This window comes from Periplaneta americana, chromosome 13 (genome assembly GCF_040183065.1).
Source record: "Periplaneta americana isolate PAMFEO1 chromosome 13, P.americana_PAMFEO1_priV1, whole genome shotgun sequence".
NCBI lineage: Eukaryota > Metazoa > Arthropoda > Insecta > Blattodea > Blattidae > Periplaneta > Periplaneta americana.
The window spans coordinates 4,759,764-4,831,852 of NC_091129.1; the positions used below are offsets into that span (position 1 = coordinate 4,759,764).

At 34.3% G+C, this 72,089-nt stretch overlaps 1 protein-coding gene across 1 annotated transcript; it reads left to right on the forward strand.

Annotated features, from left to right (window-relative positions):
- Window positions 1-589: 589 nt before the first annotated feature.
- LOC138711690 (clavesin-2-like) lies at window positions 590-54,765 on the forward strand. Its single transcript, XM_069842820.1, has 7 exons — window positions 590-812; window positions 13,219-13,366; window positions 24,912-25,071; window positions 32,151-32,400; window positions 36,552-36,662; window positions 43,467-43,572; window positions 54,096-54,765. Exons 2-7 carry the CDS (start codon window positions 13,219-13,221, stop codon window positions 54,245-54,247), a joined length of 927 nt encoding a protein of 308 aa, XP_069698921.1. The 5' UTR covers window positions 590-812; the 3' UTR covers window positions 54,248-54,765.
- The last annotated feature ends 17,324 nt before the right edge of the window (window positions 54,766-72,089 follow it).

Sequence of the window (72,089 nt, forward strand, 5' to 3'; positions counted from 1 at the left end):
AACAAGGATCAATTTAACCTCTGATCTAAGATTAAATGGTGTATACAATCGGGCCTAAGACATTCGACTTTGAAATATCTGAAGAAAATTCCAATACAAATTCTTTTAAATATTCATTTGCCCACTTTTCGGCTGAAAATATCAAAATGAACCTAATTGAAACCGTCAATTGGACAAATTCATCGATCTGCTAATAATACACTCGCGATACAAATACTTTGCTGATGGTCTGATCAAATCCCAGATCTCTATCAAACAATACACGGACTGTCTAAGGAAAATATCGATGTGCTAGGCGGAATTCGGACGACCGACAATGGCCTTGTGAGTGGAATTCACCACATTCAGAGCCAAGAAACAGCATTTCTTCCGAGAGAAAGTTTACGCGGTTCACATATCGTTCTTTGTTTCATCACAACCTTAAAGCGCAACACCCTGGAGCATGGAGAAGAAGCACGGAGCTTTCCCAGAATGCTGGAGTTGGAAAGGAGCACAGAAGGTCATTTCGTCACTCACCTTGTACAAAGCAAATATTTCACCACCAACTCCAATTATGTACACAATAGAGGCGGTAATTTCCAAAGTGAGTTATATCCAGTATTTTAAGACTGTATTTCACTTCGTGTGTGACTACATAATGAAATATACGGAATTGGATTTAAGTCGCTTTCACTGTTCTAACCACTGTCTGTATTTACAAGACATACCTGCCAAAGAAATGCTTTGTGAAGCATGCGGTGTTAGTGTCAGTCGTGTTGTGAGTGGAATACAACGTCTTCACTTAGTGCTCGCGCCAGAATAGAAACTGCATCGTAAGTTAATAGCATTCTTGTACCATGAACATAATCATTATAACTTAAATATAGATACAGAAAACACATGTTATTTTTAGTTACAAAGTATTTTCTTCGTATCATAAGTTTGGTAGACTTCAAAGAAATTAAAATTTCAAAGCCTATCATGTTCAATTTCCGACGAGTTCAATTACGAACGAAAATGTTAGTTGAGCTTTCCTTCGATCAATTGTCTTTATTTTCATGAATGTATGCATTCTGAGTAGCAGTGGTCGTAGTAGTAGTAGTAGTAGTAGTAGTAGTAGTAGTAGTGGTACTAGTAATAGTAGCGGTAATAGTAGTAGTGGTAGTAATAGTAGTGGTAGTAGTAGTAGCAGCAGCAGCAGTAGTAGTAGTTGTAGTAGTAGTGGTAGTAATAGTAGTGGTAGTAGTAGTAGTGGTAGTAATAGTAGTGGCAGTAGTAGTAGCAGCAGCAGCAGTAGTAGTAGTAGTAGTGGTAGTAGTAGCAGTAGTAGTGGTACTAGTAGTAGTAGCGGTAGTAGTAGTAGTGGTAGTAATAGCAGTGGCAGTAGTAGTAGCAGCAGCAGCAGTAGTAGTAGTGGTAGTAGTAGTGGTAGTAATAGTAGTGGTAGTAATAGAAGTGGTAGTAGTAGCAGCAGTTGTAGTAGTAGTTGTAGCAGTAGTAGTAGAAGTAGTGGTAGTAGTAGTGGTAGAAATAGTAGTGGTAGTAGTAGCAGCAGTAGTAGTAGTAGTGATATTAGTAATAGTAGTGGCAGTAGTAGTGGTAGTAATAGTAGTGGTAGTAGTGGCAGTAGTAGTAGTAGTAGTAGTGATACTAGTAACAGTAGCGGTAGTAGTAGTGGTAGTAATAGTAGTGGTAGTAGCAGTAGTAGTAGTAATAGAAGTAGTAGTGATACTAGTAATAGTAGCGGTGGTAGTAGTGGTAGTAATAGTAGTGCTAGTAGTAGTGGTAGTAATAGTAGTGGTAGTAGTAGCAGCAGTTGTAGTAGCGGTAGTTTTATTGGTAGTAATAGTAGTGGTAGTAGTAGTGGTAGTAATAGAAGTGGTAGTAGTAGCAGCAGTTGTAGTAGTGGTAGTAGTAGCAGCAGTAGTAGTAGTAGTGGTAGTAGTAGTGGTAGTAATAGTAGTGGTAGTAGTAGTAGCAGCAGCAGTAGTAGTAGTAGTAGTAGTAGTGATACCAGTAATAGTAGCGGTAGTAGTAGTGGTAGTAGTAGCAGTAGTAGTAGTAGTAGTAGTAGTAGTGATACTAGTAGTAGTAGTAGTGATACTAGTAATAGTAGCGGTAGTAGTGGTAGTAATAGTAGTGGTAGTAGTAGCAGCAGCAGTAGTAGTAGTAGTAGTGATAATAGTAATAGTAGCGGTAGTAGTAGTGGTAGTAATAGTAGCGGTAGAAGTAGTGGTAGTAATGGTAGTGGTAGTAATAGTAGTAGTAGTAATAGTAGTGGTAGTAGTAGCAGCAGCAGCAGTAGTAGTAGTAGTAGTAGTAGTAGTAGTAGTAGTGATACTAGTAACAGTAGCGGTAAGTAGTGGCAGTAATAGTAGTGGTAGTAGTAGTAGTAATAGTAGTAGTAGTGATACTAGTAATAGTACCGGTGGTAGTAGTGGTAGTAATAGTAGTGGTAGTAGTAGTAGCAGTAGTAGTAGTAGTAGTAGTAGTAGTGTTAATAGTAATAGTAGCGGTAGTAGTAGTGGTAGTAATAGTAGTGCTAGTAGTAGTGGTAGTAGTAGCAGCAGTTGTAGTAGCGGTAGTTGTAGTGGTAGTAATAGTAGTGGTAGTAGTAGTGGTAGTAATAGAAGTGGTAGTAGTAGCAGCAGTTGTAGTAGTGGTAGTAGTAGTAGCAGCAGTAGTAGTAGTAGTGGTAGTAATAGTAGTGGTAGTAGTATTAGCACTAATAGTAGTAGTAGTAGTAGTGATACTTGTAATAGTAGCGGTAGTAGTAGTGGTAGTAGTAGCAGCAGTAGTAGTAGTAGTAGTGATACTAGTAATCGTAGCGGTAGTAGTAGTGGTAGTAATAGTAGTGGTAGTAGTAGTGGTAGTAATAGTAGTGGTAGTAATAGTAGTTGTAGTAGTAGTAGCAGTAGTAGTAGTAGTAGTAGTGATACTAGTAACAGTAGCGGAAGTAGTAGTGGTAGTAATAGTAGTGGTAGTAGTAGTAGTGATACTAGTAATAGTAGCGGTAGTAGTAGTGGTAGTAATAGTAGTGGTAGTAGCAGTAGTAGTAGTAATAGTAGTAGTAGTGATACTAGTAATAGTAGCGGTAGTAGTAGTAGTAGTCATAGTAGTGGTAGTAGTAGCAGTAGTAGTAGTAGTAGTGATACTAGTAATAGCGGTAGTAGTAGTGATACTAGTAATAGTAGTGGTAGTAGTAGTAGCAGTAGTAGTAGTAGTACTAGTAGTAGTAGTGGTACTAGTAATAGTAGCGGTAGTAGTAGTGGGCAAAACCAACTGTGGTAACTTTCGAGGAATATCACTTTTGTTGACGTCGTACAAAATTTTGTCCAATATTATTTTGAGAAGATTAACTCCGTTCGTAGATGAAATTATTGGGGATCATCAGTGCGGTTTTAGGAGTAATAGATCGACTATTGATCAGATTTTTTTGTATTCGACAGATAATGGAAAAAAAATGGGAGTATAAGGGTACACTACATCAGTTATTCATAGATTTCAAAAAGGCATATGACTCCGTTAAGAGGGAAGTATTATATGATATTCTTATTGAATTTGGTATTCCCAAGAAACTAGTTCGATTAATTAAAATGTGTCTCAGCGAAACACACAGCAGAGTCCGTATAGGTCAATTTCTATCTGATGCTTTTCCAATTCACTGCGGGCTAAAGCAGGGAGATGCACTATCACCTTTACTTTTTAACTTCACTCTACAATGTGCCATTAGGAAAGTTCAGGATAACAGGCAGGGTTTGGAATTGAACTGGTTACATCAGCTTCTTGTCTATGCAGATGACGTGAATATGTTAGAGAAAATACACAAACGATTAGGGAAAACACGGAAATTTTACTTGTAGCAAGTAAAGCGATCGGTTTGGAAGTAAATCCGGAAAAGACGAAGTATATGATTATGTCTCGTGACCAGAATATTGTACGAAATGGAAATATAAAAATTGGAGATTTATCCTTCGAAGAGGTGGAAAAATTCCAATACCTTGGAGCAACAGTAACATATATAAATGACACTCGGGAGGAAATTAAACGCAGAATAAATATGGGAAATGCGTGTTATTATTCGGTTGAGAAGCTCTTATCATTAAGTCTGCTGTCCAAAAATCTGAAAGTTAGAATTTATAAAACAGTTATATTACCGGTTCTTCTGTATGGTTGTGAAACTTGGACTCTCACTCTGAGAGAGGAACATAGGTTAAGGGTGTTTGAGAATAAGGTGCTTAGGAAATTTTTGGGGCTAAGCGGGATGAAGCTACAGGAGAATGGAGAAAGTTACACAACACAGAACTTCACGCATTGTATTCTTCACCTAACATAATTAGGGACTTAAAATCCAGACGTTTGAGATGGGCAGGGTATGTAGCACGTATGGGCGAATCCAGAAATGCATATAGAGTGTGAGTTGGGAGACCAGAGGGAAAAAAACCTTTAGGGAGGCCGAGACGTAGTTGGGAGGATAATATTAAAATGGATTTGAGGGAGGTGGGGTGTGATGGCGGGCTTATGTGTGGGCGGCAATGAACCTTCTGGTTCTTTAAAAGCCATTTGTAAGTAAGTAGTAGTAGTAGTAATAGTAGTGGTAGTAGTAGCAGCAGTAGTAGTAGTAGTAGTAATAGTAGTGGTACTAGTAATAGTAGCGGTAGTAGTAGTGGTAGTAATAGTAGTGGTAGTAGTAGCAGTAGTAGTAGTAGTAGTAGCAGCAACAGTAGTAGTAGCAGCAGCAGCAGTTGTAGTAGTGGCAGTGGTAGTAGAGGTGGTAGTAGCAGCAGCAGTAGTAGTAGCAGTGGTAGTAGTGGTAGTAGTAGTGGCAGTGGTAGTAGAGGTGGTAGTAGCAGCAGCAGTAGTAGTAGAGGTGGTAGTAGCAGCAGCAGTAGTAGTAGTAGTAATAGTAGTAGCAGTATTAGCGGTGGTAGTAGCAGCAGCAGTAGTAGTAGCAGTAGTAGCAGCAGCAGTAGTAGTAGTAGTAGCAGTATTAGCGGTGGTAGTAGCAGCAGTATTAGTAGTAGTAGTAGTAGTAGTAGTAGTAGCAGTATTAGAGGTGGTAGTAGCAGCAGCAGTAGTAGTAGTAGTAGTAGAAGTAGCAGTATTAACGGTTGTAATAGTAGCAGCGGTAGTAGTAGTAGTAGTAGTAGTAGTAGTATTAGTAGTAGCAGCAGCAGCAGTAGCAGCAGCAGCAGTAGTAGTAGTAGTAGTAGTAGTAGTAGTATTAGCGGTGGTGGTAGTAGTAGCAGCGGTAGTAGTAGTAGTAGTAGTAGTAGTAGTAGTGGCAGTCGTAGTAGTATTAGTAGTAGTAATAGTAGTAGCAGTATTAGCGGTGATAGTAGCAGCAGTAATAGTAGTAGTGGCAGTCGTAGTAGTAGTAGTAGTAGTAGAAGTAGCAGTATTAGGGGTGGTAGTAGCAGCAGCAGCAGTAGTAGTAGCAGCAGCAGCAGTAGTAGTAGTAGTGGCAGTCGTAGTTGTAGTAGTAGCAGTATTAGCGGTGGTAGTAGTAGCAGCGGTAGTAGCAGTAGTATTAGTAGTAGTGGCAGTCGTAGTAGTATTAGTAGTAGTAGTAGTAGTAGCAGTATTAGCGGTGGTAGTAGCAGCAGTAATAGTAGTAGTGGCAGTCGTAGTAGTAGTAGTAGCAGTATTAGCGGTGGTAGTAGCAGCAGTATTAGTAGTAGTAGTAGCAGCAGTATTAGCGGTGGTAGTAGCAGCAGCAGCAGTAGTAGCAGCAGCAGTAGTAGTAGTAGTGGCAGTAGTAGTAGTAGTAGTAGTAGCAGTATTAGCGGTGGTGGTAGTAGTAGCAGCGGTAGTAGTAGTAGTAGTAGTAGTAGTGGCAGTCGTAGTAGTATTAGTAGTAGTAATAGTAGTAGCAGTATTAGCGGTGGTAGTAGCAGCAGTAATAGTAGTAGTGGCAGTCGTAGTAGTAGTAGTAGTAGTAGTAGTAGAAGTAGCAGTATTAGCGGTGGTAGTAGCAGCAGCAGCAGTAGTAGTAGCAGCAGCAGCAGTAGTAGTAGTAGTGGCAGTCGTAGTTGTAGTAGTAGCAGTATTAGCGGTGGTAGTAGTAGCAGCGGTAGTAGTAGTATTAGTAGTAGTGGCAGTCGTAGTAGTATTAGTAGTAGTAGTAGTAGTAGCAGTATTAGCGGTGGTAGTAGCAGCAGTAATAGTAGTAGTGGCAGTCGTAGTAGTATTAGTAGTAGTAGTAGTAGCAGTATTAGCGGTGGTAGTAGGAGCAGTAATAGTAGTAGTGGCAGTCGTAGTAGTAGTAGTAGTAGTCGTAGTAGTAGTAGCAGTATTAGCGGTGGTAGTAGCAGCAGTATTAGTAGTAGTAGTAGTAGTAGTAGTAGTAGTAGCAGCAGTATTAGCGGTGGTAGCAGCAGCAGCAGTAGTAGCAGCAGCAGTAGTAGTAGTAGTGGCAGTAGTAGTAGTAGTAGCAGTATTAGCGGTGGTGGTAGTAGTAGCAGCGGTAGTAGTAGTAGTAGTAGTAATAGTAGTAGTGGCAGTCGTAGTAGTATTAGTAGTAGTAATAGTAGTAGCAGTATTAGCGGTGGTAGTAGCAGCAGTAATAGTAGTAGTGGCAGTCGTAGTAGTAGTAGTAGTAGTAGTAGTAGCAGTAATAGCGGTGGTAGTAGCAGCAGCAGTAGTATTAGCAGTAGTAGCAGCAGCAGTAGTAGCAGGAGCAGCAGTAGTAGTAGTAGTGGCAGTAGTAGTAGTAGTAGTAGCAGCAGTATTAGCGGTGGTGGTAGTAGTAGCAGCGGTAGTAGTAGTAGTAGTAATAGTAGTAGTGGCAGTCGTAGTAGTATTAGTAGTAGTAATAGTAGTAGCAGTATTAGCGGTGGTAGTAGCAGCAGTAATAGTAGTAGTGGTAGTCGTAGTAGTAGTAGTAGCAGTAATAGCGGTGGTAGTAGCAGCAGCAGCAGTAGTGGTAGTAGTAGCAGCAGCAGCAGCAGTAGTAGTAAAGGCAGTCGTAGTAGTAGTAGTAGCAGTATTAGCGGTGGTAGTAGCAGCAGTATTAGTAGTAGTAGTAGTAGTAGTAGTAGCAGCAGTATTAGCGGTGGTAGTAGCAGCAGCAGCAGTAGTAGCAGCAGCAGTAGTAGTAGTAGTGGCAGTAGTAGTAGTAGTAGTAGCAGTATTAGCGGTGGTGGAGTAGTAGCAGCGGTAGTAGTAGTAGTAGTAGTAATAGTAGTGGCAGTCGTAGTAGTATTAGTAGTAGTAATAGTAGTAGCAGTATTAGCGGTGGTAGTAGCAGCAGTAATAGTAGTAGTGGCAGTCGTAGTAGTAGTAGTAGTAGTAGTAGCAGTAATAGCGGTGGTAGTAGCAGCAGCAGCAGTAGTATTAGCAGTAGTAGCAGCAGCAGCAGTAGTAGCAGGAGCAGCAGTAGTAGCAGTAGTAGTAGTAGTAGTAGTAGTAGTAGCAGTATTAGCGGTGGTGGTAGTAGTAGCAGCGGTAGTAGTAGTAGTAGTAGTAATAGTAGTAGTGGCAGTCGTAGTAGTATTAGTAGTAGTAATAGTAGTAGCAGTAATAGTAGTAGTGGTAGTCGTAGTAGTAGTAGTAGCAGTAATAGCGGTGGTAGTAGTAGCAGCAGCAGCAGTAGTAGTAATGGCAGTCGTAGTAGTAGTAGCAGTATTAGCGGTGGTAGTAGTAGCAGCGGCAGTAGTAGTAGTAGTAGCAGCAGTAGTAGTATTATTAGTAATAGTAGCAACAGCAGTAGTAGTAGTAGTAGTTGCAGTAATATTAGTGGTAGTAGTAGTAGTCGTACTAGTAGCAGCAGCAGCAGCAGTAGTAGTAGTAGTAGTAGTAGTAGTAGTAATAATAGTAGTAGCAGTAGTAGTAGCGGTACTAGTAGTAGAGGTATCAGTAGTGGTTGTGGTAGTAGTAATGGTGATAGAAGTAGTAGTGCTAGCAGTAGTGGTGGTAGCAACTGTTGTGGTAGTAGTACAAATGGTGGTAGTAGTAGTGATAGTACAGTAGTGGTAGCAGCGGTAGTAGTAGTGGTATTAGTAGTGGTAGTAGTTATAGTGATAGAAGTAGTAGTGCTAGCAGTAGTAGTAGCAACAGTTGTGATAGCAATAGTGGTAGTAGTAGTACAATTGGGGTAGTGTTAGTGATAGTATAACACTGGTAGCAGTAATGCTGGTGGTACTAGTTTTAGTATTGATGGTAGTGGTATTAATAGTGGTACTAGTACAATGGTAGTGGTAATAATAATAATGGTCATAGTGGTAGTGGTAATTGTAGCGGTGGTAGGAGAAGTATTAGCGTGAAACGAGCGGGCTTGATTTGATATCCTGGTTGGTACTACTACTGTTTGAGGTAAGTAGGACCCCAGAGTTTTCCTTGCCTCCCACAGGAAGCCATGCCTATCATTAATACGGCGCTCTTTAACATTCTTCGCCATTCGGTAGGTTTCGAACATCATAACTAAGAAAACAGAATACGTATGGTAGTTATGATACATCTCTGCCCATCTATATGCATATCTCTAACCCGTTTCTTCCTTCGTAATAATGTTACCATTGAAACAGATTGTTCGAACATAATCGATTTTGTCTATTTTTAGTGCTGTTGTACGCAAGCACACAGAATTTATGAATGATTACTTCATCGTTCAGTTGTTTATTTAGCGAGCACAATGGACCCTGCGGAGTATTGAATTTGTAATTTCAAAACGACGACGAAATTAAATTCAATATACTGATGCAGAATCAATAGATTGATCACAGCCCAAGATTGAAATAGAATATAAAACAGATATATATGTTCGGAGGGTACTTAATATGCATGGAGGAGACTAGAGTTTATACTTACTTACTGGCTTTTAAGGAACCCGAAGGTTCATTGCCGCCCTCACATAAGCCCGCCATCGGTCCCTATCCTGAGCAAGATTAATCCATTCTCTATCATCATATCCCACCTCCCTCAAATCCACTTTAATATTATCTTCCCATCTACGTCTCGGCCTCTTTAAAGGTATTTTTCCCTCCGGCTCTCAACTAACACTCTATATGCATTTCTGGATTCGCCCATACGTGCTACATGCCCTGCCCATCTCAAACGTCTGGATTTAATGTTCCTAATTAGGTCAGGTGAAGAATACAATGCGTGCAGCTCTGCGTTGTGTAACTTTCTCCATTCTCCTGTAACTTCATCCCTCTTAGCCCCAAATATTTTCCTAAACACCTTATTCTCAAACACCCTTAATCTCTGTTCCTCTCTCAAAGTGAGAGTCCAAGTTTCACAACCATACACAACAACCGGTAATATAACTTATTTACAAATGGCTTTTAAGGAACCCGAAGGTTCATTGCCGCCCTCACATAAGCCCGCCATCGGTCCCTATCCTGTGCAAGATTAAGCCAGTCTCTATCATCATACCCCACCTCCCTCAAATCCATTTTTAATATTATCCTCCCATCTACGTCTCGGCCTCCCTAAAGGTCTTTTTCCCTCCGGTCTCCCAACTAACACTCTATATGCATTTCTGGATTCGCCCATACGTGCTACATGCCCTGCCCATCTCAAACGTCTGGATTTCAAGTTCCTAATTATGTCAGGTGAAGTATACAATGCGTGCAGTTCTGTGTAATATAACTGTTTTATAAATTCTAACTTTCAGATTTTTTGACAGCAGACTGGATGATAAAAGTTCTCAACCGAATAATAACAGACATTTCTCATATTTATTCTTCCCGAGTATCATTTATATTTGTTACTCTTACTCCCAGGTATTTGAACTTCTCCACCTCTTCAAAAGATAAATTTCCAATTTTTATATTTACATTTCGTACAATATTCTCGTCACGAGACATAATCATATACTTTGTCTTTTCAGGATTTACGTCCAAACCTATCTCTTTACTTGCTTCCAGTAAAATTTCCGTGTTTTCCTTAATCGTTTGTGGATTTTCTCCTAACATATTCACGTCATCCGCATAGACAAGCAGCTGATGTAACCCGTTCAATTCAAAACCCTCTCTGTTATCCTGGACTTTCCTAATGGCATACTCTAGAGCAAAGTTAAAAAGTAAAGGTGTACATAATTGTATATCTTCCGCTGTTATTTAAATTGAATACATGACTTCAGATGACAGGGCATAGATATTATGTGCAGAAATAAAACGTAACTGGAACTGGCTAGACTGGGTCTAAGCAGTTCAATGACATTAAAATCGATTTTATTAGCCTCGAACTAATGAAATGTAGGTATTTAGTGTTGCACCCTTAATACTATTTCTAAAAATTTCTTATAATCACTTTTGTGTTACTTGCTGTCTCGGACTGAAGATATAATTGCATTAATTGGTCAGAGGCATAACAATCAATTAAATTGTACATTATTTAAAGGGCATGTCAACAGAAACATATACACCGTTGTAGAGTAAGAGTTAACACGTCTGACCGTGAAACGAGCGGGCCTGGGTTCAAATCCTCGTTGGAACAAGTTACCTGGTTGAGGTTTTTCCTGGGGCTTTCCCTAAACCTATTAAGAACAAATGCTAGGTAACTTTCGGCGTAGGACTTTGGACCCATTTCGCTGACATTATCTTCTTCATGTTATTCAGACGCTAGATAACCATTGCAGTTTATAAATTGTCGTAAAATAACTGATTGAAAAACAAAAACCTGTCACGGGGAAATTGAGAAAAACTTTCTGAAGTGCAAAAATAATACATTGTGGTCAATTGTATTGAAGTTGCCGGGTTCTATGCTTCAAATTTGATTCTCAGACAAGAGACTGGAATGATTTTTTAATTTCTTATTATTCTAATTAGTTCTTGAATATTGTAGGATGATACTCATTTAAAAAATTGAAGAACAGGTACTAAAACCAGACATATTTGCTTATAATTTCCATTCCTTAGTGTTTGCAAACTAACATGGCACTAACTGCACACTATAAGTTACACAGTTCCTAATTTTGCAGCAGTGGTGCAGCAATCGACAAAAATAATCATTATTTAAACTCCGTTCGCAACTGTTCAGTCCGTTGATCGTTGTACATGCTTTAATTTGACCCTTTCTGGTATTATCAAAAACGAAGTAAAAAAAAAATTGCTGATAGAGGCACCTACTATTTAGTTTTACAAGGACACGAGTCATTGACCACTCAATAAAATGTATTTGTTGGATTCTTGACTTATTTATTTATTTACTTATTTAATGATCGAATTATTGATTGATTTATTTGTTTATTTATTTGTTTACTTATTTACTTATTTATTATTTACTAATTATTTATTTATTTACTAGTTTATTTATTTAGTTATTTATTTATTTAGTTATTTACTTATTTATATATTTAGTTATTTATTCATTCTTTCATTTATTTAGTTATTTATTTATTCATTTACTTATTCATTTTTTTATTCATAAATTAATTAATTTATTTATTTACTTATTCATTAATTTATTTAGTTACTTATTTATTCATTTATATATTTATTCATTCATTTATTTATTCATTTAGTTATTTATTTATTTATTCATTTATTTATTTGTTTACTTATTTGTTTATTTATTTATTTAGTTGTTTACTTAACTATTTATTCATTCACTTTTATTTATTTATTCATTCATTGATTTATTCAGTTATTTATTTATTTATTCATTTATTTAATCATTCATTTATTTATTCGTTTATTTATTTATTCAGATATTTAGTAATTTATTTAATTATTTACTTATTTATATATTAAGTTATTTATTCCTTTATTTATTTATTCATTTACTTATTCATTTCTTTATTCATTTATTTATTTATTTACTTATTCAATAATTTATTTAGTTACTTATTTATGCATTTATTTATTTATTCATTCATTTATTTGTTCATTTAGTTATTTATTTATTCTTTAACCATTTATTTATTCATTTATTTATTTGTTTGTTTATTTATTTGTTTACTTATTTGTTTATTTATTTATTTATTTAGTTGTTTACTTAACTATTTATTCATTAATTTTTATTTATTTATTCATTCATTGATTTATTCAGTTATTTATTTATTTATTCATTTATTTAATCATTCATTTATTTATTCGTTTATTTATTTATTTATTTATTCAGATATTTATTAATTTATTTAATTATTTACTTATTTATATATTTACTTATTTATATATTTAGTTATTTATTTATTTATTCATTTACTTATTCATTTCTTTATTCATTTATTTATTTATTCACTTATTCAATAATTTATTTAGTTATTTAATTATGCATTTATTTATTTATTCATTCATTTATTTGTTCATTTAGTTATTTATTTATTTCTTTAGCCATTTATTTATTCATTTATTTATTTGTTTGTTTGTTTCTTTATTTATTTGTTTTTTAATTACTTATTTATTTATTTACTTACTTATTTATTATTTTTAAAATTTAGTTATTTATTTATTTATTTATTTATTTAGTTATTTACTTATTTATTTATATATTTATTCATTTATTCAGTTATGTATTTACTTATTTATTCATTCATTTATTTATTCAGTTATTTATTCATTTATTTATTCATTTATTTATTCGTTTATTAATTCATTTATTTATTAGTTTATTTATTCATTTATTTTATCGTTTATTTATTCATTTATTTATTCGTTTATTTATTTATTTATTTATTTATTCACATATTTATTCGTTTATTTATTTATTTAGTTATTCAGTTATTTTTTTATTTATGTATTCATTTATTCATTTATTCAGTTATTTACTTATTTTGTTATTTATTTATTTATTTATTAATTCATTCGTTGCTGAACTCTTCTATATTCGGTGTGAACTTTCGATTTCTAAGCGACACAAGGTACAGTTCTCACGATAGCAAGATACTGAACACCCTGTTGCGAGAACACAGATTTCACACTGACAACAAAGGCTAATAATACGTATCATTTTTTCCGTCACATGGCGTAGATTACGTCATGAATGCATACCTTCCTTATTCACACACATCACACACACATACATAGATTACAAATGGCCGTTCTGAATTAAATAAATTCTTAACACTTTCTTAGTTGAAGTGTTATACTTTTAACCTTTCAACTAAGAAAGTTTTAAGTTTTAAACAAGTGTTAACGTGAACAAGAAACAATAAATAATTTCATTGTTATGTTCCTCGGGGGTCTAACGTTGTCTAAAAATTTTCAGAGAATGACCGAAGAGTCGAAGTCTGAATACAATTCTTGTGAAAAGTAAAATAAATTGTAAGTTAGTTAAAATAATTATATTTTTCAGATGTCGATAGAAGTTTTACCTCCGCCATCAAACGAGACGCTGAAACAAATCTGGAGCTACTTTAACCTGAATGAGCAGAGCGTGAAGGAGGCGGTGGACTCTCTGAAGAAGTGGCTGGAGATGCAGCCCCATCTGCCGAACACTTGCGGTGAGTAGCCACGTTCACGTCCGACTGTGTGCAATTTGATGTTACTCTTCTTCATCTTCGTAATGGAACTATGCCTTAGATCCGTTTCCAAATCAAGAGACAGAATCCTTCCGTCGTGTTAATCGACGATGAAAAATTGTGCTTACTTTTGGCTGATTCTTTCATATGATATTCTTTGTATAGGCTATGTCTTCACCAGTTCTCTCTTGAATTTTGAATATCTTATGTAAGATTAAATAAAGTATGTTCAATTTATTTCTTCTCCATTACACTTCCTCTCTAAAAAGGTATACCTAGCAGAGGTCTGCATCGGACGTTTTCGCTCGAGCGCCAAGTAGTTCATAGCATAATCCGATAGGTAGCGCACATGCATGATGGGTGAAATTTTCACGAGCGATAAATCCTCGAACGGTATAAGCCGAGCGTTAGACAATCGTTCTTGTTACAGTGATGAACTGTGTAGTAACATCATAGATGTTTATCATTTCAAATCTTTGCAGTGTTTAACTAACCTCTCCATAGTACAACTACAAAACTTGCTTTAAAATGTATTATAAATGTTGTAGGTAAATGTTTCCCCCCCCCCCCACACAGGAGTGATTTTGTTTTTGCCACATCTGATAAATGTTATTCGATGTAAATGTAATTATTATAAACGGAACACATATAATCACGATAATGCAAGAACTGTATCAAATAATAATAATAATAATAATAATAATAATAATAATAATAATAATAATAATCTCTAATTGGTGTATTAATCTTTGCGTCTGTAACAGTTGTGCAGCATGATTATTCGTTTTATTATATTTTCTGTGACGTTATCTCTGTACTAATATTGTTATTAATCTACTGCTATATCAATAATATTTTGTAAAACGTTTCTACATTGTCGCAGTATATAGGCGGAACACTATGTATGGACCTATCATATTATATATGTGGTAAATCAAATATTGAATAATTATTAATTAGCAATAATAACTGTATATCGAAGTTTTTCATACTATTTTATTTATAACTTCATGTTCCTGTTTTGGTACGACTGTTCCATTAAACGTTTGTCATAAACGCAGAAAATAAAGCCTTATTTTTACCGTGTGAGCAAAACATATGTGTATCTTATCTGTCGCCTTCCATACAAGATAAGACATGTCGGTGAGATGACCTTGTACTGTGCTTCTATTTATTACGAGCGTATCACGACCGATCGTATCTCACTCGAGGGTGCGACACTCGACCGAGTTCAAGCGAGCGATTTAACTTCAATGCAGCACTCTGGTACCTAGCTACTGAACGTAGAAATTTCATCTGAGGAGTTTCTAGGTGTCTTCTGTCTGATCTATTGACTGTCCAGTTTTCATTTCCATAGGTCAACATAGGTACTGCAAATGCTTTGTAAACTTTTGGCTTCGTGTTTCCTAAAATTGTATTTGTTAGCTTTCTCCTTATTGTTCCACAATTATATAAAATATATTAATTTCCGTATTTATATAATTCTTTTGGAAGCACGATACATTAAGTCCATTGAAATTTTACACCTGCTCTACCAATCTACATTGCCCAATATTTTACATTATCCTATAGTTTGTCTCCATTCCAATTATTCTACTGATTTATTCATATTATTTACTTTATTTTTAATTAATACCCTACATTTCTAACATTCTTCCTTCACACAAACTACTTCATTAAGTGGCGATGGAACATAACTCGACCCAGATATCATGTTGACTGTAACAATTTCGTAAATTATTTAGAGTAATATTTTTTAATACACTCTGACAGATAATACAGGATGCGTCAGATATAACGGATGGATTTCACATGGCAAGAAAATTGTAAAGATTCATCAAATCAAAAATTTATTGTTATCAACATATTCACCAATACATGGAAATCAACATTATCCATATGATGTCCTTGGCTTTCAATACAGGCATCGAGGAGTTTTCTGATGTTCGCCACCACTTTCACAGTCATAGCTGGTGCAATTGCCACGATTTCTTCACGAATCGCTGTCTTCAGTTCGTCCAGTGTATGTGATCGATGTTTACAAACTTACGCCTTCAAATGGTCCCAAAGAAAGAAGTCGCAGGGCGCGAGATCTTACCGTAGCCTCGGACAATCTCAGTGCAATAGAATTTCGTCCAGGTGATTTCTTCTTTAATGTTGAACCTGTGATACGAAATGAAGCCACCCACCGCAAAATTGTATTCCGAGTTGGAATCCTAGCGTGACATCCGATGTCGAAATGAGTCCTGATTGGCGATCACAGACTCTTCATTTTTCAAAAATGTCTCTACGATGAAAGCACGTTGTACACCAGACCAACACCATGTTCTCAACTGAAACTGCATCCTATGGCTGACCCAACAGTCGTGGTCCCCCTCACTATATATCTCTCCTCGTTGCGTATCGATAGTTTGAAATCCATCCGTTCTTTCTGACGCACCCTTTATATAGAAGAGGCTATCCTAATCATTTCATAAACGTATTGAAAAGTATCTACAGGAACACGACAATTAGCATTAATATTGGACACGGCAAATACAGCAAGGATATTCCAATTAATCAAGGTGTAAGACAAGGCTGTAGTATTTCACCAAGTTTATTTATAATCTATATTTATTTATTTATCTATTTAACTTGATTCTGAATTTAATTTATATGCAACCTTTTTAAGTTGATCTTCTGAATTGCTTAATATCACCTCATCATTTACGAAAAATGTGGTATTTAAGATCTTGTATTTATTACCCTCTCAATTCATGATATTCTACTGTCTAGTCCTCGATGTCCACACCTGTGGAGTAACGGTCAGCGCGTCTGGCCGCGAAACCAGGTGGCCCGGGTTCGAATCTCGGTCGGGGCAAGTTACCTGGTTGAGGTTTTTTCCGGGGGTTTCCCTCAACCCAATACGAACAAATGCTGGGTAACTTTCGGTGCTGGACCCCGGACTCATTTCATCGTCACTAACACCTTCATTTCATTCAGACGCTAAATAACCTTGATGTTGATACAGCGTCGTAAAATAACTCAATAAAATAAAATAAAAAAATAGTCCTCGATGCTCGAGTGCTGATTGCTTGGCATTAGACACGAAGTTCGGAGTTCAAACTTGGTTAAGGTTGACGGAGAATTTGATACGGTAAATGCCGTTAGCACTATTCCTTTCTAAATACCCTAATTAAATGAACCTGGAATTGCCAAGGAAACATAATTATCACAATTGCCTCGAAATGAACGCTCCATGAACAAAATTTGCGGGTTACTTACATCGTCATCGGTGTAAAGGTCGTGTCTACTTCCCTTTCCCTTCATCAACCTTACCAGACTCCTTGTGTTATGCGTGACGTATCAAAGATTGACTCGGGGCTCGTAAACCACTGTTATTAACACGCCCCGGATTCTTAGGTTCGAACCTATTCTATTGCTTACTCGTTACTCTTGAACTATCAGTTTTCTTTTATGTTTTATGTCCCAACGAATAACATGGGCTACTTGAATTTTATAGGACCTAGAATTACCTATTCTGCTCCTCAGAACCTAAAAAGACCTAATTCGTTGTCCATATATCTGCATCTTATTTATTTTACAGTAACTGTGGAACTCACGGAATTAGTATTTCCGTTCATTGCAGCGTAATCATTACTTACTTACTTACTTACAAATGGCTTTTAAGGAACCCGAAGGTTCATTGCCGCCCTCACATAAGCCCGCCATCGGTCCCTATCCTGTGCAAGATTAAGCCAGTCTCTATCATCATACCCCACCTCCCTCAAATCCATTTTAATATTATCCTCCCATCTACGTCTCGGCCTCCCTAAAGGTCTTTTTCCCTCCGGTCTCCCAACTAACACTCTATATGCATTTCTGGATTCGCCCATACGTGCTACATGCCCTGCCCATCTCAAACGTCTGGATTTCAAGTTCCTAATTATGTCAGGTGAAGAATACAATGCGTGCAGTTCTGTGTTGTGTAACTTTCTCCATTCTCCTGTAACTTCATCCCGCTTAGCCCCAAATATTTTCCTAAGCACCTTATTCTCAAACACCCTTAACCTATGTTCCTCTCTCAGAGTGAGAGTCCAAGTTTCACAGCCAAGCGTAATCATTTACTTACTTACTTACTTACAAATGGCTTTTAAGGAACCCGAAGGTTCATTGCCGCCCTCACATAAGCCCGCCATCGGTCCCTATCCTGAGCAAGATTAAGCCAGTCTCTATCATCATACCCCACCTCCCTCAAATCCATTTTAATATTATCCTCCCATCTACGTCTCGGCCTCCCTAAAGGTCTTTTTCCCTCCGGTCTCCCAACTAACACTCTATATGCATTTCTGGATTCGCCCATACGTGCTACATGCCCTGCCCATCTCAAACGTCTGGATTTCAAGTTCCTAATTATGTCAGGTGAAGAATACAATGCGTGCAGTTCTGTGTTGTGTAACTTTCTCCATTCTCCTGTAACTTCATCCCGCTTAGCCCCAAATATTTTCCTAAGCACCTTATTCTCAAACACCCTTAACCTATGTTCCTCTCTCAGAGTGAGAGTCCAAGTTTCACAGCCATATAGAAGAACCGGTAATATAACTGTTTTATAAATTCTAACTTTCAGATTTTTGGACAGCAGACTGGATGATAAGAGCTTCTCAACCGAATAATAACACGCATTTCCCATATTTATTCTGCGTTTAATTTCCTCCCGAGTGTCATTTATATTTGTTACTGTTGCTCCAAGATATTTGAATTTTTCCACCTCTTCGAAGGATAAATCTCCAATTTTTATATTTCCATTTCGTACAATATTCCCGTCACGAGACATAATCATATACTTTGTCTTTTCGGGATTTACTTCCAAACCGATCGCTTTACTTGCTTCAAGTAAAATTTCCGTGTTTTCCCTAACCGTTTGTGTATTTTCTCCTAACATATTCACGTCATCTGCATAGACAAGAAGCTGATGTAGCCCGTTCAATTCCAAACCCTGCCTGTTATCCTGAACTTTCCTAATGGCATATTCTAAAGCGAAGTTAAAAAGTAAAGGTGATAGTGCATCTCCCTGCTTTAGCCCGCAGTGAATTGGAAAAGCATCAGATAGAAACTGACCTATACGGACTCTGCTGTATGTTTCACTGAGACACATTTTAATTAATCGAACTAGTTTCTTGGGAATACCAAATTCAATAAGAATATCATATAATACTTCCCTCTTAACCGAGTCATATGCCTTTTTGAAATCTATGAATAACTGATGTACTGTACCCTTATACTCCCATTTTTTCTCCATTATCTGCCGAATACAAAAAATCTGATCAATAGTCGATCTATTACGCCGAAAACCGCACTGATGATCCCCAATAATTTCATCTACGTACGGAGTTAATCTCCTCAAAAGAATATTGGACAAAATTTTGTACGACGTCAACAAAAGTGATATTCCTCGAAAGTTACCACAGTTGGTTTTGTCCCCCTTTTTAAAAATAGGTACAATTATGGACTCCTTCCATTGTTCTGGTACAATTTCCTTTTCCCAAATAGCAAGTACAAGTTTATAAATTTCGCTATATAATGCACTTCCACCCTCTTGTATTAATTCTGCTGGAATTTGATCCATACCTGGAGACTTGTACTTTTTCAGATTTTCTATCGCAATTTCGACTTCTGAAAGCGTGGGTTCGGGTATAAATGGCTCAGCAGTTTGTATTTCAATATCGTCCCGATCATTTCTATTTGGCCTATGAACATTTAGTAGTTGCGCAAAATAGTTTTTCCATCTGTTTAGGATTGATGGAGAGTCTGCAAGCAAGTCACCATTCTCATCCTTGATCACGTTTACCCTTGACTGATATCCGTTCTTAAATTCCTTTATACCCTTATATAAATCTCGAATGTTTTTATTCTTACTATTTGTTTCTACCTCATTCAGTTTTTCCTTCAAGTAACCTCTCTTTTTATTCCTAAGTGTACGACTTGCTTCCCGTCTTTCATTGAAATAATTATCTCTCTTCTCCTCAACTGGATCCTGTAAGAATTTCAATTTTGCCTGTTTCCTTCTTTCTACTGCCATGCAATAATCTTCATCAAACCACGGTTTCTTTTTCTTAGTTTCATAATAACCTATGCTCTGCTCAGCTGCAATTTTGATACTATCTCTGATATTTTCCCACACGCTATTAACATCTAATTCTTTCTCAACTTCGTCGGAACTTTCTAAAGTGGCAAACCTATTCGAAATTTCGACCTGATAATTTTGCTTAGCTTCCTCGTACTTTAATTTCAAAATATTGAATTTAGTAATATTAACTTGTTGCTCTACTCGCTTGGCTACTGATAATCTTTCTCTTAATTCTCCAATCACCAAATAATGGTCAGAATTACAGTCTGCACCCCTGAAAGTTCGAATATCTACTATACTAGTATGTCTCCGTTTATCTATCAAGATGTGATCTATTTGGTTGTGTGTCAATCCATCTGGAGAAGTCCAAGTATATTTATGTATATCCTTATGGGGGAATGTTGTACTTTTGACAATTAAATTTTTCGATGTGGCAAAGTTGACTAATCTAACTCCATTGTCACTACTAATTGCGTGTAGGCTCTCTTTTCCAATAGTTGGTCTAAAAATATCCTCCCGTCCTACTTTAGCGTTGAAATCCCCCAATAAAATTTTCATGTGATACCTAGGGAACTGATCAAAAGTATGTTCCAATTCGTCATAGAAGCTATCCTTTATATAGTCGTCTTTCTCTTCTGTAGGGGCGTGAGCATTTATAACTATGATGTCGCACCATCTACCCTTAAGTACTAAATATGATAACCTGTCACTGATAAATTCGACCTTTTTTACTGCTGATTTTATTCTTTTATGTACAAAGAATCCTGTTCCTAATTGGTGATTATTGTTTCCTTCCCCATAATACAACAAGTAATCTCCTATTTGTGATATGCCATTCCCATCTAACCTAACCTCTTGTACTCCCACAAAGTCTATTCTATATCTAGCTAGTTCTTTTGCTACTAATGTTACCCCTCCTGTTCTATAAAGACTAGTTACGTTCCAAGTGCCAAATCTCAAAACCTTATTCCTTTGCTGTGGTCGTGCCAGAGAATCAGTCCTATTCCGAGGCTTACTGTAGGAATTCGTAACAAGCTGTTTTTTTACGGTGATGGGTTGTTAGCCCTTCGCCCAACCCCCAAGCTGGAGGACCACCCCTTATCGGCTGTCCACGACTGCTTATTCAATATATTCGCAGCTACCCTCCAGCGTAATCATTATTATTATTATTATTATTATTATTATTATTATTATTATTATTATTATTATTATCATTATTATTACATAATTATATCATTATTATTATTATGATTATTATTACATAATTATTTTATTGGTGTGAAGATGAAAAGAATTGTCATTGTATTATATTAATAATTTATCTAGCCTGACGAGTTTACTTCCTTGGTTTGAATTGTAAATTATTTAAAACTAGCGTGTAAGAGGGCCTTAGACTAGAAATGTTTAGTTTAAATGTAATTCTGTTTATAAGTATGCATAAGGATGTAATTATTTGACTTATTTGAACTGTTGTATCAGTGAAGCGAGGTGAGTCAGTGAAGTTATGGTTTTACAGTGCAGTGAATAGTTCCGATCAGTGATAATTTATAGCGTCAATGAAATGTGTTCTATAGTGTCAGTGAAATGTGTTACAGAGTGTCAGTGAAATGTGTGCTAAAGTGTCAGTGAAATGCGTCATAGTGCCACTACAGAGAATGAGATGAGAGTAAAGTGAAAGACTATTGAAACTTATGTAGGACCTATACATAATTATGTAGGTTGTATTGTAAAATTAGGTATTTCATATATGTTTTATTATAATTGTGTTAAATTGTATTGTATATTCTTATTGTATTGTGTATAAAATTGTATTGTGTATTGTAAATTTTATTGTGTATCATTTTATTGTGTATTGTTTGTATTGTATATACCACTGCCACCGGGTGCTTGCCCACTTGCAGTGTAAATAAATACATACATACATACATACATACATACATACATACATAACGTATTATATTGTCTTGAATTGTAGTATTGTATTGTTTTGAATTGTATTGTATTGTAGTAATTATGTTCTATTCATAGCATTGTAGTAATCATATTGGTTGAGTGGAAGAGAAGCCGAATGGCCTTAACCCTGCCAGTTAAAATAAACCATTATTATTATTATTATTATTATTATTATTATTATTATAAATACCTTATTCTAGGTGACTTTCTTAGACAGGAAAGCTTTACAATACGATGCAATGTCTACATAGGATGACTGTCTTTAGAAACATCGAACAAATTTTAAAATAAAATGATTATGTCATATGTGGTACATATATAGACATTTCGTGTGGAATAATCTTAAGCAGCGGTCCTCTGGGAGGGCCTTCAGTCAGTGGGTACCAATTCTGAAATTCCATGCTCGAACCTGAAACCTGCAAGATATCACCCCTGGCCAAATTTTAATGGACTTCACATCTAGTTCGTTACCAGATGATGCTTTGACCTCTGTCATATTGTCGCAGTACTAGTTTTCAAAAGCACAAAATGAACATGGTTGAAAGGGAAAATTAATACTTCGTGGTTTGCCGGTGTAATAACTGAATAAAAGTACAAAGCTGTAAACATAATAGACTATTAATATGTATTAATATTGGCAAATTCTTCCATAAGACACTTCAACATCACCATGTGAATCTTTAGGCGACGTTTTGGACTTACAGTGTTATAATAACAGATATTTTAATGTGAGTGTAATGTTTATTGCAATATATTAATAGTACGTTGCTTAGACTTAATTTTCCCTTAAAACGTATCCTAAAAAGACATGAAACATGGGTTGAAGGACCTTAATTTTAGTTTTTTTAAGAGGAGAGGATGGTATTTTTTACAACTTTTTTCCTATTTGGTATAAAATATTATTTTTTGTATATAGAGAGCTCGTAGCTGTGGAAACTCAACCAAATAAACATATTTTGAAAAAAAAAATATTTGGAGGCCCAAATTTGAAAAAAGTATACCCAATGCAGGACTGTACTAAAACCGATATATCTAAACCGTTTTTAAACATAGATTCAAAGAGGTTTTTGCAATGTATTTGCAAAAGCATGTTCTACAAACTGTCTGCAACAGAATTTTGATATTAGTCCCTACGTTTGTAAAATAAACAATTAAATTTAATAGCAATATTCTTATTTCTTCTCTTACAAACAAACGGACGTATTTTTAAAATGAAATCAATTAACAAAATTCTGTTACAAAGAAAAGTTTCCTAATACTCTAAAGAATGTGTGTTCTAAATTTCATGCATGTATCTTTAATAGTTCAGAAATTATATCAATTTTTGTCTGGCAATGTAGAAAAAATGAAGTTACTGGAAACCGATAAAAGTGGGCGAGTGATTTAAAAATCCATAGCGCAGGAAGTTTAAAAATGACGCCTCAACATCCGAAAAGCGGACAAATTCCCAGAAAATGTTATGCTATGCATTCCACACATACCAAAGGATATTTTAAAGAAAAAAAATGTTTTTGAAAATTTAATTTACCGGAAACAACAATAAAAGTGAGCGAGTGATTTAAAAATCCATAACGCAGGAAGTTTAAAAATGACGTCTCAACATCCGATAAGGGCACAAATACCCACAAAATGTTATGCAATGCATTCCACACATATCGAAGGATATTTTAAAGAAAAAAATTGTTTTTGAAAATTTAATTTACCGGAAACAACAATAAAAGTGGGCGAGTGATTTAAAAGTCCATAGCGCAGGAAGTTTAAAAATGACGTCTCAACATCCGATAAGGGGACAAATACCCACAAAATGTTATGGTAAGCATTCCACACATATCACAGAGTATTTTAAAGATTTTTTTTTTTTAATTTACTCACTTTTCCCCAACAAATAGCATCCTCTCCCCTTAAACGTAAAAATGCGGGGCTTTTAGTAATTGACCTCTCCCGGAGACGGTGCAGATTGCAGTGTTAAGTCGTGTACATAAATCTATGACATGGGACTCACAGCTTTGCTTCTCTTCGGGAGGATAACACACTAGGAATTTTTAACATCCTTAAATATTTCCAGCATTATATGAACCCATGAATCTGCTGCTAACCATGGTGTCCTGAGGATGGTTGACGATTGACAGTTTAACATTTCGCTGAAGTATTTGTACCTCGTTCTGACTGTATGGCACGGAATGCCATCAATTGCTTCTCTAAGGTGTAAGATTGAATTCCCTTAAGGTATAGGTACACTTTTACATACAAAAAATTTTGTTTTGCATAATTTTGCTCTGTAAAATTTTTATACAATTCAGAATGGTATCAGAAAGAGAATGAAGTGAACAGATCCCTTGAAATTATATCTAAATTGTTTATAAAAATTATTTTGTTTATAATTTTGACATGCAACTTGATACGTGATAGCTCATGCAGTTTTTAAGATAGAGCCACACTTTTTTTCACTTTTTATAGCTACAACTATTCTTTAGTCCCTGACATATAGGTATTTTTTATTTTTATTTACATTAATTAAACATTACCATATATGTAACTTACAATAATATTTTATGTTGCATAAATCATGTAAAAAATCCATAGATAATTATTAATTATATTAATATTATTTTACTCATTGGCAGGCACTAGGGGACATTTCAAGCTTCAAAATGACACCAATATCTTCTTGGTATCACCATATTTGACTGAGATATAATGTTTGAAAGAATTAAATATTCCAAAATTATTATTTACAGGAAATGAGCCACAAATTTCAGAGCCTAGAAGACTGCATCATCATATGTCACCTCTTAAGCAGCTTCATGTCGGTCCAGTTTCAGCTTCTTTCTGCCTCTCAAATACCTCCTCCTTGTTTTAACTTCAGGTGTTGAATGTTTTTTTTTTTTTTTTTGGAATTTTTGTCCCTATTTCCATTGATGCAACAAATCCTGCAATGGTCTTTGTCCCAGGGTGTATGCCCATACTCCACAGAATTGCAATTCCTACTTTTGGACTCTTATTAAAACGACGTACAACATCACCAACACACAAATTTACAGTTTTATGTCTAACAGTAAAAGATTATAAATTACTTCATTATGTAAAAACGTTTTTTTCAATCTAATGACCATGTCCAGATATCTATGCATCTATTTCGGGACTAAAAGAAGTTTATTTTACAAGACGAGGGGTTTGACTGCTTCGAGGATCACTCCAAAAGTAGCCTAAGTGACCGTGGCTGATGAAGCAGCATTTTGGAAAATGGGACTTATCTGAAAAACAATAAGGGATAGATCGAAAATTGTTATATCAAATTAAAGGGGAGAAAATTCTCTATTAAAATAGTTATATTTTGAAGATTCTAATTTTTCTTCATTTTTTGCGTTTTGTGGGTATACCTTAAAGGAAGTCTAAACCAGAAAAGAGTGAAGTATCTAATAAAGTGAAAAAAAACAACAATTCCTAAGTTTAATGTTCCTCTTTCAGAAGATGACGCGCTGGCGATGTGGTTGATTCGCTGCAAGAACAGCGTGGAGAGGACGAAGGAATCCATCGACATGTACTACACCATGAGGACATTGGCACCGGAGTACCTGACAGACAGGGACACTCGGTCGGAGTGGTTTCAGAAAATCACTTCTCTTGTGTGAGTATATCTTAGTCTTTGTTACGTTGGTTCTCGTGAACATATACAGCCCCCCCTTATCCAAATGTAGATATGAAATTATTCGGCATTTTCTACAGGAGGGATTCTAAATTCAGATTAATTTGTGTTCAATTTACTTCTCTCTTTTACTCTCTTAAAATTTTACATCTTGATTACACAACTTATAACACTGTATCAATTCGGAATATGTATGGTATGACTTTCCTGTGTTAAATTTCAACGTACCTCGTTTACATGTCAAGTTACAGCGAGCTCAGAATATGTGCGTCAGATACGTGTGCAACATCCGACGATATGATCACATATCACCGTCCTTCGCAAGTCTCTCGTGGCTCCGACTTAAAGAACGCAGAACATTACACTCTCTGTCTTTACTCTTTCGAATTCTGCACACCTCAACACCAAATTACCTTTCGTCTCGTTTATCTTATCTATACTCTAACCACGACGTAAATACCAGATCACTTATCTGTGGCACGCTAAATATACCTCTTCATAGAACATCTTGTTATTCATCATCTTTTACAATATCCACCTCGCGTCAATGGAATTCTTTGTCACAAAGTATTAGGGGCTGCAAGACAACAAACACCTTTAAAAACAGCTTAAAAGATAACCTTATTAGCATTTCACTCCAATCATACTGATTTTAACTATCACAGACTACACTGTTACTTTTTTCTTTAGACATCTCCTGATTGTGCTGTATTTTCAAAATTGTCTCATAATAATCTCTTTCTATTATCTAATATCATTTGAAATATATTAAAATTCTATGTATTTTTGTTTAATTCTGCTACACAGTTTATTCAGTGTTTAATTAATAGTTCATAGTATTTTGTTGTTTAATTCGTAAATAACTCCTGTATACATGTAACTCTCATCTAAATCAAATTGTTGAATTCTTTGTAAGTTCATGCATATGTATATACACTTTTTGCTGGTTTAGTGGAAGAGAAGGCCTTACGGCCTTAACTCTGCCATCTAAAATAAATCATTATTATTATTATTATTATTATTATTATTATTATTATTTTACATGTTTCGACCTATTTATGGGTCATCTTCAGAACTGGTCGTTGTTGGTCTTAGCGCCACTTGTCCTGTTTCCTGTGAGGGTGTGTTCCTGTGGTACAGTGTAGAGTCAAAGAGTGTGTGTGTTTTGAAGTTGAGTTGTGTGTTGAGAATTTCGTTGGGGTGTGTTTTTGTGTGTCTGTATATTTAATATTGTTCTAGTGTGTTTAGTTTCTGGCTTTTTGGTTGGATGTGCAGTATTTCCATATCTGTGTTGATGTCTCTGTAGGTGTGGTTAGCATTTGTGACGTGTTCTGCATATGTGGAGGTGTTTTGTAATTTTGTTATGGCTGTGATGTGTTCTTTGTAACGTGTTTGAAATGATCTGCCTGTCTGTACTATGTAGAAGTTGTTGCAGGTGTTACATTTGAGTTTGTATACGCCTGTGTGGTTGTATTTGTTTGTGTTGTTTGTGTGTTGAGATGTTTTTGTAAAGTGTTATTCGTTCTGTATGCGATGTTGTAATTTAATTTCTTGAATGAATTTGCAATTTTGTGTTTTTTTTTTTTTCGTATGTTAGTGTGATGTACTTTTTGTGTTCCTGTGTTTGTGTTGTATTCTTATTTTTTTTGTAATTATGTTTTGTCTTACTCATTTTGTTGTCTATTATGTTAGGGTTGTATCCGTTTTCTTGTGCTATGTATATGATTGTGTTTAGCTCTTCGTTGTAATCCTGTTGGATCATTGGTATGTTGAGTAGTCTGTGTGCCATTGTTCGGAATGCAGCTTGTTTGTGTTGTGTTGGTGGTTGGATGTGTTGTGTATGTGTGTTGTTGTTGTTTTTCTGTATACTTTGAATGTGTGTTTGTTGTCTACTTTGTTATTGTGATGTCTAGAAAATTTATGGATTTGTTGTTTTCAATTTCTAATGTGTAGTGTAGCTTTGGGTGTATTTTGTTTATGTGTTGATGCAGGTTTTGATCTGTCTTTTGTTTCCTTTGTATAGTATTAGTATTTAATCTACGTATCTGTGCCAATATATAATCACAGTTTAGTATATGCAGTCGCGAAACTCAATACGTAGTAAATATGCAAACATTAGATAGTTGCTCACCACTAGGATCGCTAATATCGCCTCATTACAGGCAATGCAAAATAGTACCGTCACAGTCTCTTGTTTCTAGCACCCTCAAATCTCTAGCTTCGTGACTGTATATAGTAGACTGTGATATGATGTAGTCTGCGTGTTTCTTGTTGTCTTTGTTTAGTATGTATGTCTGTTCTATGTGGTGTAAGAATATTTCTGCTAGTATGCTATAAATGGGTGATCCCATGGTTAGGTCTTCGGTTTGTGTGTAATATTTGTAATTGTATGTAAAGTAGTTTTCTCTTAAATTGTTGTAACTTTGTACGTATTATATTTTATGCAGTAGGTTTCATAAAATTTTGTCATGAAAATGGCAACTGCATTACATCAATCCAATGTGGCAACCGCATAGCTTGCAAAAATCTTCGCAGCAACATTAGTCACTGCCACTCATCGACTCTAGGAAATTCTGAAAATGGAGTATACTGTAATATCTCCATTCTCGCTATACAGCCTGATCCGTTTGGGCATGGATAATATTAATTTATTATTATAAAGATATTATGATAGTAGGAAAAATTTCTTGCTGATTATACTATGATTAAAAGATGGGAGTTTCCATATATGGCTATCAACAATGCACAATCTGAAAGGACAAATGAAAATCGTAGATCTTCCATATTGCTCTCACTTATAACAGTGTATCTCATAGCCCTATTAACCGCAAGATAAATGAAGTGAGCCATTTTATTATCGATACTTTTACAGCTGATGTCTGGATACGCGGAAACGAACATCGACTCTGTGGACATTAAACCACTGTATTTGGTTTCGATTAGATTGTTTCCGTCCACCTTGTTGTTTTAGTTATTTCAAGTATTCATTTAGAGTTTTAGGTTTTTCCGACAATTTAACACATTTTTAGTAACTGTGTTAATTGATACCCAACATTACCAGTTAAAAATTGATTGTCTTCCATATTACCCGATGAATGTACATTTTTTATTGTTCGTTATTTACCTAATATAAAATTTATTTATTGATTTGATGCTATGAAAATAATTAAAAAGAAGTGTAGCAAATCATATATCCACTATACATATATTTTTTTTTCTAAATTGTAGACATCAGCTCAAAGAATTTGAGTGACCACAAAGGTCCTGAATACAATAAACATCTATATATATATATATATATATATATATATATATAATTTAAACTGGTAATGAAAATTACGGCAAAATTGCTCAACGGATTTTAATAAATGACCCCTCATTTTGAAGCTTGGAACCCGAAATTTTTCAGAAAAATAGTAGTTTTCAGTGAAATGTCAATTTTCCTACATCACTTTTCTATTTTCCAAAATCCATCTTTCGTCAGTTTTGAGAACTAATTTATTTGCGTTTCAGAATAAAACAAAACACACACTACAATAAGCAATAGGCTATTACACGAAGGCCAAGACCTGCACGATTGCTGACATATTTAGAGCTCAAATTCAATTGGTTATTAAAAACTTCAAGGCTTACTAAAAATAAATTACAGGTCTGATTCTGCGGTGTGTAATTTTTTGAGTGCAGCTGTGTATTGGATATTAAAATCTGAAAAAACTTGAGATCGGTTTATGACATTATTATCATTAGAAATGAAATATTATCATAATTAATGCCATGAAATGACTACTTTCCATTAATTAATTATACATATTAATGCTATGATGATGATGATAATGATGATGATATATGAGGTTATATTTAAGTAGATGTAGAGAATATATGATATTACATCTTCATTTCTATAATTTACTGAGTGGCGGATATATATATATATATATATATATATATATATATATATATATATATATATATATATAGTGTAAGTACAAAACTTACGTAAGACAATATTGGTATTAAGAATGAAATATTTTTATAGTTATTAATCAAGTGGGTTGGTTCTTTTTCATATACTTAATGGCGGTGTGGTGTAGATATTTATATGCGTCATTCTCTTCAGTATTGGCTCGAGAGAGCGCAAAAATTACAGTTCCTAAGGAAAGAACAAAAGGTATTACTTCCTGATAAAATAAGAGTCCTACAAAAGTTTGTAGTCTCCCGATCATTTCAGCAAGATCTCTTAGCAGGATAAAATTATATTACGCTTTCTCCATGCAGCAGCTATACCAAGTTGCTATGTCTATTGTTCGAAAGCATAGCAAATCTGACATTTTTTTAACTTTCGCCTACTATCCACAATGACCTGAAATAGCTACTGCTCTACTCCCACATGAAAAACTCACTGATCGTCCTGATATTGTTACTTACGTTTTAGCGTTGAAACTCAAAAACTGAAGGTGGATAGATTCACGAAAAACCATTCATAGGGAGTATGTTTCATTATTATGGAAGCAAATAACTTTTAAAATGACTGGTATTCTTCATTGAAAATAAATCTGAAAAATTTTTATTTGAACGTCTAATGAACTTAGTTTGCAGCATTTGCTGCACAAGCCACTAGTATACAATATAATGTGATGTGATACATGAAAGAAAAAAAGAAAGTTAATTGTTGAAGGCAAATATAAGAGGATTAATTGAAATAGAGGAGATGATGATGATCATGATGATGTAATATTTGAAGAGAATCCTTGATAATATTTATAAAAATAGTCATTACATATTCAAAAGGAATGTGAAGTTCCTTAAGATAATTCCATATGAATTTTGTAATCGAACCTCTACTGCCAAAGAGCAAACAGCAAACCTATGATCGGCGTTGTACTTTTGAGAAAGATACGGCAGACAAGGTTCATATATAGACTTCTTCTCAATATCAACTTCAGTAGCCTGATTTAGGTTCCTTTCGAAACGGATAGTAGGGTCAAGAACAAGCGTCAGTTAATAGCAACAATGTCTGTCCATGTAAAAGAAACATCTGATGATACACAATGCACTTCCTCATGAATCTCCCAATTTAAAGTTTTTAACGATGTCGCCAAAGCATGTCGTACACGATGATATCTAGCATTGATCAGCAGCTCGCCTTTAGGGCATTGTAATACTATAAGTAATATGTATGTATGTATTTATTTACACTGCAAGTGGGCAAGCACCCGGTGGCAGTGGTATATACAATATTAACAATACACACTAAAATGATAACCAATACACAATAAAATTTACAATACACAATAAAATTTTACAATACATATACAATTTTACATACAATACAATAATAATACACAATACAATTTAACACAATAATAATAAAACATAAAATAAAATACCTAATTTTAAAATACAATCTACATAATTATCTATAGGTCCTACATAAGTTTCAATAGTCTTTCACTTTACTCTCATCTCATTCCCTGTAGTGGCACTATGACGCATTTCACTGACACTTTAGCACACATTTCACTGACACTCTGTAACTCATTTCACTGACACTATAGAACACATTTCATTGACACTATAAATTATCACTGATCGGAACTGTTCACTGCACTGTAAAACCATAACTTCACTGACTCACCTCGCTTCACTGATACAACAGTTCAAATAAGGCAAATAATTACATCCTTATGCATACTTATAAACAGAACTACATTTAAACTAAACATTTCTAGTCTAAGGCCTCCTTACACGCTAGTTTTAAATAATTTACAATTCAAACCAAGGAAGTAAACTCGTCAGCCTAGATAAATACATGTCACCTTAAAAAAATTAAATGTTGAATGTCACCTTAATTTTAATTTTCACTTTATATACAACTTTTTAAATTATTCTTGAATCTCCTTAAGGAAGGACAGCCCTCAAAGACCGCTGCAGGTAGGTCATTCCAATCATTTATAGTTCTATTTAAAAATGAGAATTTACCTACATCCGTTTTCTGTTTCCTACATTTGATTTTAAAATCATGATCGTTCCTACCATAGTACGTTGGCTTTTCTAACCGAGCCATTATGTCTACCCATGCTTTCTGACCTAGATGTGCTCTATACAATGATGATATTCTAGTTTTCCTACGTCTGTTTTCCAAAGTTTCCCATTTAAGTTCTTTTATCGTATCGTTTCCATCTTCTCTTTTACCTTTAACAAATTTCGCTGCCCTATACTGGATTCTTTCTAAGGAATTTATCTGGTATATTCTATAGGGATCCCAACAAGTAGTTCCGTATTCCATTAAAGTTCCGTATAATAGTATAAATAGTATAAATAATATTAGTAATAGTATAAGTTAAAGTGTAATCAAAGATAAAATATTATTTCTAAATTAAAGAAACACTTAGTCTAATAAAAGTAAATATCCAGAGACAAGGAACAAATAAAACATCAACAATACATTTAAAATAAAGAAATAAAAGGAATATAGATACAATCTACTGACCCAAATGTAAATTAATTTACCTTCGATGTCAATTCCGAAATCAATTTATTTCTCTCTTCTCCTGAATAATGCATATATTTTCTTTTTTTTCATGTTGCGTGTCATAATGCCGTTTTATGTTGCTTTTTTTGCAAACGATATATTTTTTTACATACAACAAACACTGGACTTCATCACCATGTTCGAAGCATAAATATTGTATCTTCCACTCTTCCTGGAAAGCTTTAAGCGCTTCCGTTCAGTCATGATGCGCTGTGTTCTAAGCTCTGTACATCCTTTGGCAATGTTTACAGGTAAAAGAGCTCCGCGCGCGCGCAACGGGCAGAAAAGAGCTCTCGCTCGCAATTATTAGTCACCATCGCAAGACTGACGCAAGGTATAGTTTGTCCAAGTTTGGAATGTGTCATTTCTCAAGTGTTTACGAATTCTACGACCTGACCAGTTGATAGCATCATTAGTTGTGTAACTTTGTGTCACTAATGTTTAGATGCTTAACAGGAACAAAAATGGTATTCCATAACACCCGAAGTTTCTCTATACTTTATTAATAGCATCTTTCTCTCTTCCACAGATACTGCATACCCATGCCAGAGCTGACGGAAAACCTTGACCGTGTTATCCCTGTGGGCCTCCTAGATCCAGATGCCACATTTTTTAACTTAGACCTTGCTCTAAAGGCTTTGATAATGCACTTAGATGTACGACTGCATGAAGATTACCATCTATCCAATATTGGCATTATAGATATGAAGAACTACACGTTGAGTCACGTGACAAAAATTACTGTATCCCAGTTGAAGAAGTGTTTTGTGGTTCTGTTCGTAAGTGGTTTATGTTTTTATTGAGAACTAGCTTGTTAGAAATAAATATAAATTAATTACATAATTAAAATAGGACATCTGGTCCAGGGAACATTCGTGTTTGATAGAAGGATAAATCGTTTAATATGTTACTTAATTTAAATTACATTTAAATAATTTAAATGCGATCATTTTGGTCCAGAGACCACTCATTTGGTGCAATTATAATTCCTTTAACATGTTTCTTAATTGTTATTACATGCAGATAATTAAAATATGATCATTTGGTTCAGAGAACATCCGTTTTTGGTGCAATTTTGTCCCATCAAAATTTTGCTTGGAATGAAACGTATCGGAAATCATTTTTAAAGGAACTTATGTTATGTAATATTTTTCACAAAAATCAATAATAGGCGAGATATTTTAGTTTATTTAATTCAGGTCCCCTTATAACCTCCCTTTTAAATAAAGTATTTTGAATGCCATATAGCGTAAAATCTAAGTTACAACGAACTTAATTTATATTTCAATTTTCATCGAAATCCATTCAGCCATTATCGCGTGAAAAGGTAACAAACATACAGACGGACAGACAGGGAGACATACAATCATAAATTAAAAAAAAGCCATTTTCGGACTCAGGATGAATAATTATACATGTTAACACCAATCGTCAATTCTCTGAGATTAAAATGAATGTGTTCATAAACATCATTTTAAGAAATACAGGAAATGAATATACAGAATAACCTATCAAATTTTCTGTGCATAAGAAGCTATTTTAATCTTACCTGTCCTCGATTCACTCAGAAGTTACTGCAATAACATTATAGCATTATGTCCATCTAGAGAAACTACACTTTCCAATGGTGAAATAATAATTAATTATACAAATCGGTTAATTTAGCTTCCGATATTACTTCATAGAAACGCAGAAACATTATCTGTAGACTATCTTTCATAGCTTTCGATTGTTGCTGTCAAGGCCCCTTATAGACGAAGTCATTTGTTTTTTAATTCATTACACGGCCTTAGATGGCAGTTATTTTAATTTTAAAACTCATTTATCTCATTAAATATCAGTCCTATCAAAATTTTGTATAGAATAAAACTTATCGCAAATCATTTTTTAAGAAACTTTTGGAATAAAACATTTTTCAAGAAAATCAATAATAAGGGAGATATTTCGATTTATTTAATTCAAGCCCCCTTATAACCCCCCTTTTAAATAATGTATTTTGAATATCATATAGCCTGAAATCTAAGTTAAAACGAACTTAATTTACAGTATATTCCAATTTTCATATAAATCTGTTCAGCCATTATCGCGTGAAAATGTAACAGACAGACAGACAGACAGACATAGAAATAAAAATGTCAAAAAAGCTATTTTCGGTTTCAGGATGGTTAATTATACTGTACATGTTAGGACCAATTATTTTTGGAAAAGCGAAAATTACCGGAAAAATTTCGGCTACAGATTTATTGTTAGTATAGATGAATACACACACTCCTAATTGAGACAGGGAGATCAAAATGCCCGTAACTCCAATAAACGAAATTTTACAGGAGAGAGAAAAATCTTATTTTTCTCACTAAATTTAAATATTATACATTTACCTATTAATAATGTGTAAAATTACATTCTTTATTAATTAAATACTTCAAAACCTAAATTCTTACATTATCTTACGCTACAATTTGAAATAAACACTGCTGGAGTTAGTGGTTTTCTGACTTCCACAGTATATGGATTAAGAAAAGTGAATAAATATGCGCCATGTGAAAAAAAAAAGATAAGTATATCATAATTCCCATATGAAACATTGGAATATAAGAGAAAATTAAAGTTTATTATTAATATTAACATTTCTAATTTTTTTTAATTTCAAATGTTTGAGACAGAAAATCACAAATTACCATAAAACACATCGAAATCTTTACTATTAATAAATCTGTACCCGAAATTTTTCTGGTAATTTTCGATTTTCCAAAAATTATTGGTCCTAACATATATAATTAATCACCCTGAAGCCGAAAATCGCTTTTTTGAAATTTTTGTTTGTATGTCTGTCTGTCTGTATGTTTGTTACCTTTTCACGCGATAATGGCTGAACGGATTTCGATGAAAATTTGAATATAAATTTAGTTCGTTATAGTTTAGGTTATAGGCTGTATGGCATTCAAAATACATTATTTAAAAGGGGGGTTATAAGGGAGCCTGAATTAAATAAATCGAAATATCTCGCTTATTATTGATTTTTATGAAAAATGTTGCATAACACACATTTTTTTTAAAACTATTTCCGATCAGTTTTAGTCTTCGAAAAAATTTCATAGGACTGATATTTAATGAGATAAATTAGTTTTAAAATTAAAATAACTGCCATCTAAGGCCGTATAATGAAATAAAAAAACAAATGACTTCGTCTATAAGGGGCCTTGGACAGCAACAATCGAAAGCTATGAAATATAGCCTACAGAAAATGTTTCTGTGTTCGTATGAAGCAATATCGGAAGCTAAATTAACCGATTTGTATAATTAATTATTATTTCACCATTGGAAAGTGTAGTTTCTCTGTATGGATATAATGCTATAATGTTATTGCAATAACGTTTGAGTGAATTGAGGACAGACAAGATTAAAATAGCTTCTTATGCACAGAAAACTTGACGGGCTATTCTGTGTATTCGTTTCCTGTATTTCTTAAAATAATGTATATCTCAGAGAATTAACGACCAACGAGAGTGTATTGATTTAGTATGCAGTAATAATACGTTAGCTTAGCATTTCATTATTTTGTAATCCAAATTTTAATTATGCTCAATTGAATCGAGTTAAAATACATAAAATACATATGCATTAAATGCAATGCAAAAAATTTGGGTAATGAGCCAAGCAGATTATGTTGCCCTGTTGTAAAATAAAATTTGTTCCTCCTGAGATTCAAGAGCTCCCATAACAAATTGAAAACTTACTTATCGGGGTACATCCGTTATCAACACACTTTTTATATAATATAATATAATATAATATAATATAATATAATATAATATAATATAATATAATATAATATAATATAATATAATATAATATAATATAATTTAAGTTATTTGAAGGGTTCAGAACCATAGTGGGCCAGCGCTACTGAATACGTAGAAAACAGGAGTTAAAATTAAGTTATTACCATAATTCAATGGAAACATATAACAAGTAAAATAAAATATACACATTAAATGTAAATGATGTCAATGATCATTGAACTATGTTTGCATGTAATAAAAATTAAGAAACAAGTTAAAGGAATTGTCATTGCACCAAATGAGTGCTCTGTGGACCAAATGATTCCATTTTAATTATTTAAATATAATTTAAATTAAGTAACATATTAAGCGATTTATTCTTCTATCAAACACGAATATTCCCTGGATCAAATGTCCTATTTTAATTATGTAATTACTTTATATTTAATTCTAACAGGTGCAGCGGAGCGCACGGGTACGGTTAGTACACAAATAAAACTACAAATAATATTAAAATGTTAACACAGTCTTATTCGTGTTACAGATTCTGTTTTTTTCTCTCACTCTCATGTTCTTCCTGTGCATCTGGATCCTAGACTATTACTGTCCGCAAACAGAGTTTGGTACTTCATCCTACTTTCCTCAGAAATAAACTGCATTAAATTTTGCAAGTCCTTTTGCTTTCTTCTTTCAATGGCAATGCTGAATTGTGCTTTAGTTGACTGGGGAATGATGCATCTGTATTAGGTCTCTGAAAGTTAATCGACTCGATATTGTGCCTTTAATAGTCTTACTTACATGGATTTGATAGATTTTTGTGACATTCTGAATACCGTATCGTATCACTTTACTCAGCTAGTTGAGCGATAGTGTTGCCACCTACCGGGAAATTAATCTTGGCATGCAAAAACTCTCTTATTCCATGGAGTAAGTGGAGTTCTGACTTCCACGAGTTTTAAAACAGCCCCCAGAATGCAGATGAATGTCGATATTAGTGTATTCTTGCCTTCCACGCATGCGGGATAAACTAAAAAGCATCATCCAGCCCATAACTTAATTTTATCAAAAATTGGAGTTAGTGGGTTTTGATCTCCCTGTCTCAATTATAAGGCTTGTTATTAATTAAAAATTTCTGTTTGCATTTACAGAATACATACAAAATCCGTGTCAGAGCAATTCATTTCATCAACACACCACCTTACGCTGAATACGTCTTAGGCCTTGTTAGATCTGTGATTGGCTCCAAGCTGGCGGCAAGGGTAAGCTTTCTCTTTATTTATTTACTATTTAGTATTTATTTATTTAACCTGGTAGAGATAAGGCCATCAAGCCTTCTCTGCCCTCTACGAGGGGATTAAACCTATAATAATATGAGGAATAAAATTGCAATTAATATTAAATTTACAATTGCAATTACAATAAGAATTAAAGTACGACAAGAAAACCCTATTAATGCAAGCTAGACATTTTATCATAGAAGTTAAGAACAAAGGTCTCTTCGGACTTTATCAAAAGCTTTTGATTTTGTGAAAGCTTTTGATAAAGTCCGAAGAGACCTTTTATTCGACATGTTACAAGAAAAAAATATTCCAAATTTGCTATTCCAAAATATAATAGAAATATACACGGACAGCAAAATAAGTGTCAAAATAAATAACTATATATCCGAAAGAAAATTAGTTAATAATGGAGTTCGACAAGGTTGTCCACTATCACCAACTTTATTTTAATATTTATATAAATGAAATTATTTTAAAATGGAACCAAATCTACACATCAGGAATCAAAATAACCAGTGCTCTAACATTAAATACCTTACTCTATGCCGATGATCAAGTCATAATTTCCAATTCAGAGGATAATTTACAAAGAGGATTGTATACATTAAATGAAATATTAAAAGATTTTGGGATCGAAATTTCAGCACAAAAATCAAAAGTAATGGCATTTTTAGGACAAGACCCAGTGAGAAGTAAGATAATACACAATAACCAATGCCTCGAACAAGTGCAAAATTTCAATTATCTGGGTTGTGAAATATCTTATCAAAATGAAAAAGATGTGAACAAGAAAATTACCAAATTTACACAAATTCTAGGAATAATAAACAATACATTAAAAGCTAAATTAGTACAAAAATCTACAAGAATAAAAATATATAATACACTAGCATTACCCACCCTTCTATACGGAAGCGAGATTTGGACATTAAAGAAAAAAGACATGAACAGAATCAAAGCAACGGAAATGAAATTTTTCAGGAGAACAGCAGGATATACTCTTTTAGACCGAAAAAGGAATGAAGAAATTTTAGAGCAATTAGAAGTAGAGTCAGTAGAAGAAAAAATCACCAGATACAAATTCAATTGGCTAGATCATGTAAGAAGAATGGAAAATTCAAGAATCCCAAAAATTATGATGCAATATAAACCTAGAGGACATCGTCGACCAGGAAGACCGTTAAGAAGACTGCTAGATGGGGCCGAAACAGGTCTACAGAGGCCTAATTCGTGAAGGATGATGATGATGATGATGAAGTTAAGAACAAAGAATATTTTTGTATTTACTGAATTACAAATTAAACCTAGAATAACAAAATTCTATAGTGATGAAATTACCGGATATTGAAATATTTTGTGATAGATTAAGAGAACTATTTACAAGAAACCATGTCTGAACGAGTCTCAATTACTGACCAAGTGCCTAGTAAGTTTGCGTTTGAATTGAATTTTATTTCGACAGTCCCTGATGCTAGCAGGTAACGAATTCCAGAGTCTTGACAGGGCTATTGTGAAAGAGGATGAGTATGAGGAGGTGCGATGGGATGGTATTGTTAGTATTGTTTCATGGCGAGAGCGTGTGTTCAGATTGTGGTGGGAAGAAAGGTAAGTGAAGCGAGGCGACAGGTACGAAGGAATAGAAGAGTTCAAGATTTCGAAGAGAAAGAGAAGTGAATGTAAATTTCTTTTCTTATCAAGTTTAAGCCAACCTATTGTTTGCAAGGATGAGGTAATATGATCATACTTACGAACATTGCTTACAAAACGTACACACAAATTATGAGCACGTTGAAGTTTCGTATTGTTGTCGCTGAAAAGGTCAGTCAGTAAAATGTCAGCATAGTCAAAGTAGGGAAATACAAGTGTCTGCACAAGGGACTTTTTTAAGCAAGAGGGAAGATGAACATTTATCCTGTTTAGCACATGGAAATTAGAATATACTTTTCTGCAGGTTTCTGTGATTTGCAAGTCCCAGTTGAGATTATTATCCATGTGAATGCCAGGATTTTTTTACCGAAGAACTGAAAGGGATATGAACTGTACTTACTTTAACAGGGGAAATGTCGAGGTGCTTTACAGCGTCGGTTTGCCGTTTGTGTCCTAATATAATTGCTTGTGTCTTTCCAGGATTGATATTAAGATGGAATTTCTTTGTCCATGTCACAATCGAGTCAATGTCTTCGTTTAGTTTGTCTACAGCGTCGTTTACTCGGTCTAAGCGGGAAGAGATGTAGCATTGAAGGTCGTCAGCATACAAGTGATAGTTACAATGCCTTACAAGAGATGTAATATCATTGATATATATTGTGAACAACAATGGCCCGAGTACCGACCCCTGTGGTATACCTGATGTTATGTGAAATATAAATGGATACAAGAGGAGATTTCACTAGTATGAGATATTGATGATAATGATGATGATGATGATGAAGTATATTTGTACAATACCGACACAGCAGCTTATGTATATATAACTCTGATCAAACCACGATTTTTTTGTGTTTTCATAAGACATCAAATTCTTTATATGACGTCTGATGTTATCAATTGCAATTTCTCTATTGTCTCAGCTAAGTCTACAGGGGGATTCAGATCACCCCTAACAGTCATTTATTTCGGAAACTAGTGCATTAAAATTTTCGAGACAGAAATATTTTTAACTAACGCACATGTGAACTTTCACTTGAGCTTGATTTCATCAATCAGCCTTAACAAGAAGAAGGATCAGTGGCGTATTGTGTTTATGTCAGAGATGTAAATCTCAGTAGTATTCGTCATTGGAAAATAAAAGGGTAAATAAATAAATTAATAAATAATTAAAAAATAAATAAAAAAAATAAAAAAGATAAATAAACAAATACATAAATAAATACATAAATAAATAAATTAAATAAATAAAAGAAATAAAAGAAATTAAATAAATAAATAAATAAATACATAAATAAATACATAAATACATAAATAAATAAATAAAAACATAAATAAATTAATAAATTAAATAAATAAAAGAAATAAAAGAAATAAAATAAATACATACATAAATAAATAAATAAATCAAATAAATAAAAGAAATTAAATAAATTAAATAAATAAGTAAATAAATAAATACATAAATAAATAAATACATAAATAAATACATAAATACATAAATAAATAAATACATAAATAAATACATAAATAAATAAATACATAAATAAATAAATAAATTAAATAAGAGAAATAAATAAATAAATACATAAATAAATAAATAAATAAAATAAATAAAAGAAATAAAAGAAATTAAATAAATAAATAAATAAAAACATAAATAAATAAATACATAAATACATAAATAAATAAATACATAAATAAATAAATACATAAATAAATAAATACATAAATACATAAATAAAAGAAATAAAAGAAATAAAATTAATAAATACATAACTAAATAAATAAATAAATAAATACATAAATAAATACATAAATAAATACATAAATACATGAATAAATAAATAAGTAAATACATAAATAAATACAAAAATACATAAATAAATAAATAAATAAGTAAATAGGTAAATAAGTAAATATATATATATATATATATATATATATATATTTGGAAAAATATATAACAAAAGATATTGAACTGAAACATTTTTAAATCAAATATTCGAAGTACTTCAACATACGTAGCAGAAACATGACAGTTGAATAAGAATATGATTTTGAAACTGCTGAGTACAGAAATAGAGTATTTCAGACGTCCCACAGGACAGTCTAAATTGCAAAAGATTATCAACTAGGCAATAATAAGAGAAATGAAAGTTCAAACTTCAATTTTAAATTTTGTGAAATATAAGCAGGTAGAATGGTATGGACATTTTCGACGAATATCAGATCAGCGGCTATCGAGAAAGATTCTAGACTGAATACCACCTGGAAGAGGAAAGAGAAGTGATATTAGAAGGTGGATGAGAGAAAAAGATTTAGAAGAAATGCAGTAGAGAGACGGAACAGAACTGAGGAAGAAAATGAAAGTGGAATAAATTTTGAACACAGGAAGATAATTTACATTGTATACCTGTTCATTATTATATTATTATTATTATTATTATTATTATTATTATTATTATTATTATTTTCACCACCATCGTCATCATCCTCCTCATAACCTAACATTTCATGAAAACTTACAGAAAAGCAACATGTAATTATGTCTTAGAGATGTAGCCTAAATAACACACATTATTTGATATTTAAAATCATTTCTGTGAATCTTCTATAACAGCGTTTCTCAAACTATGTTCCGCGGACCACCTGTAGTCCTCGAGGTCTGCCCTTGTGGTCCTTCAAAAAAGACAGAACAAAAAATGAAATTCAAACGAATTGCGTATCTCATTATAACTGAAAATCTCAGTTTGGAATTAACACATGGCATCGCCTTTCACTTTTTCTCCCAGTATTGACATTTAACGAAATTTATTACCCTACCTGTCTACCGACTTCCCACTCTACTGTCAACAACAAAAGAGGTATTTAAAGCACTATGAACGTGGTGTTTCTCGCCATCTTTTCCCTGCACATCTGGCGCTGTACCCCAGCCAGAGACCACTCGAATTCATTACAGAGGACAAAAGTACCGAACCTTTTCATGTATTGATGACTTTTTTAATAGTTTTGCCGACACCCAGTCTGTACATTGAAATGGTCACGTACTGTACGTCGTACACCAATAATACAACTCTGAGGTCACAATTTGAAACTTATTTTCCAAGTTAATATGACAAATTTCCATGGATTCGTGATCCCTTTCATTGCGATATTGAAAATAATAAACTTTCATTGCGTGAACGATAAAAGTTAATTGAAGTATCGAATGACACAGAACTTAAAATGACCTTATCACAAGTAAAAAGAGAATAAAGTGAACTGTAAAATGTTGCTTTACAGATTATAATTCAGTTTGCTTCTACGTATCTGTGTGAGAAAGGGTTTTCATCACTAACTCTAATAAAAACAAAATACCGAAATCGACTTGATGTATGTGACGATCTCCGACTTAATCTTGCCAGCATACATCCAAGTATAGAACAACAGTGCCAGAATCTCATTAATGTATCTATTTTTTTAGTTAATTAGTTAAAGATTATCTAAACTCTAATTCTTCCTGTTACTAAAAAAATGAATTTTCCTCTATTAACATTAACTTAATTAGTTAATACTAATATAAAATTAATTAAATAAAATTGATTTTAATTAATTGGTTCTATTTTAAAATATAAGTATACTGGTATTAAAATATGCTACAAAAATGATAAATTTGCTTTCGAAGGGAACAAGAGTAAGGTGGTCCGCGGAACTGTTCTCACTTAAAAATGTGGTCCCCACTTCAAAAGAGTTTGAGAAACGCTGCTCTATAATATATCACTTCGGAATATGTATGATAAGAACTTTCTTGTGTTAAATATTAACGTACCTTGTTAACATGTTTCGACCTATTTTGGGTCATCTTCAGAACTGGTCGTTGTTGGTCTTGGTGCCTCTTGTTTCCTGTGTGGGTACGTTCTTGGTGTAGAGTCAAAGAGTGTATGTGTTTTGAAATTGAGTTGTGTGTTGAGAATATCATTGGGGTGTGTTTTTGTGTGTCTGCATATTTCATATTGTTCTAGTGTGATGAGTTTCTGGCTTTTTGGTTAGATGTGCAGTATTTCCATGTCTGTGTTGATGTCTCTGTAGGTGTGGTTAGCATTTGTGATGTGTTCTGCATACGTGGAGGTGTTTTGTAATTTTGTTATGTGTTCTTTGTAACGTGTTTGAAATGCACATCCAACCAAAAAGCCAGAAACTCAACACACTAGAAAAATATGAAATACACAGACCACGAAAACACACCCCAACGATATTCTCAACACACAACTCAATTTAAAAACACATACACTCTTTGACTCTACACCAAGAACGTACCCACACAGGAAACAAGAGGCACCAAGACCAACAACGACCAGTTCTGAAGATGACCCAAAATAGGTCGAAACATGTTAACAAGGTACGTTAATAATATTTATCACAAGAAAGTTCTTATCATACATATTCCGAAGTGATACAGTGTTAAAAGTTGTCCATTTTGAATCTTGCGTACACCACTTTTAACACTTGAATATAATTAATTGATCAACTAGTGGACTTACTCGTGTTAAATATGAAATATTGACCACACAGGTGTATACAAACTCAAATGTAATAGTTGCGACAAGTTCTACATAGGACAGACAGGCAGATCATTCCAAACACGCTACAAAGAACACATTAAAGCTATAAGCAGAGGACACAATACATCTATATACGCCGATCACATAACCAATACTAACCATACATACAATAACATAAATACGGACATGGAAATCCTACACATACAACCCAAGAACCAAAAACTCAACACACTGGAAAAATATGAAATATACAAACACACTAAAACACACCCCGATCAAATCCTCAACACACAGATCAATTTCAGTACACACACACTATTCGACTCCACACTTCAACACCTTCCAACAATAAAACACACCCTCCTAACAGGCAGAGAAGTTTGAGATGACGCCGCGATCTAGTAGGCTCTGATGATGGTGCGTGAAGCACTGAAACAGCTGTAAGCCGGACAAATATTTCATATTTAACACGAGTAAGTCCACTAGTTCATCTATTAAAAGTTGTGTAATCAACATGTATAATATATCACTATTACGAAAGTGAGAATAATTTGAAGATAATTATTATTTATTTCATTTTCTATCGTTCCAGATACAAATTCACGGCAGTGACTTGTGTAGTTTGCACAAACATATCCCCAAGCGACTACTGCCTACTGAATATGGAGGAGATGCCGGACCCATTGCTCGCTACCATGGTAACGTCAGAAACATCTCACATTCACATAAAAACTAATATATTCATATCGAGTTAAATCCACTTTTAAGTTTCTTTTCCGCTGTCTATGTCACTATGTTTTGGAGATAGTGAAATATCGCCAAATTTTTTATATGTATCTTTACACCAACGACTGAAGAATTTGTTCCCGTTTATATTTTGTTTAGCTGCGTTGTGTATAAAATAAAACAATTTTCTCTTTCAGTAACAGACGTGTTAGTTAATGAGTCACAAACATGTACATTGAGCAGGTGCCAACATTACGACTTTAAATATCGATCGTCCAGTTCAAAACTGCGACAACTAAAAAATTGTCATTTTTTAGTTATTTATACTACTGAAAGCCCATTTCGGAGCTCTTTCCGATTCAATATTGAGATAAGTCATATTTACAACCAAAAAGAAAAAAAACTAAATAAACTGCTTTAGAAGTAATTATAACTATGGATTTTAGTAATTCATTATTAGTACATTTCGAAATGTATTAATAATGAATTGGGAGATTGTGATAAAGTCGTCCTGAATACTGACTCATTTCTAATTGTCGTGGTTATGAACCAGAACTCTGTTCCTTTCTAAGTGATTTACTTGAAACTTTCAACTGAAGATATCTCAAAACTTGTTTTTTTTTTTTGAGTTGTCGCACTTTTGAATTAGACGATCGATATGGTACTTTTCTATACTAGCAAGATCGTTTTTTTATGTAACTACCTCTTTTGATCTCATTATGTAATTACTTAATTCCGATCCAGTTTTTATGTTCAACTATGTAAGCAAGTTTTAATCCTGGTTGAGTGTAAGAGAAGGCCTTAAAGCCTTAACTCTGCCAGGTTAAATAAAGCCATTATTATTATTATTATTATTATTATTATTATTATTATTATTATTATTATTATACAGTAGTACATTTAGAGCTTTAACTTTCATTCAAAATTGTTGAACATGATCTATTGTGACAGTAAAGATTTGATACTAAATATCAAATAACCTCTAATTATGAGCGCGAAAATAGTTAACTATTTTATTTTATTTGTGTTATTCTATGTGATAAGTTTTGTTATTTATATTTATACAGCTTCTTCTCAAATTAGAGGCTGCCATTAAACAAAGCATACAAAACAAAAAAATAACAAATAGATGATGAAAGATAACAGCGTAAGAAAAGTGGCAAACAAGCAAGCAAACAAACAAACAAATAATGGCAGACGGCGCATCAGTTTTTTTCATTACACTGAATTAGAGTCCATGTAGTTGGTTCCGTAAGAGTTTGACTGACTAATTATGAGGAGGGCCAGTTCATTCAGAAACGATTTGTGCAGTCCTAGGGTTTTACAGAATTGAGAAGAGAATTTAGGTATCGTTCCTCTTGCTCCAAACATCAATAACGTGACACTGATATCGTGAAGTAGGTGAATCATAAATGATATTATTAATATCAGGGTGTCATTCGTTGAGCTATTTCAAACAAGAAAGTGTAATACAATTTTCCTCGTTTCTTTTTCCTTTTCGAGATAATCATTGTTTTCTCTGAAACATTTCATAACGTGTTTTTGGGAAAACCAATGATTTAATTCAAAATATTCTTAGTCAATTTAAAATAGCAGTGTATTATGGTAATGAATGGTTGAAATAATTTTAGTTTTTGTTCTTAAAATACGCAAAAATTTCATCCGAAGCAATGCACCAGTTTAAAATTCCTTTTCAGAACGAAAAGTTACATTTGTTCAGATCAAATTTCTGCACATTTAAAAGGACAAAACTGAAAAATTTTCGATAATTTATTATCATAATACACTGCTCTCTTAAATTGACTGAGCATATTGGGAATGAAATTACGGCTTTCTGAAAACACGCTATGAAATGTTTTCTATATAACAATTTTTACCCCCAAAAGGAAGCAAAATCGAGGAAAATTGTATTAAACTTTCTTGTTTGAAATATCTCAAAGAATAACCCCAATATTAATGATATTATTTGCGACTCATCTTCCATACGTCTACAACATGACTCGATAAGATAATTCAGTTATAGTGTTCTGTCCAAGGGCATGTCTTTCACTGCAAACCCAGCATTCTCCAGTCTTTCCTATTTTCTGCCTTCCTTGTGTCTACGAATATGATCCCCATAGGCTATCTTCATGTCATGTTGAGGCTAAGCCCCTTGTTAATAACATCTATCAATATAATTAATGATTTATTCCGTCTTATGGCTTCAGCATTGATTATATATAAAACAAAACACTTTATGTTCTACATCTTATTTTGTCTTAAATACTAACGTTTTCACCCTCATAGGGCATCTTCGGGTACGAGATATAACATATATCAATCTAAAATCAATTACAAAACTTTGCTTTACATTTGGAAATGACATAAATAGAGTGAAATACAGGGTGTCCGGGACAAAATTTACCAATAATAAAGTTTAATAACTCACCAAATAATAGATGGATGAAAATGCTGTTTGCGGGAATTGACAAAGGGACTTCCAAAGTTTCGAATGACCTCTAATAAATTTCTATGTGTGCACCTCTTGTAGCACGACAGATGTCCAGGCGATATTCAAGTTCTTGCCATGTGTTTCGTAACATCTCTGGAGTGACAGTTGCACAAGCAGCGACAATTCTCCAACGCAGATGCTCCAAATCTGCCACTACAGTCTTGTACACAGTGTCTTTTATGCATCCCCAATTATGCCTGTTGACGATCCCACAGACGTGGAAGGTGGACTCATCACTAAACACGATCTTCTGCAGATATCCATTTTCAATATCAATTTTCAACAGCATGTCACTACCGAAATCATATCGTGCAGGCAAGTCGTTTGGTTTCAACTTTTGAGCCAATTAAATCTTGTATGCTTTCTATGCCAAGTTGTTATTGTGTGCCCATCTGGTGGTTGCTTCTCAGGCCACTGTTGTCTAAATCTTCTCTCCACTATCTTCGGATACTTGAATTCGGCAAGCCAGTAGCAGCATTGAACTTTTTGTTGCACTGTGAACGCCATTTTAATTACAGTTATGTAAACAACAATGACCAAATGCTGCCAACATCACACATAAAACTTAAAATGTCCGTCTTTCATTTGCCGCAAATTTCATTTTCCTATCTCCATTCTTACGCGAGTTAGTAAACTTTCTTATTGGTAAATTTTGTCCCGGACACAGTGTATAACATAGTGACAATACTAATCATCCAAAACAACATTAAACGAGATCATGTCAAATATTAAAAACAAAATTAAAACAACGTAAGCTTGCAGAGCTATGAAGTAATACTGAAATACGCAGTGTTGGCATACAAAGTTAGATCTCAATACATTGGTGTCCTAAATATAATGTACTGTTGCCAATAACTTGTTGAAAGTGAATAGGGAAGCATACAGGGAGCAGTAATCAATGTGGTGATCAACAGTAATCTCACTAGTGGTTTTGATTTATCTAGAGAAAATCAAAACTCGAGTGGGATTTAATTGACTATTACATGATTAGAAGAAAGTATATAAAGATTAGAAGTAACAAAGTACTCCAGTACAATAAAATATTAATTGGGTTACGAAAATACAACTGTCTTCAAATGTATTATTGTATCATCTCGACATTACGCTAGATGGCAGTAGTGTTTATGATTATGTTTTCTTGTTATGAGTTGTGCCAACTATGGAATCTTCACTGAACTCTGTGGAAGGCTTTGTTGTTTCAGTTTTATTTTTATTAAAACAGTTGCATTCCACTTCAATCATCCGGATCCCAGTAATCAACGTCACTTGACAGATGATTTTCAATAAATCTTACTATTAAACAATCTCTGATACGTGACTATCCATAATATCATATAGCAGAAGCTATAACAAACATAACCTAAATAATAAAAACAAGTGTTAGAAAAGTTTTAAATTAGGGATTATGAAATAAACAAGAAACGTTTTAATTAACAATGATGAAATAAATATAAACATGAATAATTTTAAAAGGAACAGTTATTGAAAATACAATTTTCAAATTTGAATGTTTTAGTGGTTGGTGGTTCGGTTGATGTTATATTGGACGTGTGCCTAAAAGAAGTGGAACTCGTTGATGTACATGGTGTATCCCTCAACTTATTCAGAATTTCCGAATGGTGCCATTCATTTATTTGTAAATAGGGTTTCGGGGAAGATGCATAGCTATGACCAGTGATGTTTATTAATTATTGTTTTTAAATGCCAATGCGAGTCATATTTGAAAGTGCTGTGCATCGACTGGAGAGGCTTGTAATTTTTTGTTTTGTTTTGTTTTGTTTTTTTTTTTTGACGTCCAGACCAGTGCAGTTTGAAATGTTGGCAAACAAAGAAACAAATGCTAGGGTAGTGATAAAAATAAACAAATGCTAGGGACGCGATAAAATTAAACAAATGCTAGGGACGCGATAAAATTCTGCGATAAGCAGCCATGATTTGTTGAAAGACGTCCTTTCGTACCCGTTTATTGGTCAAAAGTAGTGTGACGTAGTAAATGTGTAATAGTCATAGTAAAATCAAGAAATTACTAGAAATATATAAACATGATATTACTAAATGTAGAGTCGTAAAAGCAAATATGAACTGGTCAATTTCGATAGAGCGAGTAAAATTCTTGTTAAGTGTTTTGTGCTCAACTATAAAATCATGCGAAAATTCTAAATCATCACCGTACACAGGTTTTCTGAAATGTTGAAATGAAGGGATACAGTTTATTTAACTGATCACATGTACAACAAATTCAAGGTTGTTAAATGGACATTGTCTCCTGTTTAAATTATTACGCGCTATGGAAGAGATGTTTTCTTGGAAATGAAACGGCTTGAGATATCGTCACGCAGGCGATTATTTTTAGCCGATCATGTCATCTCGAAAGATAACTCAATTACCGCATAACATAAAAGGTACTGAAAATATGAAGAGGTAGTTGCTGGAAAAAGTGGATGTAAAGCAGGTTTTGTGTCTCCTCACAATACTGTGTGTACATTAAATAAGTTGCCAACTCACTACGAAGTCTGACCTCCACAAGAGAGAACACAGGATATCTTCCTCTGATAGAATTGAAGGCCATTTCCGTGAAAGTCAGATGTGACTTTCAGAAGTTGAAAAGTAGGTCGATCCATAATTGTTGATCATTATTCTAAAGTCATATTACACATATCGCATATGAACATTTACATCTTGCGAATTCCTCTTATGATGTAGAAGGACAAGGCCAAAAAGAAACATCTTCACAGTGACTTTGACTGTTTCCTACGACACCCAATAATACTTACCTACATATCGCTTTAGCTGAGTGGATTTTTTTTTATAAAGTGTCATTGTCAATGACCCTATTTCCGAATAAACAAGCAGGTACAATAACTGTTTCCTTTAACAAACTTTCTTCTTTGAAGTAGTTAGACTTCTGGATATTTTACGACTCTGAAGCAGAATTTTCTCTCCATCTCTTTAATGAACAATCCACGGACTTCCTCTCTTACGAATGATATAGCTGAACACGGTTTTAGACATTCGGTGGAGCATATTTTAAGACGGAAATTGAATTAATTGATAATTACTTACTTACGGATTTTAGAGAACGAGGAGGTTCATTGCCGCCCTCACATAAGCCCGCCATTGGTCCCTATCCTGAGCAAGATTAATCCACTCTCTACAATCATATCCCACCTCCCTAAAATCTATATTAATATTGTCTTCCCATCTACGTATGGATGTCCCCAAAGGTCTTCTTCCCTCCGGCTTCCCAACTAAAATACTACATGCAATTCTGGATTCTCCCAGACGTGCTACATGCCCTGCCCATCTCAAACGTCTGGATTTAATGTTCCTGATTATGTCAGGTGAAGAATACAATCCGTGTAGCTCTGCGTTGTGTAGCTTTTTTCAGTCTCCTGTAACTTCATCCCCCTTAGCCCCAAATATTTTCCAAAGCATCTTATTCTCGAACACTATTAATCTCTGTCCTTCTCTGAGAGTCCAAGTTTCACAACCATACAGAACAACCGGTAATATAACCTTTTATAACCGTTGAGAGCACAATGGGTGACAAAATCTTCTAAACCGAATAATAACAAGTATTTGGCATATTTATTCTGCGTTTAATTTCCTCCCAACTGTCATTTATATTTGTTACTGTTGCACCAAGATATTTGAATTTTTACACCTCTTCAAAGAATAAATTTCCAATTGTTATATTATTTCGATTTTGTACAAAGTTCTCACGAGACATAATCATATATTTTGTTTTTTTACTTTTATTTCCGAACCTATGTCTTTACTTCCTTCAAGTAAAATTCCCGTGTTTTCCCTAATAGTTTAATTATTTTCTCCTAACATATTTACGTCATCCGCACAGACAAGCAGCTGATGTAACCCGTTCAATTCCAAACCCTCTCTGTTATCGAGGAATTGCCTAATGCCATATTCCAGAGCAAAGTTAAAAGTAAAAATGATAGTGCATCTTGTTGTTTTAGCCCACAGTGAATTGGAAAAAAAACATCTGACAGAAAGTTGTCCATGCAAAATAATTCAAAGTTTTGAATCAAAGATTGTATTAAGTCAGGCTTGCATATTCAGACATATTTTTATATATTTAAATTCTTAAGACGTTAAGCTTCTGTAAAGACATACAAAACCACACTTAACTAATGTAAACTCTCTCATTTAAATTGTATAAACTCCAGCACCAACTCTCATTAAATCATGCACAAATTATTTTCATCCTCGCTTTGTAGACTTGGGACTGGTTGTGCAGAATTCTTAAGTTAGCTGTGGTTAAATATATTTGATGAGTCCTATAAAATATTTAGTCAAAATATTCAAGATCATATTAATAACACAAACATTACAGTTTTGCTATGTCTTTTGTAAAATCCTTAATATTTCACTTTCATATTTTTATTGAACGTAATGATCAGAGGTCTGCATCGGACGTTTTCGCTCGAGCGCCAAGTAGTTCATAGCATAATCCGATAGGTGGCGCACATGCATGATGGGTAAAATTGTCACGAGCGATAAATCCTCGAACGGTATAAGCCGAGCGTTAGACATTCGTTCTTATTACAGTGATGAACTGTGTAGTAACATTATAGATGTTTATCATTTAAAAACTTTGCAGTGTTTAAGTAACCTCTGCATTGTACAACTACAAAACTTGCTTTAAAATATAATATAAATGTTGTAGGTAAGTATTTTTTTTTCTTTCCCCCCACACACGAGTGATTTTGTTTTTGCCACATCTGATAGATGTTATTGGATGTAAATGTAATTATTATAAACGGAGAACACAATCACGATAATGCAAGAACAGCATCAAGTTTTCTAGTAGTAGTAGTAGTAGTAGTAATAATAATAATAATAATAATAATAATAATAATAATAATCTCTAATAATTAGTGTATCAATCTTTGCGTCGTTAACAGTTGTGCATCATGATTATTCGTTTAATTATATTTTCTGTGACGTTTTCTCTGTACTAATATTGTTATTAATCTACTGCTATATCAATAATATTTTGTAAAACGTTTCTACATTGTCGTAGTATATAGGCGGAACACTATGTATGGACCTATCATATTATATATGTGGTAAATAAAAAAATCTTGAATAATTATTAATTAGCAATAATAACTGTATATCGAAGTTTCTCATACTATTTTATTTATAACTTCATGTTCCTGTTTTGGTACGTTCCATTGACTGTTCCATTAAACGTTTGTCATAAACGCAGAAAATAAAGCCTTATTTTTACCGTGTGAGCAAAACATATGTGTATCTTATCTGTCGCCTTCCATACAAGATAAGACATGTCGGTGAGATGACCTTGTACTGTGCTTCTATTTATTACGAGCGTATCACGACCGATCGTATCTCACTCGAGGGTGCGACACTCGACCGAGTTCAAGCGGGCGATTTAACTCCAATGCAGTACTCTGGTAACGGTCTTGTGACGAAAACAAATCTCTATATTCATTTTATAATTGAGCCTATTGCTAACGCAAGTATGCAATACTTTGATAAAACATTGTATTTAGTCCTTACATGCTATCTTACGGGAACTTCATACTAGCTGCTTTCAATCTTCATTTAAGTTTACATATGAAATATTGTAATACAGTACTTATAAATTTGAAAATGTTCATATTTCTGCCATAGATGGATGCATTGAATTTAGAGTGGAAAATGTAAAACGTTTTGCGGTCTCTTTAAAATCGTTTATAGTGTATATTTTTCATATCCCTAAAATGCAGAGCGCCCTCAGAGATGGAGCTGTTAGAAAGACAGTAAAAATGTCAGTTAATTCATAACAATCAGGTTGGAAGCCATGAAGTCATCTGGTGATAAGAACGCCTACTGTTGAAATAATAAAAAAAAAACACTGCCAAAGAAATAAAGAAGAGTCTGCAGAAAATACTTTACACTGACTGTACAATTTCCTACAACATTTTTTACGTAGGTTGAAGGTAAAACAACGCATGGTATTAATACCATTGCAGAAAACTTCACACTGTGTATAGACTGTTCTTATTCGGAAACCATGATTGGCGGCTGAAAATTTATTATTAATATTTGGACTTTACTGATATCTTACTGGTGCTGGTTGGAGAAAAAAACTTGAGTAACATCTTTCACAAAGACACTCTAATAAATTTTCGTACTCCAGAAATTTTTCTTATTTATTCATTAAGAATTTGTGGCTTTCTATAGCCTGGGAAAGACAGAAAAAATAATATGTGTTATCCTAACTTTTTGTATATGTATTCTATAGGCGTGGCATCCGAGTAGTTTTCTGCAGCGATAGGCCTATATCGAATGACTAGGATATTCGTAATATCGGTTGACAATTATTCTACTCTAATATAATGTATTGTAACAATTTTGGTACACATACATACGGGATATATACTATAAATAAATTATCCCTACACAATTCCAAAGTTATATGAAGATAAAAATTAGTTACGTCAAGCAGAAAAATCAATTCACAGAAAACAACACTTACATTAATGAAACATGAGAGTAAAATAATTTTCTGGATGATGGTACACTTTTCTCGTACTTACCGATGTTGTTAAATGCCTCGTAAGTTGACAATGCCACACGTTGCCTGGTTGCTATAGAAACAAAGAAAAAAAACAACGCTGTAATAATCACAAAATAATCTTTATTCAGAAAACTTAATCTTTACGATACAATAGGGATAACGCTTTGCGTGTGCATTTGTTTTTCGGTATATAAACATTGAGGACATACGTAGTGTATTAGTATATTAAATACTCTTAAAAACAACAACTAAAAATGGCAAATGTTATGTTGCTATATGTAAAAACCAGGGAAAGCTTTTTGTCTTTAATGAGGTCCCGAAATATTCTGAATATATGCTTTAAACCTTAAAAATATAAGTAATTAAATTGCGCCTCGAAAGTACTAGCTATTAAATAAAAGTAACTACTTCAAGTAAGGAATTGTTGACTATAGTTTCATTTTGGAAGAGGAAAAAGAAAAATTAATAAAAACATATGCAACCTCGACAGCGAGCTATGCTAGCTTAGATTATATGCAGTAGTTGTGGGAGTCTCCGAATTTTACGCCTGCAGTAAATTCTCGATAAACTGGAATGTTTATTATCCAGGACGATCCCTAGTGAAATCCATTTCGTGAATAATGTTTTTAATGTACTGTACACTAATTATTAAAGTCATGTTTTAAGTTAAAATCTTTAAAATCATCCCACACAGTATTTAAAACTGCATGTCCTTAACCTACAAAACACACTACTAATCGTGATATATTGCGATCATATTATATTATCATCCTATTAAAAATTACATTTGATCTTTCTGCAACTGCAGAAAAAATACAAGTAATTCAATCTCGATAGTCTCTTCCCTGTTAAAAAAAAAGACATTGGTGGCTGCATATCCTGTTTTTAGCGTACGGTTATTAAATATTAATGATTAAAGAAGGCAATATTCACCTTCGACATATTTCCTATTTTTTTTATTCGTGCACCTCGTTCTCAAAGTTCTCGTTTAGGTTCATGAACATTCAATTTACTCGTATTTATATTCTGCATACTGCAGATCTCCCCACACATCTCGGGGAATCGCTCAATATTATACAGGTTTACGTTATTATTTATTGTAAATTAAATTAAATTATGAGGTAAGAAAATACTGAATTATATTAAATTATACTAGGTTATACTAAATAACTGTAAATTAATTTTGACACGCACAGAAAACCAACAAGCGGGAAAACGTAATCAACTGTAGCATATGACAAAATATAGCCCTACAACATGTTGCGCCGCATGGAACGCTCCTGCTATCTGACGATAAAACTTCGCATAAGATATCCCTATTTGTGCTAATATTGAATTATTCTACAGGAGTGGTGGCCATCATCAGCAAATCAACTAATTTCGAGTCCTCATCAAATTATCACAAAAATATTCAATCAAATTTGTGTTACGTTCTACAATTACAAAATTTCATGTTTCAGAGGCTTGGATAAAGAAGATGGCGACTTACAACGACTGGTACAAGGAACAAGAGAACGTGAAATCCGACGAATCCAAGAGGCAAGGACGAAGTATAACCTCCGGAGATTTGTTCGGTATCGAGGGATCCTTCAGGAAACTGAACGTCGATTAGGAAAATAGAAGATCCCTAAGAGATACAAAGACTTTCACTTAGAATAATTTTTAAGAGGTGTTTTCCTGGTTCTTTATGTTTCATTCATAAAGTATGTTTATTTTAAAATTTTGCATTGAATAATATACTGTATTCATAAACAGTGCATGCTACAGCTACAGTATAGTGCAAAAACTGTTTACATAAACTTTGCGAAACGAAAGTGATGAGTCTGATTTGGGCGAAAAAGAAAAAAATTGCGTAAGAGTGATTGGCCCCAACTACTATGAATGGTTTGGTATGAGGTTGGGCCTATATAGTTTAAGTATTTTCAACAAGTATGTTAATTTTTAGAATCTAAAACTGCTCACACAGTAATATTTTCATATCTGTGTTTCATCACCACTCTTTTCTGTTTTTCTGTCACAAACAGGTCAAGATGAAGCTTCTTGTAATATGAAATGTAACAAATTTATGTCAAATCTGGTAAATAAAATTACCAGCCATTTTACAATTGTGCTGTTGATATCTGATACTTACTTACTTACTGGCTTTTAAGGAACCCGGAGGTTCATTGCCGCCCTCACACAAGCCCGTCATTGGTCCCTATCCTGAGCAAGATTAATCCAGTCTCCACCGTCATATCCTACGTCCCTCAAATTCATTTTAATATTATCTTCCCATCTACGTCTCGGCCTCCCTAAAGGTCTTTTGCCCTCCGGCCTCCCAACTAACACTCTATATGCATTCCAGGATTCGCCCATACGTGCTACATGTCCTGCCCATCTCAAACGTCTGGATTTAATGTTCCTAATTATGTCAGGTGAAGTATACAATGCGTGCAGTTCTGCGTTGTGTAACTTTCTCCATTTCCTGTAACTTCATCGCTCTCAGCCCCAAATATTTTCCTAAGAACCTTATTCTCAAACATCCTTAATCTCTGTTCCTATCTCAAAGTGAGAGTCCAAGTTTCACAACCATACAGAACAACCGGTAATATAACTGTTTTATAAATTCTAACTTTCAGATTTTTTGACTTTCACTTTGAACGCTTTCAGATTTTTTGTTGATATCTCATATGAGAAATAAAATGATATGTGAAATAACAGTCGTGCTTCATTGTTCACTTTTTAAATTTGTGTTTTAACTTTGTTTCCAGAGCTTCGAAAACTTATTTCTTTTCTGCTATGAAGCGATATAATGCTGCACAACTAAATTTAAGGTTTACCCAGACAATACTCGATAAAGTACTTAAGATGCTGAATACACACTTCACAAAAGCATTGCTTGCAGAAATAGCAAACATAATGTCATTCATATTTGTTGAGATTTTTCTGAGGCACTATTTCCTGAAAGTATTTACACTATTTCCGAACACGTAATTCAGTGCAAAGAAATTTTGAAGGAGCTAACAATGTATACAATATGTCGTAATACTTCAATTTGTAATTTATGTTTCTAATGCTTTCTTTTACAAGTATATGCAAAATGTATAAAGTAGCAACTGCTGTCCATACTATGCATATTTATTAAAATATATTTTCGTGTACAGAAATTTATTTTTGAAGGCGTACACTTCAAATGTTCGACTTAACCTTCTGTATAGGCCTACTTATTTCCTACTTTGGTAATTGGCATGTACTAGGATAAAACACAATTCGCGACATTGTTATCCGGAAGTTGAAGGCAAGCCTTAATTATTATTATTAATATTATTATTATTATTATTAGATTTCAAGTTGCCATTCTGTCTTGATGTTAACAATGGAATATATTTTGTCTTCCCTATTGTCCACATGGCACACTTTACAAAATGTGATCTCTTGTTTTTCGGAATTCCTCTTCAAACGTAAAACGCTTTGCATTCCATGTTTTGAGCAAGTTCGCTGCGCAAGAAGGAATTCCAATCAACCTATTAATGTCTGTGAAGAGTATTTAAAGAGTGGTAACTGATATTTACATTTTTCCAGGTATATTTCCAAATGTATCATTTGTATATCAGATAAATCAAATGCATTTCAGAAAACATCAATTGTATATCCGTTCACTCAACTGTATTTTAGAGAACGTCAAATGTATATCAGTTGTGTCAATTGTATTTCAGAAAGCGTCAATTTGTATATCAGATCAGTAAACTGTATTTCAGAAAGCGCGAAATGTGTATCAGTTCAGTCAATTGTATTTCAGAATTGTGTGAAATGTGTATCAGTTCAGTCAATTGTATTTCAGAAAGCGTCAATTTGTATATCAGATCAGTAAACTGTATTTCAGAAAGCGTGAAATGTGTATCAGTTCAGTCAATTGTATTTCAGAAAGCGTCAATTTGTATATCAGATCAGTAAACTGTATTTCAGAAAGCGTGAAATGTGTATCAGTTCAGTCAATTGTATTTCAGAAAGCGTCAATTTGTATATCAGATCAGTAAACTGTATTTCAGAAAGCGCGAAATGTGTATCAGTTCAGTCAATTGTATTTCAGAAAGCGGCAATTTTATATCAGTTTAGTTTATTGTATTTAAGAAAGCTTCAATTTTATATCAGTTCAGTCAATTGTATTTTAGAAAGCGTCAATTGTATATCAGTTTAGTTTATTTTATTTCAGAAAGCTTCAATTGTATATCAGTTAAGTCACATTGTATTTCAGAAAGCTTCCATTTTATATCAGTTAAGTAAAATTGTATTTCAGACAGCGTGATTTGTAAACCAGTTTACTTTACTATATTTCAGAAGGCGGCAATTTTATATCAGTTAAGTCCACACCTGTGGAGTAACGGTCAGCGCGTCTGGCCGTGAAACCAGGTGGCCCGGGTTCGATTTCCGGTCGGGGCAAGTTACCTGATTGAGGTTTTTTTCCGGGGTTTTCCTTCAACCCAATATGAGCAAATGCTGGGTAACTTTCGGTGCTGGACCCCGGACTCATTTCACCGGCATTATCACCTTCATCTCATTCAGACGCTAAATAACCTAAGCTGTTGATAAAGCGTCGTAAAACAACTTACTAAAATAAAAAATAAAAATATATCAGTTAAGTCAAACTGTATTTCAGAAAGCGTGAATTGTATATCAGTAGTTTAGTCTATTGTATTTCAGAAGGCGTCAATTGTATATCAGTTCAGTCAATTGTATTTTAGAAAACTTCAATTTTACCTATCAGTTAAGTCAAATTGTATTTCAGAAAGCGGTAATTGTATTTGAGTCCAGTTTCGGAATTCCAACAATACTGCAGCCGCTGATGTAACTCAGGCGGCAGACGTGTTTTACACGTGGATTCGATTTCCGATTAAACGGAGTGTCTCGTTGGGTCTTCTCCAAGGTTTTTCCCAACCCTAAGCAAATGTCAAGTAATGTGTGGCGAATCATCGGTCTCATCTCTCCACTTACCATATCACTATTACCAATTCCATCAACGCTGAATAACCTAGTCGTTTATACAGCGTTATTAAACAACTAACTAAAGAAACAATCCTGGAATTTTATATGAGTAGTTAGTCTAGTATCAAGCTCGACAATGTCTTCAAGCAACATTTAAAAAATATACGTATGTCAAATATTAAAAATGCATTGGTGATCTCGAACTATGAAGTTTGCCTTAATTGATTAAGAACTGAATTAACACAAAGTACACAGTGAGAGAAGTTGATGAAACAACTGACTATGGATCTGTATCACATCTAGTTTATATGTTAATTCGACATCAGCTATTGAAGAAAATAAGTAAAAGATTCTTTAGTGTCGTTCAACCAAAAAGAACCACTAGCTACCGACCGACTAACCAACCACAGTGCAGAAGAAGTACAAGTGATGCCATCTTTATTTATCTAGACAATGAAAATGTGATATCCGAAAAGCTCATTGGTCGAAGTTATGATTGTGCTCTTGTTTTGAGATGTCAAGAGAGATCGATTAGGGTTGGAAAGAGAGATAAAAATGCCCTTTTCACTGGTTGCTACGCACATCAGTTAAATACAGTATGTACCCGATTACGAACTTTACCGCTATTCCGCTCATATATGTGTCATCTAGAAATTTGGTGTCTGATTCATTAGGGAGAAACGTGTCAGTTGCAATGATTCACTAAAGGTATTTGTTCATTTTATTCAATTATTTTATTCAGAGATGATCCAAGATCAGTATGAAGAATGGAGTTGCATTGTCATTCAGCGATATCATCCGTTCGAAACTATAATAATTGCTTCACGTTCACTTTTTCTTCACTAGGTGACAGCACTTTGCAGTTGACTGAATCAGTAGAAAATAGACGTGGTAAGAAATGAAGACTGTCATCTTCGTGATCGAGTTAATTGACATTTGTTATAACAAAATTATTAAGAACATACTACATAAACGTAAGAAATAGAAACAAGTGAACATTAAATAAGTGCCTGTTCTTTCGTAATTTTTTCTTTTTTTACATTTCATTCTTTGCAAATGATCTAAAAATGGCAAAATATTTGTGTTTTACTATTCACAAGTTTGGTTCTTTGTGTTTTCCTATAGGTTCGTTTTCATATTCTTAGACTTCAGGCACACTTTTATTTCATAAACGTTCAGAAATTGTCTTACTCTACTTAGGACAATGATATTTTTAAGTACGTGATAAGCAATAATAGCGTTCGTATCGAAGTGAATAACTTCGAGGTATAATCTATACTAATAATAAATCTGTAGCCGAAATTTTTCTGGTAATTCTCGATTTTCCAAAAATAATTGGTCCTAACATATATAATTAACCACCCTGACCGAAAATCGCTTTTTTTGAAATTTTTGTTTGTCTGTCTGTCTCTCTGTCTGTATGTTTGTTACCTTTTCACGCGATAATGGCCGAACCGATTTCGATGAACATTGGAATATAAATTAAGTTCGTTGTAACTTAGATTTTAGGCTATATTGCATTAAAAATACATTATTTAAAAGGGGGGTTATCAGGGGACCTGAATTAAATAAATCGAAATATCTCCCTCATTATTAATTTTCATGAAAAATGTTACATAACAAACGGTTCTTTAAAAATAATTTGCGATAAGTTTCATCCCTTGAAAAATTTTGATAGGACTGATATTTAATGAGATAAATGAGTTTTAAAATTAAAATAACTGCCATCTAAGGCCGTGTAATGAATTAACAAACAAATGACTTCGTCTATAAGGGGCCTTGGACAGCAACAATCGAAAGCTATGAAAGATAGCCTACAGAGAATGTTTCTGTGTTTGTATGAATTAATATCGGAAGCTAAATTAACCGATTTGTATAATTAATTATTATTTCACCATTGGAAAGTGTAGTTTCTCTAGATGGACATAATGCTATAATGTTATTACAGTAACTTCTGATATAATATAATATAATATAATATAATATAATATAATATAATATAATATAATATAATATAATATAATATAATAATATAATAATATATAATATAATATGTAATATTATGTAATATAATTTAATTTATTTGAAGGGTTCAGAACCATAGTGGGCCAAGCGTCATTTACTGAATACGTAGAAAACGAGGGTAAAAATTAAGTTATTACCATAATTCAATGGAAACCTATAACAAGTAAAATAAAGTATACACATTAAATCTAAATGATGTCAATCTTCATTAAACTATGGTTGCATGTTATGAAAATTAAGAAATTAAGGGAATTGTCATTGCACCAAGTGAGTGTCTCTGGACCAAAATGATCGCATGTTAATTATTTGGATGCAATTTAAATTAAGTAACATATTAAACGATTTATCCCTCTATCAAACACGAATGTTCCCTGGATCAAATGTCCTATTTTAATTATGTAATTACTTTATATTTATTTCTAACGGGTGCAGCGGAGCGCACGGGTACGGCTAGTTATGAATAAGTTGACCTGTATATTTTAAATTTCGCCAATATCTCAATTCTAATTTTCCCTGGGTTGGTGTGGTAATTAAATATACACATAAATATTGCGAAAGTCATTAATTTTATTTTATTCCCGTATCAAAACTTTAACAAAATAGGCAGTCATTATCAAAAAATGAATTTAAATAAAAAAATAACATTGAAAACTTCTATTCATCGTCATGATGTTAATTAGCTTCCTTTTTGAAGCACCAGACGTCGCAAACTCCGCTGATTGCGTTTATCGCTTTGTTTCACTCTTTTCAACGTCGTTCCTTCCATCCGTAATCAAAGTGAACCTAGCTGATATATAACGATGAAGTAACCATGATTCACAAGATTCATTGTAGAAAAGAATTCATAAGGAGCGGGAACCGAGAAGACGATCTACTGAACTTTCGATTTACAAAGGATTCGATTCATTTCGTGTACTGAATCAAAATTGTTTTCGTTCAGTTCAATGATTTGTTCATTATGAACGATCCGTTCACTATTTTACTTTTTACATAACTGTAATAATTTAAGTGTAGTTAATAGTAGACTAGAACTTCTCTTATCATATAATACAATGTCTCGCTGTTGTGATCCGTAAGAGAAGGGCGAGCCCGCCAAGGGTCGAATTTTGTGTTTTTTTACACCTCCGTATATTTAAGACACATATCTGCAACATAAGCCTGGCAAACAAAATTATATTATTTCCTAGCTTTGTAAATTAGTTTAGTACTGGAGACACAAACTGAATACAACATTTTCAAGATACAACAAATATAGCTGCAACACTTATTTATTATTACACTATTTGTTAATATTTATTATCATATGTCTTATTTGAAACATAGAACCCGAGAATTTGCAAGTCTTTATACATTAAAGAATATTCCTCTGTTCTCAGAATGGTAATAGTCTGTATTCGCAATCACAAAAGGAAGTATTTTTACATGTCACGGCAGATGAAATAAACTTACATCTGAGCTCTTTCTGTACGTACATCGAGATCTTTTACACTTCTTTTTTGTATTAAACTCTGCCTCAGGCACATACAATATATAATGGAAGCAAAGAATCCTATTTGGAAAATTTGACTTAGCATTACGAACAGTTCGATTCTTAATTTTGCTGGAATCTGAGTGGCGTGCTGTTCTGTAGATTTATCAATTCAAGCTATAAACTTTCAGGATCTTCTATAGGCTGTAAGCCAAAAGGATTTCAGAATAATCTCGATTCATTGTCAATTGTCACTGTTTCTGCAAAACTTACCAATGAATTCTGCTTAGGTCTTGAAATAGGATCTTATATTTGATAAAAAAAATTCCTATCAGTCTTCAAGATAGTTTATAGTCAAAGAGAGTAAAGTTGTCTACTTTTTACATTATATTACCATATTTCACAATTTATCCATAAATACTCTTTCAAGCAAACGTTCTGATGGGGGCAGATAAAAAAGTTAAATTTTATTCTTCCACCATGTTAATAATGTCAAAAGAAGTCCTTATACAAATTTTGGCCACTCGACCGCAATTACGAGGCCGTCCAGAAAGTGATTTTCCCTGGCGCTATTTACAGAATACATGCACAATTGCATGAAAAGATTTATTGAAACAGATACAGCAATTGTTGCGCTATTTGTCAACATATCCCCCACTGGAATTGAGACATTTGTCATACCATAGAATCAATTTTTGTATCCTTGTGTAGTAGCAGTCAGCCGCCTGGGATCGGAACCAGCGTTTGACTGACGCCTGCACCTCTGTCGATCGCATGATAAGACAAATGTCTCATTGCCGGTGGGGAATATTTTGAAAAATACCTCAACATTTGCTGTGACTATTCCAATAAATTTTTCTACTGTAATCATGTTTTCTTTCTGTTAACGGCCCCTGGGTTTTTTTACGGCGGCCCTCGTACAGTAGCGTGTAAATTAATCCGAACACAACATATTTTTAAACTTTCTGCCATTGTTGGCCTCACAGCTGCTCACACCGCTTTAATTGGCATCTGTAGTACGTGTAATTCCATTGTTGAAGGTCTGTCATTATTTTTTTTATAATATGTGACATTTTTCCTGTCGCTTTGTACTTATAACCATTTCAGTTGTGTTGAAGACTTAATACTGCAATCCTGTGTACATTCTGTCGTCTTCACAAATGGATACAACTCCACGAAAACGGTCTAAAATTATAACATTAGCAGAGCATTCTCCTATGACACAGAGGCAAATTGCTGCAGAATGTCACATCGGTATGGCTACTATTAATTCGATCATAAAACGATACAGGGAGACTGGATCCATCACACCCCAGAAAATAGGACACTGTGGCCGGAAAAGGAAGACTTCACCTGCAGATGATCGCTTAATTGTCAGGAAAAGTAAATTAAATCCTACACTGACTGCTGTCGTCTTAACCCGTGAGTTAATGGCTACCACTGGGGCGAATATTCACGTCACAACAGTGCGGCGTAGGTTTTTGGAAGTTGGACGAAGGGCTCGTAAGCCTATTAAGAAGCAACTGCTAACCCCTGTTATGTGCAAAAAACCGCATAATGTGGGCAAAATTACATCAACACTGGACAGTGAATGATTGGAAGAATGTACTTTCTTCCGATGAGTCTCATTTCGAGGTCCACGGCCACCGTGTTTCTTACGTACGGAAAGGATCCGAAAAAGTAACAGCAGCTCATCTCCAACAAGCACCCAAATACCCCCCTAAAGTAATGTTTTGGGGTTGTTTTACACATGAAGGCCCTGGAACATTAATACCTATCAAGGGAATGATAAATTCTGACAAATATATTCACTTATTGGAAACCAGAATCGTACCCCAACTGCAAAAATCATTTCCGGATGGCAGAGGTGTGTTCCAACAAGAACTGGCACCATGCCATACGTCTCGAAACACTACAGAATTCTTCAACAAGAAGAATATTCAGGTACTCCCCTGGCCAGGCAACTCACCCGACATCAACCCCATTGAGAACTTGTGGTCAATTTGCTAGAGAAGAATGCAAAAAATGGATTGTTCTACAAAGGAGAAGATGATTTCTGCCCTCATTGATATATGGTTTCGCGATGAAGAAATGAAGAATATTTGTGGGAGATTAGTGGAATCCATGCCAAATCGTCTCAGAGCTGTTATTAGGAACAAGGGAGGCCACATAGATTACTGAGGTACGTCTTAGATCCTTTTTTTTTTATCCCGTTTGAGTGTTTTTGCATAAGTAATTACGTTGTTCGGATTAATTTTCACGCTACTGTATTTGCGGTCGAGTGGCTAAAATTTGTATAATCATTTCTTTCGACATAATAACATAGTGAAAGAAAAAAAAAATAAGATTTTTATCTGCCCCCATCAGAATGTTTGCTTGTTAGCTAGTCGATCATATGTCGCACAATTCTGTAACTCGCACGCACAACGTTCTAACGATATTTGATATCAGTCGCACCTTGTTGATATCCCATTTTTACCTTTAGCTGCTCTAAATCAGATCTAGACTGTATTTCTTTACTGAAAACTTCACTGTGTTTATTTGTAACAAGATGTCATGCGTAAGCAAGTGTAATATACCCAACATAGTACAAGTTTTACCTCCCTTATTAACGAAAAAATCTCTCTCTTTCGACTCATGACTAAAGGGAAATGATCTAGGGCATACCTGCACAAACAGCGCTCAACGAGCGCGCGCGCTCCTTCGGAGCGCGAGAGCTTTGTTTATCGCTCGCCGGGACGGAGAGGAAGATACGTCAGAATGACATAGACTTCCAATAGGTAGAGGAGAGGGAAACGACCACTCAGCTACCTAGTGGAGTGCAGTGTGTAGGCCTATTCTCAGTAACTGTTTCACGTTGCTTACCTACTGCTACAGTACAGTATGGAGGAATGTAAAAGACGGAAAGTAACATTTAACATTTAACGATTTACAGCTCGAACTTATTGATCTTCAATGTGACCTAAGGGCTAAAGATCGTTTGAATAATACTACTAGCCTGGTTGAGTTTCACAAGACTAAACATTAACAATAATATCCACGACTACACAGGCTGGCTGTGAAAATGATTGCTATGTTTGGCTCAACATTTATATTTGTGAGCAACTGTTTTCTATAATCAACTTTAATAAAGGCAGACATCGAACATCTGTAACTGATGTTTCATTATGATCAGTAGGCTACTGTTCCTTTCAGCTGCCAACAGCATAAAGCCTCGTTTTGATGTACTGATAAATAAAAATATAACAAAATGATATTGTACATTATAGAATTTATATTATTTCTTTAAAATAAATATTTCTTTATTAATTAATAATAGTCCAAGGTAGTTTTGCAAGCACTGAACGGGGATTCTTTTAATAAACACTCGTAATAGTACTTCCTTTTGTGTACATTTTGTACCAGATCCACCCCTTCTTCCAGTCCACCCTTATAAGGAGCGCAGCTAATATCTGCATTCCGCTCATGAGCTGTGAGCCGGCTCGGAGAGTGCAAACCTTGTGCAGGCCTGATCTAGGGATTATATTGTTTTTCACTTAAAACGAGCCGCCACATACTACAGACGCGAGGGAACATGCGTCTTGCAAGAACCGCTTACAGTTTACAACTAGTAGGCCTTCGGAGTCCGTTCTACTTGCCCTGAAGTTGTTTTGACACTTTGAGAGCACGAGTTGCCCACCCATGAACATGACCTATTTATTATCTGTTTATTCTGCGATAGGTGTAAAGACTGGCTTGATGATGAGGAGGGAAAAGTTGAGTAGAGAGGGGGAGACACAAGACAAACACAGAAAGGAAAAAAGAGAAGTTGTGTGCAAGCTTGTTTGCATTCAGCCTCCGCGCCTCTGACCAGGGCAAAGCTTATAAGAAATGTATGCGACCTCAGGCGCGCTGCTTTATCACGTGTCTTTATAAACTATTGGTTGAATTCTGAACACAACCCACTACTACATCAAAGCACTTAAAAAGCTAACCACAAACTGTGAATTTCCTTAACCTACATATCACTGGCTCACGTTCTGTGACTGAAGTGCAAAGCATCATTGTACGTTGTAATTTATTTCACTCCCTGACCTTCAAGATCACTGTAATCAAATTTGACATCCCTCAAGGTTACGTTAAAAATTGTTTCTTGGCATATTCGCTTATCACATAAAATAGGGACATCATTTTATTTTTACTTCAATCTTTATTGTACCTGCGTTTCTAAATGTACTTGACTCCCACCCCTTTCACTAATGTCCTTGCTAACGTCAGTCACACAAACTTACGGCCGCTGTTGCTAGCAGTGAAATAAACAGTACAGAGTACAGAGTGTTTCAGAAATATGTTGCATTTTCTATAGAAGAAAAAGTTTATATTATTGAAGTTTATTTTCACACAAGTATAGTGTGTAGCATAACTGAATTTATCTGTGTGGACTGAGCACAAGTGAAGATTAGAGTTACCGAAAGTATGGTACCCTATAATATGGTACGGTACTTAACAGCATTATTTATACAAGAGTTTTGTTTTACTATTTGTAGGTATGAAGGACGATGATGGAAACTGGAATTACAATGTAACCGAATGTGAACAACAGTTTTTCTTTTTCTTTTTTTTTTTCCTTCACAATTCCCTGATTATATCATTACGGAATATTTTCGTAGAAATGTCATTAATCTGGTAGATAAATTTAGAGCAACAGAGTGTACAGAAAGGAAGAAAAGTGTAATATGGCCAACAAAGGTGACAGAAGATGCTGTAGAAGATGCTAGAGAAAGGATGCAGCGAGGTCCTAATAAGTCGGTCAAGAAGTTAGCTCTAGAAATTGGGGTTTCTTACGGAAGTGCTCACAAAATTCTTAGGAATAAATTAGATTAGTAATATGCTGAATAAAGTAGGCATTACTTAATGTATATAACCGCCTGAAGACTTGAGTTTGTGGAAAAAATTTTTACTATTCTACTGTTTTTTGATAAAATACTGTAAAGTAATGACCAAACTGAAAATCGTAATACTTTATTTCCCTGTAACATAAATGGATACACTACTTTTCTCTCCTCCTATAGCTAGTAAAATCATTTGTTTACATATTGCACTAGTAAAACCAAACTCCTTTAATGGAATGGGGTAACAGTGTTTCCGAGTATAGCCAGGTTAATGTTAAAAATGTTAGTAAAAATAAAGTGATGTCCCTGTATATGGACCTCGAATATTCTTTTCTCTTTTCTTTCGTTCTTAATTAGACTTTAGAGCCTGCCTCGTGTTCATCTAACCTCAAGCACCACGTTCTTGGACACAGGAAAGTCGAGGACTGAACAACGTGAAAAGATTTCTTTACTTAGGGGTAACAATGACGATTAACTAAAAAAAGGAATAAACATAGCCTATAGACACTACAGAAAATAGGGCACTGTGTGGGTGGTGTTGTTATTGAGGCCCCACGTTGGACGCCATTTGTGGGTGTTGTCGTTATTGTGGCCCCACGTTGGAAGCCATTTGTGGGTGGTGTTGTTATTGAGGTCCCACGTTGGACGCCATTTGAGGGTGAGTGGTTATTGTGGCCCCACGTTGGGCGCCATTTGTGGGTGGTGTTGTTATTGAGGCCCCACGTTGGACGCCATTTGTGGGTGGTGTCGTTATTGTGGCCCCACGTTGGGCGCCATTTGTGGGTGGATGTCGTTATTGAGGTCCCACGTTGGACGCCATTTGTGGGTGGTGTCGTTATTGTGGCCCCACGTTGGGCGCCATTTGAGGGTGGTATCGTTGTTGAGGTCCCACGTTGGACGCCATTTGTGGGTGGTGTCGTTATTGTGACTACACGTTGGGCGCCATTTGAGGGTGGGTGCGTCTCGGTGTTGCGTGAGATTCACTCAGGGTAGCCGAGGTACGGTTGTGGTGTAGGTTGATGTCGGGAATAATCCCAAGCCGGCTACTTATATAAAAGGCAGTGTAAATTCCAAAACTATAAGTTTATTGTCGTATTCACTTGGTAAACCCTAGAGTATGTATTTCCGGCTGACTTATAATTCAATCGTTGGTCGCAATTCTGTATAGACTCAGTTGCAGCTCTGAATAAGCTCTATCCGATACTATAAATTCAATACTCTGTCCCGTACACTACGATCGAAGCTCCTAAACGTTGGCGAGTAGTCTCGCCGATGACAAAGTTCAATCTATCGAGTCTTCGCCTGAAGAAAGACTATTAAGTTGGGCCGCCGACACGATGAGATGTTGTGATTGTGTCGACACGAAGCGAAATAGTAGTCCTGTCGACACCAAACGAAGTAGTTATTGTGCCCTGTATGTAGGGCCGCCGACACGATGTGAAGTTGTTTTTTTTTATCTCCGCTCCCCGTCACCCTTATTTATAAAAACTTATCCTATGCTAAAACTAACTATCCTATTGGCTAAAAACTACGTCACTAACTGGCCTAAAATCTATTCCCTATTGGTCCAAAGTGACCTCATAAGCTGGACCAAGATCTCTTCTTATTGGGCGCGAAATATGTCATCTCTAAATTTAGACTTTGGATTTCCCATAACCTCAAATTAGTTTGTATATCTCACAAGAATACCCGTTCTTTGGAAAACCCAAGCTTGGCGGTATCTTTCCCACGGGTCTAGTCCGACTTCGGCTTTTATGCTTCATCGAGTCTCTATACGAAACCCCGCTCAAGGTGGCCCTAAATCTGTCCGATGCTGACAAGTGACGAAACACCTGTGTGGGGAAGCTAATTCTAACGAAGTCGCCAGAACATCCCCGCGAATACATGTAATACAAATATGGAGATATCACTTCGCTAATAAATCGGTCTCTCCCTCTCCTAATTACTGCTTCAACTGACAAAAGCTATGGAAACGCTGAAGATACATAACAAAATTCTCTCTAAATTTATTAGATCAAGCGACCGGAATATTGTACGAAATGGACATTTAAAAATTGGAGATTTAGCCTTCGAAGAGGTGGAAAAAATTCAAATACCCTGGAACAACAGTAACAAATATAAATGACATTCGGGAGGAAATTAAACGCAAAATAAATATGGGAAATGCCTGTTATTACTCGGTTGAGAAGCTTTTCTCGTCTAGTCTGCTGTCAAAAAACCTGAAAGTTAGAAATTATAAAATAATTACATTGCTGGCTGTTTTGTATGGTTGCAAAACTTGGACTCTCACTATGATAGAAGAACAAAGATTAAGGGTATTTGAGAATGAAGCTCTTACAAAAAAATATTTGGGGCCAAGAGGGATGAAGTTACAGGAGAATGGAGAAAGTTACACAACGCAGAACTGCACGCATTGTACTCTTCACCTGACATATTTAGGAACATTAAATCCAGACGTTTGAGATGGGCAGGGCATGTAGCACGTATGGGCGAATCCAGAAATGCATATAGAGTGTTAGTTGGGAGGCCAGAGGGGAAAAGACCTTTGGGGAGGTCGAGACGTAGTTGGGAAGATAATATTGAAATGGATTTGAGGAAGGTGGGATATGATGGTAGAGACTGGATTAATCTTGCTCAGGATAGGAACCGCTGGCGGGCTTACGTGAGGGCGGCAATGAACCTCCGGGTTCCTTAAAAGCCAGTAAGTAAGTAAGTAAGTAAGTAAATAAGTATATAAATATTAATATTTTTAATTCTGTAAATGCTAAATCTGTTATTCTTTTGAACTCTGTAAATGCTGAATTTATTAATCTTTTAAATTTTGTAAATGTCGAACCTATCAATCTTTTAAATTATGTAAATACTGAATCTACTGATCTTTTAAATTCTTTAAATATCAAATTTATCAATATTTTAGATTTTGTAAATACTGAATCTATCAATCTTCTAGATTTGTAAATACTGACTCTATTGATCTTATTAATTCTGTAAATACTGAATCTATTGATCTTTTTAATTCTGTAAATTCTGAATATATCGATCTTCTAGATTTGTAAATACTGAATCTATTCATCTTTTTAATTCTGTAAATACTGAATCTATTGATCTTTTTAATTCTGTAAATTCTGAATCTATTGATCTTCTAGATTTGTAAATACTGAATCTATTGATATTTTTAATTCTGTAAATTTTGAATCTATTTATCTTTTTAATTCTGTAAATTCTGAATCTATCAATTTTTTAATTCACTAAATTCTGAATCTATTTATCTTTTTAATTCTGTAAATTCTGAATCTATCATTTTTTTTAATTCAGTAAATGCTGAATCATTTAATCTTTCAAATTTAAGAATGGAAAATAATTCTTGGAAAAAAGTATATAATACAGGTACCAGTGATATTAATAATAGGCCTAAATTTAAAGCATTTTATATTTCAATAAAAACGCTTCCTATGTATTGTATATTTTTGTGTATGTTTTGACTTATTGCACATCTTAAAGCTGGGATTCTATGATCTATGAAATGTGTATATAAAAGGTGTGATATATTCCAATTTCCTTCCGCCAGGCAAGCTACAGCTTGGTGCACGCTCTACACTGGCTGACAGAAAAGGTTATAAACCTCTTCCTAGATGTGAACAGCACATTATCTCGAGATAAAAAGTTTTCCTTAAAAGCACCAACTCGTGTGCAAATATTTAAGGAGATTATAGCACGACCGCTTTTCCACTTGAGCCGACGCGTACACATGGGGGCTAGCTGTGTGCCGACCTTCCATTTTCAAGTTATTAAGAATGCCACATTCCAGGTTGATGTCGGTGAAATGAAATCAACAATTTCATTGATGCTAATATGAGTGTTGTTACCTGCCTTGCATTTATCTGGATCAACTTCTGCCATTGGCTATAAACTCTTCTCCACTCATAAAGCGTGACATGGCATTCTATAGCCCAGCGTTTCCCAAAGTATGGGTCGCGACCCCCTGGGAGGTCATGTAAAGAAGTAAGGGGGATCGCGACACGATTTTGAAAATAAAACAAAAAATGGCCTATTAACACATTCAAGTGCCAATTACTTTCACAAGTAATTCTTAAAGAAAGAAAGATTTAAACTTCACAGTATATAATAATAATAATAATAATAATAATAATAATAATAATGATTTATTTTAGCTGGCAGAGTTAAGGCCGTAAGGCCTTCTCTTCCACTCAATCAGCGAAAAGTGTATATACATATGCATGAACTTATAAAGAATTCAACAATTTGATTTAGATTAGAGTTACATGTATACAAGTGTTATTTACGAATTAAACAACAAAATACTAGGAACTATTAATTAAACACTGAAATAAACTGTGTAGCAGAATTAAAATAAAATACATAGAATGTTAATATATTTCAAATAATATTAGATAATAGAAAGAGATTATTATGAGACAATTTTGAAAATACAGCACTATCAGGATGATGTCTAAAGAAAGAAGCAACAATGTTGTCAGTGATAGTTTAAATCAGTAGTGAAATGCTAATAAGGTTATCTTTTAAGCTGTGCTGTTTGTTGTCTTGCAGCCCCTAATACTTTGTGACAAGGAATTCCATTGACGCGAGGTGGATATTGTAAAAGATGATGAATAACAAGATGTCCTATGAAGAGGTATACTTAGCGTGCCACAGATAAGTGATCTGGTATTTACGTCGTGGTTAGAGTATAGATAAGAGAAACGAGACGAAAGGTAATTTGGTGTTGAGGTGTGCAGAATTCGAAAGAGTAAAGACAAAGAGTGTAAAGTTCTATGTTCTTTAAGTCGGAGCCACGAGAGACTTGCGAAGGACGGTGATATGTGATCATATCGTCGGATGTTGCACACGTATCTGACGCACATATTCTGAGCTCGCTGTAACTTGACTGACAGTTCAGAACTTAGGTCACTTAACAATATCAACGTGATAAGAATATTTCGTACATTAAGCTAACTATTGGAGAGAACCAACTCTAAGAAGTGTGTTTAATTGCAAAAACCCTACACAAATTATTAAAATAAACTTGGCAGAGGATTTGTAGAATACCCATAATTGCGTGGAACGTTTAAGTGGTTGCTAATTGTGTGGTATCAAATAATCACAGGTTTCCGCTTGATGATAATCTTACATAATCACAAAACAAAGAACTTGAACTATTAATGTTTACCATAACCAGGGCAAAGAAAATACTGGGTGCAACAAAAATACCTGACAGTTTATGAGCAAAAGTTTGTCGTGTGTTTTACATGGGGCCACAACACCATATTGTTACGGGAAAAATGTTTATGGAAATAGAGTCAATTGCTGCGCAATAGCATCGTGGTTTCCGATTGAAATTTCATAAACGAAATATATCTAATCACAATAATGTGCTATCGTGGGTGTCAAAAGAGCACGTAGACCAGAAATGTGGAACGTGTACGGAAAAATGCGTTTAATAGTCGAAAAAGGTCAGCTCAGCGACAATCTTACGTGACAGTAGTGTACTTGGACACTGCTTCAAGATTTGAAGTTTTATCTGTATACCAGCCGCTGCGAAAATGCGACTCACGAGCACATTGTCGCTCGCAGTGCATTTCCCTTGCTTCCTACCTACAACCCCCACCCTCTCACTCACTGGAGTCGAACTCCTTTCCATGTATATTTGTCTCTGACCTGCGAGTGGCGTATCGTCGCAATGTCTCTTTCGAAACCATGTAAATCTATAAAAACGAAAGTTCCAAGTAGGATGGGAGGACGCATTTTTTGCTGACAATATGATGAGAATATTAAATGTATGATTGGTTCACAAGTATTACTAGGAAAACGGTTGTATAACATAAAACGGCATTATAAGTTACTACATGTTACTGATGAAACATTAAAAGGTTAAGTGTTGTTGTTGTTGTTATCATCAACATAATCATCATCATCATCAACTCTGTACGTCGATCCTTTTTCAGCATATGTACGAATAATGCGGTTAGATCTTCAATTTAAACTCACATATTTACAATGTGATGTTAAATGAAAGCTAGATGTAAGGACTTGACAGATGTTGAACTTTTCAAATCTTTGGCAAAAAATAAATATTTGAAGCTTCGTTCTTTCGCTTGCTCTGTTGAAGT

Excerpts from the sequence above, each read along its gene's own strand:
- LOC138711690 (XM_069842820.1), top strand. The coding sequence starts at position 13,219 with ATGTCGATAGAAGTTTTACCTCCGCCATCAAACGAGACGCTGAAACAA. Across the intron at positions 13,367-24,911 it reads CCATCTGCCGAACACTTGCG|AAGATGACGCGCTGGCGATG; the intron begins GTGAGTAGCCAC and ends TTCCTCTTTCAG. Across the intron at positions 43,573-54,095 it reads ACCCATTGCTCGCTACCATG|AGGCTTGGATAAAGAAGATG; the intron begins GTAACGTCAGAA and ends TTCATGTTTCAG.